At 48.1% G+C, this 51,652-nt stretch overlaps 2 protein-coding genes across 3 annotated transcripts; one reads left to right on the top strand and one right to left on the bottom strand.

Moving 5' to 3' along the window:
* Positions 1–2,613: 2,613 nt before the first annotated feature.
* LOC117252895 (isocitrate dehydrogenase [NAD] subunit alpha, mitochondrial-like) lies at positions 2,614–15,202 on the bottom strand. Its single transcript, XM_033620156.2, has 11 exons — positions 15,081–15,202; positions 14,047–14,112; positions 12,644–12,727; positions 12,454–12,568; positions 12,182–12,369; positions 8,012–8,145; positions 7,796–7,898; positions 5,160–5,224; positions 4,889–4,973; positions 3,433–3,585; positions 2,614–3,273 (listed from the first exon to the last, which is right to left on the bottom strand). Exons 1-11 carry the CDS (start codon positions 15,120–15,122, stop codon positions 3,190–3,192), a joined length of 1,119 nt encoding a protein of 372 aa, XP_033476047.1. The 5' UTR covers positions 15,123–15,202; the 3' UTR covers positions 2,614–3,189.
* A 2,172-nt stretch (positions 15,203–17,374) lies between these two features.
* LOC117252933 (calcium and integrin-binding family member 2-like) lies at positions 17,375–31,317 on the top strand. 2 transcript variants are annotated; one of them, XM_033620231.2, is made up of 6 exons: positions 17,375–17,555; positions 19,253–19,287; positions 19,612–19,723; positions 20,693–20,840; positions 22,394–22,589; positions 29,906–31,317. In XM_033620231.2, the coding sequence occupies exons 1-6, from the start codon at positions 17,505–17,507 to the stop codon at positions 29,925–29,927; spliced, it is 564 nt and encodes a 187-aa protein (XP_033476122.1). In that variant the 5' UTR covers positions 17,375–17,504; the 3' UTR covers positions 29,928–31,317. The 2 variants fall into 2 exon arrangements, with proteins under 2 accessions (XP_033476122.1, XP_033476112.1); XM_033620221.2 differs by lacking the exon at positions 17,375–17,555 and adding an exon at positions 18,660–19,027.
* Positions 31,318–51,652: the final 20,335 nt, after the last annotated feature.

Genomic DNA, 51,652 nt, shown 5'->3' with positions numbered 1-51,652 from the left:
TTTTTCAACAGGACAATGACCCCAAACGCACCTCCAGGCTCTGTAAGGGCTATTTGACCAAGAAGGAGAGTGATGGAGTGCTGCGGCAGATGACCTGGCCTCCACAGTCACCGGACCTGAACCCAATCCAGATGGTTTGGGGTGAGCTGGACCGCAGAGTGAAGGCAAAGGGGCCAACAAGTGCTAAACACCTCTGGGAACTCCTTCAAGACTGTTGGAAAACCATTTCAGGTGACTACCTCTTGAAGCTCATGGAGAGAATGCCAAGAGTGTGCAAAGCAGTAATCAGAGCAAAGGGTGGCTATTTTGAAGAAACTAGAATATAAAACATGTTTTCAGTTATTTCACCTTTTTTTGTTAAGTACATAACTCCACATGTGTTCATTCATAGTTTTGATGCCTTCAGTGAGAATCTACAATGTAAATAGTCATGAAAATAAAGAAAACGCATTGAATGAGAAGGTGTGTCCAAACTTTTGGCCTGTACTGTATGCATATATTGATTTCTTTAACTGCTTATCCTCTCCTCCCTCACAGGGGGTGGAACCTATCTCAGCTGACATTGGGTGAGAGGCAGGGTTCACCCTGGACAGGTCACCAGACTATCACAGGGCTGACACATAGAGACAGACAACCATTCACACTCACATTCACACCTACGGACAATTTAGAGTCACCAATTAACCTGCATGTCTTTGGACTGTGGGAGGAAGCTGGAGCACCTGGAGGAAACCCACGCTGACACAGGGAGAACATGTCGGAGCACCTGGAGGAAACCCACGCTGACACAGGGAGAACATGTCGGAGCACCTGGAGGAAACCCACACTGACACGGGGAGAACATGTCGGAGCACCTGGAGGAAACCCACGCTGACACGGGGAGAACATGTCAGAGCACCTGGAGGAAACTCAGGCTCCCTCCTGAGTGTGAACTAGGAACCCTCTTGCTGTGAGGCGACAGTGCTAACCACTGCATACATATATATAGATACATGTATGTATATATGTATAAATATGTAGCTGCTGTCATTGTAGTCATTATCATTCTCATAATTGTCTTCATCAGCGCCATCTTTGTCACCTTTATTATCTTCATCATCATCATCACCATTATCGTCATTATTGTTGTCTGCATCTGTGCCGTCATCGTCACCTTTGTTATCATCATCGTCACTTTGTTGACTTCATCATCATCTTCAACGTCGTTGCCATTATGTCATTGTCTTTACTGTCATCGTCACCTTTGTCATCATCGTCATTATCGTAGTTGTCACAATCACCATTATCATCGCTGTCTTTGTCTTCGTTGTCATTGTTGTCATCATCGTCATCATCATGGCCGGCGTCATTGTCGTCACCTTCATCATTATTGCCATCATTTTATTTGTCAGCCATTATTGTCGATATCGTGGTCGTAGTCATTATCATTGCTGTCATCATCGCCGCCTTCATCACCATGGTCATCATTATGCCATAACATGTACTTGAAGTTAAGTCATGAGCTTTTATTTTGCAGGTGACGCGGCTATGTGTTTCCTGTCGTCTCTGTGAGCTTATCACAGCCCTGAAAGAGGGGGCGTGTCCATGTGACGTCACTCTGAGGGAGGGATGGAGGAAGAGGCTGAGCTCCTAGTTCATCAGATTCTTTCCTGCTTCAGTGAAGTTTTTAAAGACTCTGAGCGGCTCAAGTTAAAACATGATGATATAAATTAAAATGTTACAAACTGAATGATTCAAACAAAACAGAGATGTTGAACATCAGACCTTTAATTTAAGACGATGACTTGTAGATGGACCTGTGGCATCTTTCTAGTCTTCCGACAGCTCAAAGCACTTTCACACCACACGTCTCATTCACACTCCAAGGCTCTGAGGTGTCTGAGGCTGCAGCTCAAGGTGTCACCTGAGACTCAGGTAAACATTCACACACACTGATGAACAGACATCAGGAGCAGTTTGGGGTTCAGGATCTTGTCCAGGGATGACTGGACAAGCCGACTGGAGGAGCTTCTGATTGGTGGATGAACCTGCTCTTCCTCCAGAGCCACAGCCTCCATTTCTGTTTATCATATTGTTTATTATGGTCTTGTTTTACATGTTTGATTCATTTCCTGCTCAGACACACTCAGGTGGAAGGTGATTTTCCTCCTTTATGTTCAGGCTCATTGTTTGATAAGAGCAGCAGATTGTGATCTATACATATACATATATACATGTATATGTATGTGTATATATACATATACATGTATATATGATAATAACTCAGTAATAATCACCACGGACACTTTTAACTCTCATTTACACTAAAACATAATTTAACTGTTACCTGGGCTCATGTGTACGTGAACATCATCCAAACATCAATGTGTTCACTTAACTTCAGAGAGTGTGCTGTTTCTTTAGAGGCTGCAGAGCTGGACGTCTGTTTGCTGTTGGAACAAACACGTGATCAACAGCAAACACTGAACGTCTCCTTGTCTCGACAGCTGCAGTCTGATGGCTGAAGGATGTGACGCCTCGTACTGTGTCATGTTACACACACTGTTTGATCTTAAATGTGACAAGTGACAGATTTATTTTCACAGTTTAAGAAACACGAATTTTCAAACTGAGTGTGAGTCTTTGAGAAAAGCCCTTTAATGAGTGACTGTGTTAAAGCTGTTAGTTCATGAGAAGCCTGATGTTTGTGTGGAGACAGAAGAGCGACAGAGAGACAGCAGCTCAGTCCTCCTTAATAAGGTCTGATATATGTGAGCCTGAGGAGCGGCGGCTTGAGACAGTAACAGGAAACAATAAATAAGTTACCGTTAAAAAAATAACAAAAATCCAAAGTGTCCAGACGACAGAGCAGAGCACTGATATCATTATTAATATTACACACACTCTGGTATCATCCAGACTTGGTCATGTGACATCTGTGCGTATGTTTGCTGCGAATGTATAAGCATGTTAACTAGCCAGGTAGGTGCTGAAGAGGCCCCGCCCCCGATGCAGTAGCCCCACCCCTCCACACCTCTGAAGAAAACAATATCACTCTTTTCTTCATGTAAAAACAGAACCCAGGAACCCCCCCCGCTGACACGTCCCTGCAGCTCCAGAGATACAACCAGTCAGCAGGAGGAGACAGGAGGAGGCAGGAGGAGGCGGGAGGAGCAGAGAGACTCCCACAGCTGCTCCGCCTCTACAGCTTCACTCCAGGTCCTGGACACGACGGCAGATTTCAGCTGTAAACTCTGAACACTTGGAGTTTCCTCCCAGGTCCTTCGTCAGCACCTGAGACACAAACACACCTCATCAGACATCACCGTTTCCATGGTTACAGCCTCAAACTGCTCATTACGTCAGACCCCACTTTACTGTCACTGAAAGCAACACAATGGCTGCGAGCGCAGATTGCTCCAACTGTGCAAAGCGTGTGAGCTTCAGTCTCACCTTCTTGTCTCTGATGGTGTCGAAACACGCCGTCTGGATCTTGTTGCCGTAGTCATGGAGACCCATATGACGCAGCATCATGACAGCACTGAGCAGCAGAGCTGTGGGGTTCGCCATGTCCATACCGGCGATGTCAGGGGCGGTGCCATGGACCTGTAGCGCACACGCACGCGCACACACACACACACACACACACACACACACACACACACACGTCAGGACAAAGTTTAATGTTTGTGAACTAAAATATCTTTGGCTCCTTTAACTCGTCCAACAGGTGAATAAATGAAGTTTGACTTTAAAGTTCCAGTGTGTCAAATTTAGGAGGATTTATTGTCGTTTATCAGTGAGGATTACAGATCCACCAGTCCACCCTGTGGTTGTATGACTCCGCCCACCAGTCCAGTGTCTCTGACAGTCTCCATCCATGTCAGTGAAAACATGGATGCTTCACACACAGAAGATCTATACAATCAGCACAGTTTCAAGATTAGAGTCACCAATTCAGTATCTGACCAAATGTCTCCCCTTCTGTTCCTGAGATATGACGTTAAAACATGATGATGTCACAGTCAAGCTGACCTTTGACCTTTTGACCTTCATTATTTTATCCTGTTAGACATTTGTGTCAAGTTTGGTCAGAATTAGTGGATGAATTCTTCAGTTATGGACAAAAACATGTTTTGTGAGGTCACACTGACCTTTGACCTTTGGTCACAAAATTCAGATCAGTTTGTTCTTCAGTCCAGGTGGACGTTTGAGCCAAATTAATGAAACTCCCTGAAGCTGCAGATGAAATGTTGTGTTTACAAAGATGGGACGGATGATGGCTCCATCTGTTGCTGGCATAGAGACATATAAAGCCATATAGCTATAGAAACATGGCGGTGCAACATGGCGCCCTCTGTAGATGAGGAGTTGCTATGTAGATATAAACAGCTCATTCTGAGGTCACGAGAACACAACCATTAGATTCACTTTAAATCTGACACTCTGGAGCTTTAACTGTCAGGATTCATTTGTGCTTCGTCAGTCAGATTAATTCTTCTACAAATCTCAGTCTCATTTCGTTTTGTGTTCAGAAACATGACATCATTATTTATGAAATGAGCCGCTCCTCTGTCTGCGTCTTTATTTCTGTCGTACTCACTCAGTGCTTTGACTGATGTGTATCAGTTTATGATCTGGTATCTGAGGAGGAGCTGCAACAACAGCACAACATTTACAGTTCCTATTTAATAACTGATCAGTTCTATTGATCATCATGACCAACCCTCCAACATGTCTGCCTCTGTGATGTCACACTGCCTGAGATTTATTATCTGTCTGTAACACCTGCTGCTCTGAGATCAGTGAAGGTGAATTATTTCATAAACTAAATAAGTGAATCATAAACTGACTGATCAATGAAGTCGATTGTTTCAGACATGAAATGAAAAATAAAAGAGAAACAAACCGATTCAAAGATGGCGACTCCGTTCGCTCCTATGTTCCCGCTGGGAGTGACCCCGAGTCCTCCGATCAGACCAGCACACAGATCACTGCAACAACATCATCATCATCATCACCATCATCACCATCAACATCATAATCATCACCATCATCACCATCATCACCATCAACATCATAATCATCACCATCATCGTCATCATCACCATCATCGTCATCAACATCATAATCATCACCATCATCACCATCAGTCAAGTGTTAGCTGTTGATAGTCTGACCTGAGGATGTCTCCGTACAGGTTGGGCATCACCAGAACGTCGAACTGGGTGGGATCCTGAACCATCTGAAAGATCCAACAGAAGCTCAGTGTTCTTCAGAGACAGAGACAGTCAGAGACAGTCAGAGACAGAGACAGACACAGACAGAGACAGACACAGTCAGAGACAGACACAGTCAGAGACAGAGAGAGAGAGACAGACAGAGACAGCCAGAGACAGACAGAGACAGTCAAAGACAGACAGAGACAGACAAAGACAGACAGAGACAGTCAAAGACAGACAGAGACAGACAAAGACAGACAGAGACAGTCAAAGACAGACAGAGACAGTCAAAGACAGACAGAGACAGACAAAGACAGACAGAGACAGTCAAAGACAGACAGAGACAGTCAAAGACAGACAGAGACAGACAGAGACAGTCAAAGACAGACAGAGACAGTCAAAGACAGACAGAGACAGACAAAGACAGACAGAGACAGTCAAAGACAGACAGAGACAGTCAAAGACAGACAAAGACAGACAGAGACAGTCAAAGACAGACAGAGACAGTCAAAGACAGACAGAGACAGTCAAAGACAGACAGAGACAGTCAAAGACAGACAGAGACAGACAAAGACAGACAGAGACAGTCAAAGACAGACAGAGACAGTCAAAGACAGACAAAGACAGACAGAGACAGTCAAAGACAGACAGAGACAGTCAAAGACAGACAGAGACAGTCAAAGACAGACAGAGACAGACAGAGACAGTCAAAGACAGACAGAGACAGTCAAAGACAGACAGAGACAGACAAAGACAGACAGAGACAGTCAAAGACAGACAGAGACAGACAGAGACAGTCAAAGACAGACAGAGACAGTCAAAGACAGACAGAGACAGACAAAGACAGACAGAGACAGTCAAAGACAGACAGAGACAGACAAAGACAGACAGAGACAGTCAAAGACAGACAGAGACAGCCAGAGACAGACAGAGACAGTCAAAGACAGACAGAGACAGTCAGAGACAGAGACAGAGACAGAGACAAACCATCATGTCCATCAGAGTCTGTCTGAACTGGAGTCTGTAGTCTACAGTCGTGTTCTGACAGATTTAAATCCAAACATTAAATTTTACTCGCGGTTCTTTTCAGCGTCCTGCTGTTATTTTCTGAAGCCTTTCTAAAAAAGTTGTCATGTGATGTGACATAGGTTCATGTCATTGCTACCTACAGTATAAACCTACGTACTGCTGTGGGCGCCACGTTAGTTCGGTTCTGGAAGTCACACAATAACAAAGTGACCAATGGAGTCAGCGGTAGATCGACAGCTGACTGATCTCAGCTGTGAGGTACAGTCAGTGTTTCTGTCAGTGGAGGCTTCACACAGGACTCAGGTAGCAGCTTCATGCCTGACAGGTTATGAGCCTCAGTGAGTGTCAGTGAGCCTCAGTGAGCCTCAGTGAGTGTCAGTGAGCCTCAGTGAACCTCAGTGAGCGTCAGTGAGCGTCAGTGAACCTCAGTGAACCTCAGTGAACCTCAGTTAACCTCAGTGAACCTCAGTGAGCCTCAGTGAACCTCAGTGAGCGTCAGTGAGCGTCAGTGAACCTCAGTGAACCTCAGTGAACCTCAGTTAACCTCAGTGAACCTCAGTGAGCCTCAGTGAACCTCAGTGAGCGTCAGTATGCGTCAGTGAGCGTCAGTGAGCGTCAGTGAACCTCAGTGAGCGTCAGTGAGCGTCAGTGAGCGTCAGTGAGCCTCAGTGAACCTCAGTGAACCTCAGTGAGCCTCAGTGAACCTCAGTGAGCCTCAGTGAACCTCAGTGAGCGTCAGTGAACCTCAGTGAGCGTCAGTGAGCGTCAGTGAACCTCAGTGAACCTCAGTGAACCTCAGTGAACCTCAGTGAGCGTCAGTGAGCCTCAGTGAGCGTCAGTGAACCTCAGTGAACCTCAGTGAACCTCAGTGAACCTCAGTGAGCGTCAGTGAGCCTCAGTGAGCCTCAGTGAACCTCAGTGAACCTCAGTGAGCCTCAGTGAGTGTCAGTGAGCCTCAGTGAGCGTCAGTGAGCCTCAGTGAGCCTCAGTGAACCTCAGTGAACCTCAGTGAGCCTCAGTGAACCTCAGTGAGCGTCAGTGAGCGTCAGTGAGCGTCAGTGAGCCTCAGTGAACGTCAGTGAACCTCAGTGAACCTCAGTGAACGTCAGTGAACCTCAGTGAGCCTCAGTGAACCTCAGTGAACCTCAGTGAGCCTCAGTGAGCGTCAGTGAGCCTCAGTGAGCGTCAGTGAGCGTCAGTGAGCGTCAGTGAGCCTCAGTGAGCATCAGTGAGCATCAGTGAGCATCAGTGAGCGTCAGTGAGCCACAGTGAAGGCAGTCAGAAACAGCTGATCAGCTGTTCGTCACTCTCCTCAGACATGTCGGACTCTGAAGACGCTGTAACCTGCAGCACCGCATTTAGATAACGACTGATTTGAAAAACAGAAAAGAACCGCAGACTGTCCCGCCCTTCCATACAGAGAAAGATGTCAGGGTAGTGACATCATCGCAGCAGAGTGTTTCACTAGTTGGGATTCTGGATTTAAAAAAAAAAACCTTTTACTTCCTGTTTTCATCATCAGAAGGATTCAGACCTGTGGTTTGTCGGTCAGCTGATGAACTCACATTGAGGCACACGGTGTCGAGGTACATCTCTGTGAACTTGATGTCTTTGTAGTTTTCAGCCACCTCACGACATTTTCTCAGGAACAGACCGTCTGACATCCGCCTGGACGCACAGACAGAGAGACACACAGACAGTGAGTGATACAGCAGGGGGCGCTGTGACAGAAACATTACCACCACAGAGTCAGAGCTTCCTGTTATTATTATCTGACTCACATGATGTTGGCTTTGTGGACGGCCACCACGCTGTTTCTTTGGTTGTTTCTGGCATATTCAAAGGCATACTCAGCGATGCGTCTGCTGGCGTTCTCTGTGATCAGTTTGATGCTCTGAACGACGCCGTCAACAATCTACAACAAGGAGAAGGAGAAGAAGGAGAAGAAGAAGGAGAAGAGGAAGGAGAAGAGGAAGGAGAGCGTCAGAGCACAAAGATGATACTACTGAATGTCTTCAGCGTTAGCCTGACAGACTCAGAGTCCTGAACACTGAGGACATGTCAGCTCGGTCTCACACAGTGATGTGTTATGTGCAAATGCTGCCCAGTCAGCCAGGTGGGGGCGCTGTAATTAAAGCCCAAACATTTAATTTTGGAGAGAGGACCCTCCCTCACACTGTACGCTGGATTGACTTCACATTCAACAGAAAACTCCAGCTCAGTGTCGCATTAAGATCCACCTCACCAGATATTCTGCCATTCTCAATTAAAAAACTTATTCTTGATATTTTTTCTGGGACTTTTCTTGGACTCACGAGGTGAGGTGTGGTTCAGGTGAAGATAAACAGGAAGTGGTCATTCCAAAAAGGAGGGAAATACAACAGGAAGGAAAACGGACATCATGGAGTTCATCAGGGATCCATGTGAGTGGAGGATCATTCACAGGAAGTGACATCACACGCACACACTGCCAGCTGACAGATCTGTACTGATGCTTCGGTCATGATTTAGTTCAATAACATGTCAATCAGATTGTTCTGGTAAGCTAACAGTTTCCACCTGCCTCCAGTCTTTATGCTAAGCTAAGCTAAGCTAAACATGTCCTGACAACTCACAACAGGTCTGAGCTGACAGTGTGAACACAGATTGGTCCCATCAGGACTGTACTGGTCCCATCAGGCCTGTACTGGTCCCCACAGGACTGTACTGGTCCCACAGGACTGTACTGGTCCCATCAGGCCTGTACTGGTCCCCACAGGACTGTACTGGTCCCATCAGGACTGAACTGGTCCCATCAGGACTGTACTGGTCCCACACAGGACTGTACTGGTCCCCACAGGACTGTACTGGTCCCACAGGACTGTACTGGTCCCATCAAGACTGAACTGGTCCCATCAGGACTGTACTGGTCCCATCAGGACTGAACTGGTCCCATCAGGACTGTACTGGTCCCACACAGGACTGTACTGGTCCCACACAGGACTGTACTGGTCCCATCAGTACTGTACCGGTCCCATCAGGACTGTACTGGTCCCCACAGGACTGTACTGGTCCCATCAGGACTGAACTGGTCCCATCAGGACTGTACTGGTCCCACACAGGACTGTACTGGTCCCCACAGGACTGTACTGGTCCCACACAGGACTGTACTGGTCCCATCAAGACTGAACTGGTCCCATCAGTACTGTACTGGTCCCATCAGGACTGTACTGGTCCCACACAGGACTGTACTGGTCCGATCAGGACTGAACTGGTCCCATCAGGACTGTACTGGTCCCCACAGGACTGTATTGGTCCCCCACAGGACTGTATTGGTCCCCCACAGGACTGTACTGGTCCCCACAGGACTGTACTGGTCCCATCAGGACTGTACTGGTCCCACACAGGACAGTACTGGTCCCACACAGGACTGTACTGGTCCCATCAGGACTGTACTGGTCCCCACAGGACTGTATTGGTCCCCCACAGGACTGTACTGGTCCCATCAGGACTGTACTGGTCCCCACAGGACTGTACTGATCCCATCAGGACTGTACTGGTCCCATCAGGACTGTACTGGTCCCACACAAGACTGTACTGGTCCCCACAGGACTGTACTGGTCCCATCAGGACTGAACTGGTCCCATCAGTACTGTACTGGTCCCATCAGGACTGTACTGGTCCAACACAGGACTGTACTGGTCCGATCAGGACTGTACTGGTCCCATCAGGACTGAACTGGTCCCACACAGGACTGTACTGGTCCTGCACAGGACTGTACTGGTCCCCACAGGACTGTACTGATCCCACAGGACTGTACTGGTCCCACAGGACTATACTGGTCCCACACAGGACTGTACTGGTCCCCACAGGACTGAACTGGTCCCACAGGACTGTACTGGTCCCCCACAGGACTGTACTAGTCCCATCAGGACTGTACTGGTCCCCACAGGACTGTACTGATCCCACAGGACTGTACCGGTCCCATCAGGACTGTACTGGTCCCCACACAGGACTGTACTGGTCCCCACAGGACTGTACTGGTCCCCACACAGGACTGTACTGGTCCCATCAAGACTGTAGTGGGTGAAGAGGTGAAAGTCAGGTAGCGTCCTTATCTTACCCTGAAGACGAACAGGAGCAGAGCTTCCTGTCTGCAGCAGCCTTCTCACCTGCAGGGACACAGATGAGGAAGGCAGGTACACCATCATCATCACTACAGCAGCAGCTGGGACACGTCTGATCCTGAATCAGTATCATCGGCGACACGTCTGATCCTGAATCAGTATCATCGGCGACACGTCTGATCCTGAATCAGTATCATCGGCGACACGTCTGATCCTGAATCAGTATCATCAGCGACACGTCTGATCCTGAATCACTATCATCGGCGACACGTCTGATCCTGAATCAGTATCATCGGCGACACGTCTGATCCTGAATCAGTATCATCGGCGACACGTCTGATTCTGAATCAGTATCATCGGCGACACGTCTGATCCTGAATCACTATCATCGGCGACACGTCTGATCCTGAATCAGTATCATCAGCGACACGTCTGATCCTGAATCAGTATCATCGGCGACACGTCTGATCCTGAATCACTATCATCGGCGACACGTCTGATCCTGAATCAGTATCATCGGCGACACGTCTGATCCTGAATCAGTATCATCGGCGACACGTCTGATCCTGAATCAGTATCATCGGCGACACGTCTGATTCTGAATCAGTATCATCGGCGACACGTCTGATCCTGAATCACTATCATCGGCGACACGTCTGATCCTGAATCAGTATCATCAGCGACACGTCTGATCCTGAATCACTATCATCGGCGACACGTCTGATCCCGAATCAGTATCAGCGACACGTCTGATCCTGAATCACTATCATCGGCGACACGTCTGATCCTGAATCAGTATCATCGACGACACGTCTGATCCTGAATCAGTATCATCGGCGACACGTCTGATCCCGAATCAGTATCAGCGACACGTCTGATCCTGAATCAGTATCATTGACGACACGTCTGATCCTGAATCAGTATCATCAGCGACACGTCTGATCCTGAATCAGTATCATCGGCGACACGTCTGATCCTGAATCAGTATCATCAGCGACACGTCTGATCCTGAATCACTATCATCGGCGACACGTCTGATCCCGAATCAGTATCAGCGACACGTCTGATCCTGAATCAGTATCATCGGCGACACGTCTGATTCTGAATCAGTATCATCGGCGACACGTCTGATCCTGAATCACTATCATCGGCGACACGTCTGATCCTGAATCAGTATCATCAGCGACACGTCTGATCCTGAATCAGTATCATCGGCGACACGTCTGATCCCGAATCAGTATCAGCGACACGTCTGATCCTGAATCACTATCATCGGCGACACGTCTGATCCTGAATCAGTATCATCGACGACACGTCTGATCCTGAATCAGTATCATCGGCGACACGTCTGATCCCGAATCAGTATCAGCGACACGTCTGATCCTGAATCAGTATCATTGACGACACGTCTGATCCTGAATCAGTATCATCAGCGACACGTCTGATCCTGAATCAGTATCATCGGCGACACGTCTGATCCTGAATCAGTATCATCAGCGACACGTCTGATCCTGGATCAGTATCATCAGCGACACTAAAGTGAGCAGGTGAGTTGTCTCCACATGGTTCTCAACATGGAGGTGTGATGCTCCTTGTGGAGGTTGTACATTAAGGTCAATACGTCTTCGCTGCAGCTCAACAGTTCGTCTTCGCTGCAGCGCCTCAGTCTGCTGATGCAGATTTCACAGCATGGAAACTGATGCACCGAACCTGGAACCAAAGTTCCAAACTTTTCCAGGACTTTTCAAGGACCCATGTCAAAATTTCCATTTTGGAATAGAATGAGCTTCACTGTGTCTGCGGCACCTAGCAGCCCTCTTACGGTATTTTACTACACACACTCACCACATGTTCGATGCCGCTGTACTCTCCCTCCGTGTTCTCTCGGATGGTGACCAGGTCGACATCGGTGTATGGAGTCTTGTAGCCCTCGATGGAGACGCAGGGTCGCACGTTGGCGTAAAGGTCAAAGGTCTTCCTGAGCAGCAGGTTCATGGAGGGGTGACCCGCGGCGATGGGCGTCTTCAGAGGTCCTGAAGGAGAGAACATCAGGTGAGCTCAGAGAGAATCACGTGGAACGTGCATGCCTCAGGTCCCTGAACACAACACGCACTAACCTTTGAGTCCGATCTTACTGCGGTCCATCGACTCTTTAGCATCAGGAGGGATCATCCACCTGCCGCCAGGACCCTTGATGGCCGTCACGTTCCTCTCCTCCCACCTGATGGGAGCCTGCAGGTAAACAGGAACAGGTGTGAACACTGACGCTGGTTAAAAACATCAGGTGTGAGATGATGTCACACTCACCTTTGCAGCCTCAAAGATCTTCATGACCGCAGTGGAGATCTCCGGTCCAATCCCGTCACCAGGAATCAGAGTGACTGTCTGCATCTGTGGGGTCACACGGCAGCGTAACTTACCTGGACAGGTGTGACACCTGTAGACGCCACAGCAGTACGTCCAGGTGTGACACCTGTAGACGCCGCAGCAGTACGTCCAGGTGTGACACCTGTAGACGCCGCAGCAGTACGTCCAGGTGTGACACCTGTAGACGTCGCAGCAGTACGTACAGGTGTGACACCTGTAGACGTCGCAGCAGTACGTACAGGTGTGACACCGTAGACGTCGCAGCAGTACGTCCAGGTGTGACACCTGTAGACGTCGCAGCAGTACGTACAGGTGTGACACCTGTAGACGCCGCAGCAGTACGTCCAGGTGTCACACCTGTAGACGTCGCAGCAGTACGTCTAGGTGTGACACCTGTAGACGTCGCAGCAGTACGTCTAGGTGCGACACGAGGAGCTTCTGAGCAGAATCAAAAATGTTGTGATATATTTTGTGTATCGAGACGCAGCCTGAAAATATCATGTTATAATTTTCACCCAGCTCTAATCTGAAGCAGAGTACTTCCTGTGACATCACAGACGAGTTTTACTGAGATTTTTTAGGAACTTTTTCCGCTCAGCTCAGCGGCCTTGTGACCAGCTCAGTGGCCTTGTGGTAGAGTGTCCGCCCTGAGACTGGGAGGTCGTGGGTTCGATCCCCGGCTGGGTCATACCAAAGACTATAAAAATGGGACCCACTGCCTCCCTGCTTGGCACTCAGCATCAGGGGTTGGAATTGGGGGGTTAGATCACCACATGATTCCCGAGCGCGGCACCACTGCTGCTCACCGCTCCCTCAGGGGATGGGTCAAATGCGGAGAACAAATTTCACACATTCAGGTGTGTGACAATCAGTGGAACTTTACCTTTACCTTTACTTTTTATATGATTTCTGTCTGTGCTCACGTACAGATCTACCTTTATGACTATAAACCCTCAGACACGTTTAATAAACTTATTTGGTTTCCGTCTTAAATAATAATCAAAACTTTAAAAATAACGATGATGACTGAAATGTTGAGATTTAGGTCTTTAGGCACATTTCAAACCAAAGTTTTCTTACACCCATAAAATCAGGGCGGCCCCGTGACCTCCTCCTCCAGGGGTCAGGACCCTCAGGTTGGGAACCAGCAGACTGATTCATGAATTCACTGATCGCTGCAGCTTCAGGTCAACTAGGTAAATTATCTGGTCTACAACTTGTCAAATATAACGATCAGATGTTTCTTCAGACAAACAGAAAGTTCATTAAGATGTGAAACAGAGAAACAAATGTAACCTGACTCTGTGTGTGTGTGTGTGTGTGTGTGTGTGTGAACTACTCACCCCTCTGGAGAAGGAAGCTGAGGAGAGGGCGGGTCTCCTGGCGGACCCCGCCACCACCTGTGTCAGCTGAAGGACACCATATGAAGGTCAGTTGAGTTTAACACAAACTGTTCCTCAGTTTTATCAACAGACGACTTCAGCTGAGACCAAACTTTATTCAGACAAACAAAACCATCTTTAACTGGGTTTCATTTTTGATCAGTCAGATCAACTTTTAACCTGTTTGAACATATTTGATTTATTAACTTAGAAAAAGTTCTAACGCCAATTTTCATAAACTTTTACCAACAAATCAACATTTTGGAACAAATGATTGACTCTTGAATCATTTACCGGATCAAACTTCAGCAGTGTTACCTGCTGGTTTATATGTTTGAGCTGAACCTCAATGTGTTTCCCCCTTATTTAGTGTGTTTAGGATCAGTGTGATGTGTCTATGTCTGACAGCATCATTTTGAATCAGTCTCATTAAACCTGCAGATACTGACTGTGTGATGAATTTCACCTGAGCCGAATTCATTAGCAGACTCTCAACTTGTTTCTGAACTTTTCACTTGTTCATAAAGAGGCTGAATTTCACCCAAAACGTCTGAAGTAACATTAAATCCGCAGATTATTGAACCCAGTTTGGTGCCTGTCTCCACATGACAGAGCGCCGCCGGGTGTGAGCCACCTGACCGCAGCTCATCGCCTCCAGCGCCGGTTTTTACCGGCACTGACTGACCCGACAGCGGGAGAGAACTGTGGAGTTTAACGGTAAACGGTTTAACGGAGGTGGATCAAACAAGTTCCGGTAAATGTCTCGCACACCTCCGTTAGCTCTGCTAGCTCCTGCGCCTCCCGGTGAAGGACACTCACACACACACCGAGCTAACATGCTAACGCGCTAAATGACGCGTCTGCAGCCGGCTTATAACGTCACAGCGGAGACACCGACACCTCAGCTCACACACACCGGACACACCGGACACACCGGAGCTCTGGTCAGCACACCGGAGACGTTGTTATCACATTATTATTCACACTTTACTCACCAGTGACCTCCACGCGCTGCCTGCCATCCTGCTCACTGTCATCAAAGATCCTCTGACGCAGGAGGACTCACTCTGATCAAAGATCCTCTGACGCAGAGAGGACTCACTCTGAACAAAGATCCTCTGACGCAGGAGGACTCACTCTGAACAAAGATCCTCTGACGCAGAGAGGACTCACTCTGATCAAAGATCCTCTGACACAGGAGGACTCACTCTGATCAAAGATCCTCTGACGCAGAGAGGACTCACTCTGATCAAAGATCCTCTGACGCAGAGAGGACTCACTCTGATCAAAGATCCTATGTGAAGAGGAGAGTTCACTCTGAGGGTCTTCTCCAACACAGAGATGTGAAGTGGGTTCAACAGGCAGACAGACATTTATTAATAAATGTTTCAGTAATTTTTACATATGCAATTTTTAACCTATTTTTATTTTTTTTAATTTTTAACCAATCTAATGGTTGTGTTTTCTTCAGTCAGCTGATAATCAGAATGGTTGTGTTCTGACACGTTTGTATGTACACAGGGAGCAGGTCCTCGTCTACAGACATCACCATGTTGAGTGATCCATGTGTGAGAGCAGAGACAATCTTTGGGATTCAGGGAGGATGTAGTCGACGTCACAGGCGGAGGGATGACGTCAGTGCACCGTCGATAATCTGGGGTTTACAGTTTTTCTCTCTGACACTTTAAATATGTGTGTGTGTGTGTGTGTGTGTGTGTGTGTTGCCTTCAGGAGCTGTCAGGAATATCAGAATCTTCAGTGACACGAACAAACAAACAGATATTATTATATTGTCATTGAACTCAACCATCCCTCGACTCTTCTCACAGAATAAGATCTGAAACCTGTCACATGATCAGTGACCACCTTGACGTCCTCTCTGATTCGTCGAAGTGTTTCAGACTGAAAACTGACATGTGAGCAGCTGCAGATCAACAGATGATCATTTCACTGTGTGTCTGAACATTTCAGTTTTTCCCTGACGTCCTCATTTTGTATTTTTAAATCGTTTTTAATCGCATGAATGAACTCAAAGTTTCTCTGAGGGGAGAATAAATTATGAAATTAAATAATCAAGGCTTCACAGAGTTTCTGTGACGTTAAATAACAGCATGACATTATTATATCTGTTAATTTGGGGTTTAATTAAACTGAGTCACAGACTTCAGCTGAGCTGCTGCCCTCTGCTGGATTCAGAGCGCCTCGCTGCAGATTGAACGGATATAAAAATTAAATTATTCCTTCCTTATAGAGTTTTAAATGATGCCAGATAAACAGGAAGTGGATTATGATGAGGTTGTTGTGCAGGTATATTTAGCGTTTGATGTTATTATGTTTTTGTTTTGTTTAATGCTGATTTGTTTATGTTGTCATTTGTATGGTTGAAGAGCCCAAGACAAATTTCCCACTCTGTGGAACAAACAAAGTTCATCTTGAATCTTGAATCATGACGTGTTCAGGTGCTTCTGTTTTATTCAGCTTGATAAATCGGAGCTTCATAGTTATAAACATGAGCCGATGTTCAACATTATTTTACAAGTTATGTAAACTCTGTGAATGTGATGAGCCAAAACACAGGGGGCGGAGCTTAGTGACATCACCATCCTGAGAGTTATAACATTTTAAAAGAGGTCTCATAAGAAACTGTGCTGTAGAGTCAGGAGAGGACATTTAGAAGTGAAAGCTGTTATAACTCAAGTTTATGTTTCATGCTGCACACAAACTGCACCAACTCACCAAGACTGAAAACTTTTCTGTTGCCGCTGACTTTTATTAAATCAAATATTCATTTCTTACACCGTCACTTTTATTCTTGTGTTTGAAACCTGTCTTTGTGCATTTGAACATTTTATTTTCTGTTCTCTGATTCTGTTTCTTTGACACCTCGTCTTGATGCTGTCGATGTTTTTCATGTGTTGCTGACATGTGCTATAAGGATAAACCTGCCTTTCATATGATTAAATACAGATGTTATAATAATGTAATCAAACGCTTATTAAAGAGCATTAATTACGTCATGATGTCTGAGTCATTCTGTCTGAACACAGATAAACAGATAAACTTCCACACACACCTTGATATCACATTTTCTGCAGCTCCCTCATTGAAAGCTGGTTTTCTGAGCAGCCCCTGAAGGCAGCACGCTGCCCCCCCCACCCCCCCATCCCCCCTTTCGGACCGCTGAGGCGTGATCATCACCTTTAGCTGTGAGCTCAGACACCAGCTGAGAGCTCCGCTGAGAGCCGGACCCTCGGAGGAGGAGGAGGAGGAGGATCGGACCCGGGTGAGGAGCGGTGTGAATGCAGAGCAGCAGCAGCAGCCGGAGCGTCATGTCCTGCAGGACGGAGTGAAGCAGAGCTGAGAGCAGCGGTAACTTCCAGTGTGATGCAGCTGTGTGATGGGAGAGTCAGCCGAGCAGGATGGGCAACAAGCAGACAACCTTCACCGACGAGCAGCTGGAGGCGTTTCAGGTCAGTGTGTCTGTGATGTGACGTCATCACATCACCGTCCATATGTTGCCATAGTAATAATAATGATAAGAACAACATGAAGCAGCTTCACGGCTTTGACAGATCCATCATCTTAATGAAGATGAAGAGGAGGTGTTCAACAGGACAGAGCAGGGCTCTGATTGGCTGATCATCCTCTCTGCATCCTGCTGCACGTGACGCTGCTGCTGCTGCTGCTGCTGCTGTCCGGCTGACTGATGCTGTGAAAACAGATCCTCCCTGAGGAGCCGCCGAGGAGTCGACTCCTGCTGCACCTGATTTATTACAAGCACACGTGTCACAGTCACAGAGAGGCGTCATCAGCAGAGAAAAGCTCAGGCTCATTCCAGCAGAGGTGGATGGACCTGCTCTGGTGCAGCTCCCCTCTGACCTCACACATCTTCTTTAAGCCAGCGGTCAGGGTCATATTTAACACGTGTCCTGGAGGAGCCGGGGTCAAAGCGCTGGTCATCAGATCAGAAGGCGACCCGTTGTGCCTCCTGAGCTTCAGCTGAGCACAACGGCACAAACAAACCTGAACCTGAGACATAAATAAACACTGCAGGATTTGACTCTGAGTTGTCTCTGACCCACTGTCAGTGTGTGCAGGTGTGTCTGTCTGCAGAGGCTCCGCCCTCTGACTGGACTTTATTGGTTTCCTGTTGTTGTCTGTGTTGAGGGTGTTTATGTGTGTGTACGCCCACAGGTGAGGGCGGAGCTTTACAAATAGGTGGAGAGGTTTCAGACTAAGCAGCAGCCACATTTCAATCACAACTCATCAAATGCTGTGGCTCTATCAGTGGACCTACACATGACAACATGACGCTGTAGGTACCTTCCTGCGTCAGGTTCAGACGTCTACATACAGCGTGTCAGTTGACCATCGTCACATGGGTCGTGTCTTTTCAAAGTAAACATCTGGTTAAACAGTTTTTATGTTTAGTAAAACACCAGCAGGTTGTTAGGGTTAAAGAAACATGGTGGTGTCACTAAACACAAGTGCGGTCATGTGACATGTTCTGGCACACTGACCTTTGGTTTTTACACAGGAAGTAAACAGTCTGCTCCCAGAGGACAGTCTGGACTTTGATCCATCCACCTCAGACTGTTGCTGCAGTCGGTCGGTGGGTTTCATTCTGTTGTGAGGTTAAACAGCTCTGAGCTTGATGATGAGCTCAGAGGGCACGATGGCGTTGAATGCTGAACTGTTGTCGAGTCATTCTGACGTGTTCCTCGGGTCCAGTGTGGAGGGTTAGGATGATGATGATGATGATGATGATGTCATCTGTAGATATGCAGTGGGTCCAGGCCTGAGATTTCTGAACCTAACTCGAGGCCCCGCCTACAGCTGTTGTTTCCTTTGTCTCAGGTAAACGCAGCCGTGGATGATGTCACTGTTTACCTGCACAGGTTGTTCTGTGTCACTCTGTGAGACGTGCTGCACACCTCAATATGTGAGAAACCAAACACAACGAAAAAGATTATTTCATCTTTGTTTTTTTTCTTTGTTGTTGTTGTTCTTTGTAAAACATCTGTGAGTCTCCAAAAAGCAGCTTCTAAATCCAAAGTATTATTGTTATTATTATTGTTGTTATTGTTATAAGAGTTGAGGAGGAGCTGGAGACTTGGCGACCCTCGACAGGAAACAGTTGTGTGACTGTGTCTCTGTTTGTTTACAGGACTGCACCTTCTTCACCAGGAAAGAGATCCTGAGGTGAGTTCATTAAAAAAACAGACCGTGCGTCACCATGGAGTTGGGGGGGGGGGGGGCGGCTGATATCATGTCTCATTCCTTGAAACACTCATTTCCTCGTTTCCTGTCTCCTCACGTCGTTTCCTTGTGTCTCTCTGTGCATCTCTGGTGGGAGAGACTAAGACAGGAGGAAATGTCACAAGTGAAGGAAACAAGGTTGCACTTTAGGAGATTTGGGACGCACCCTGTGTCGTTAACTCTTTGAGCTCTGCTGTCTGTCCCACCCACCTGCTGATGAGACTGTCACATGATGAGCCTGACTCCTCCCCCTCTGCTGTGTTACAGGTTACACGGCAGATATCGTGAGCTGGCTCCACATTTAGTGCCGCTGGATTACACCAACAGCCCCGACATCAAAGTCCCTCTGTCTCTGATCGTCACCATGCCTGAGCTGAAGGTAGAGAGCTGACCATCAGTGCTCACCTGTCCGCACACGTGTTAGGAAGCCTTGTCCTACACCCACACTTCTGGGACTCCATCATGCATCCTCTGCACAACACGGACTCATCTGAATTCTTCATCACATGAACATGAACATTGATGATGATGAACAACTCAGTCGCCACAACAAACAGCCTGCTCTCATTTCCAACTCGTCAAATACCGCCGCTTTGTCAGCGATGTTGCCGTCAGACACCGACAGCAAAAAGATGCCTTTTGTGGCGGTGTGATGTGTGATATGCTACCCGCCATCAGTCCGTAACGCTGCCATCAACAGTATGATAGAAACAAGTGTAAAGTCCGGTGGGTCTAACGAACCTTCGCCCTTCGCCCAGGAGCCGCCGTTTGTTTCACACATAAACTGTGATGGTTTTATCTAAACCTAAACATGTACTTTTGTTGCACAAAGAAATAACCCTTTCAAAACATCTGTTTGCGTCTAACAAGCAGAAACTGGACATTTCCTGTGAAAACAGACGTTTAATTTGAAAAGACACGATCCATGTAAAGAAGGTAAATTGACGCGCCGACCCTGAATGTAAAAAGCGCCGTATTTAGACAACGCAGCGGTGTTTGCGATAAATGTGGACATTTCTACAAACCACAGATACATTACATTTGTGTAATTATTTAGCACATACATTGAAACCTTACGTTTCAGCAGCACTGTGGTTGATGTGTGGTTATGTTTAGGCACAAAAAACACCTGAATATAGTTTTGGGGGCACTAGCTCAGCTGTAAACACAGACCGGTCGTTTGGTGCATAAAAAGCTGCAGGATATACGGCTCCCTGAAAAACAACCAGTTGTAATGTTTGTTGGTGTTGAGCTTTAAAATCGAGATGAGAAAATGATGTGTGAATATTTTTCAGCTGATAAATAATGAAGAATAATGCTGATCTGCTGTGTGTGTCCGTCCCAACAGGAGAACCCGTTCAGAGAACGGATCGTGGAGACGTTCTCTGAGGACGGACAGGGGAACCTCACCTTTAACGACTTTGTCGACATGTTTTCTGCTTTCTGTGAAACGTCACCCAGAGAGCTCAAGACCATCTACGCCTTCAAGATCTACGGTAAGACCACGTGTGTCCATACGGACGTCCTCAGGTCACCAGGGACACATGGAGATACTCAGAGCTGCTGAATATTTACAAGATCTGATGAATGTCCCCAAATGTCTGAAGCTCCAGAGGCTCTACAGACAGAGAGAGACGCTGGACCATGACCCAGGACTGGGTCATGGTCCAGCGTCTCTCAGTGATGTCACAGTGTTGGCTGTTTATAAAATAGCTCAGTTCCTGTATCAGGGTTAAACTGAACAAAAATGTAAACTCAGCCATTATCTCCTCACCCATATGTCGAGGGAGGCTCAGGTGAAGTTTTAGAGTCCTCACATCACTTGCAGAGATCCAAGGGGAGAGGAGGTAGCAGCACAACTCTACCTAATGGAGGCTGACGGCGCCCCAGATTCAAACGTCCAAAAACACATCATTGAAACCACAAAATATCTCCATACTGCTCGTCCGTAGTGATCCAAGTGTCCTGAAGCCCCGACATAAAAAGTTTAGCGTGGTGCCCAGAGAGGCAGTCAGAGCTACAGGCTACAATGAGGCTAAAAACAGAGTTCAAATGAGGTTTTTCCAAACAACTTTTTATGTCGGGGCTTCAGGACACTTGGATCACTACGGACGAGCAGTATGGAGATATTTTGTGGTTTCAATGATGTGTTTTTGGACGTTTGAATCTGGGGCGCCGTCAGCCTCCATTAGGTGGAGTTGTGTTGCTACCTCCTCTCCCCTTGGATCTCTGCAAGTGATGTGAGGACTCTAAAACTTCACCTGAGCCTCCCTCGGCATATGGGTGAGTAGATAATGGCTGAATTTACATTTTTGGGTGCACTATCCCTTTAAGTCATGTGACCGTGGTGCAGTTTGTTTGCAGCCTAACGTTAGCTTTTTACCTCTTAAAGTGGTGTCCATTAGTGAAGATTATCTCACTGAACAAAACCTGGAAGGATCAGAGATGTTTGATTGTCACTGATAAACTCAGTGACAATTTTCTGTAATAGTTCTTTTTTTAAAGATTTTTTTGGGGCTTTTTAGCCTTTAATGTATAGGACAGACAAGCATGAAGGGGGGAGAGAGAGAGGGAGTGATATGCAGCAAAGGGCCACAGGCCGGAGTCGAACCCGGGCCGCTGCGGCAACAGCCTTGTACATGGGGCGCCTGCTCTACCACTAAGCCACCAGCGCCCCAAATTTTCTGTGGTATTTCTGTAATAATCTAAAATCCAAAGGAAAAATCTCGTGGGTTTTTAGTTGAGGGATTCAGGACGACGCTGACTTCAGGGTCAACCTGTGGAAAAACATAATCCCTGCAGATCTTCAGTTCAACAGCACCTTTAACTCCATCCTCAGTTAGAGACCTGCAGACAGACGAACTGCTCACTGACAGTCTGTTTCAACCTTCATCAACAAACAGCAGAGTTGTTCTGGATCAGATGGTCCAGGTCACATAAACATGTTTCAGGATGACACATGTAGTTTGTTTGCTCCAGTGTGAAGACCTCTGTCAGAGTTTTAAATTAAGTTGTGATGATTCAAACAGCATATGATCTTCTGCTTCAGACTTTAACAGGGACAACTTCATCTGTAAGGAGGACCTGAAGAAGACTCTGAACAGGCTGACCAAAGGAGAGCTGACGCCGGAGGAGGTCACGCTGGTCTGTGATAAATCCATCGAGGAGGCCGACCTCGACGGAGACAGCAAACTCTCCTACTCTGACTTCGAGAACATGGTGTCAAAGGCTCCCGACTTCCTGAGGTACCACCACCAATCTCTTACTGCAGTTAAACCACTAATACCACCGTGTAGAATTACTTTTGGTTCAAGCCCTGGAGGTTGCATCCTGCTGCATCCTGCAGTTTTTGCACTGACACTGTGAAGATGCATAGTAACAATAATCTCCTGTCTTGTTCTTCTCCTTCACTCTACATGAACATTTGTGGATGTTAGCATCATGAACAGTCCTCACAATGATTCAGAATGATTTGTCTTATTGGTGCAGAATCTTTGAATATTTTTGTCTTTACTGTGAATTCAGATCATAAACAGCCTCATCAGTTCAGGTATCAGAGGTTCAGTCTGAAGGTTTGTCAGACAGCAACACGCTGCACAGACATTCATAGTGCTGAAACATTCTCACAGTGACACAGAGGTTTTCTAGTCATGATGATCTTGAGATAAACAATAGAAATCCTGCAGTCCAGTCAGTACATGAAGCTAACGGCAGAGGTTCTCTGTAACCACACCCTCTGTGATGTCACAGTGTACAGACACACCCTCAGCATACCTGAACATCACTGCAGTCACAGACGTTTGGAGGTCAGTGAAGATTCTCAGAGACTGTTTGGTCCTCTCTGAGTTTCTGTATGACCGACTGCACCGGGTCACTGTCATCAGTAGACTCAGATCAGTGTGTGATCAGTGTGTGATCAGTACACGATCAGTGTGTGATCAGTGTGTGATCAGTGTATGATCAGTGTATGATCAGTGTGTGATCAGTGTATGATCAGTGTATGATCAGTGTGTGATCAGTACACGATCAGTGTGTGATCAGTGTGTGATCAGTGTGTGATCAGTGTATGATAAGTATGTGATCAGTACATGATCAGTGCGTGATGAATGCGTGATCAGTACATGATCAGTGCGTGATGAGTGCGTGATCAGTGTGTGATCAGTCCGTGATCAGTGTGTGATCAGTACATGATCCGTGCGTGATCAGTGCGTGATCAGTGTGTGATCAGTGCGTGATCAGTGTGTGATCAGTTCATGATCAGTGCGTGATCAGTGCGTGATCAGTGTGTGATCAGTGCGTGATCAGTGTGTGATCAGTACATGATCCGTGCGTGATCAGTGCGTGATCAGTGTGTGATCAGTACATGATCCGTGCGTGATCAGTGCGTGATCAGTGCATGATCAGTGCGTGATCAGTGCGTGATCAGTGTGTGATCAGTACATGATCAGTGCGTGATCAGTGTGTGATCAGTGCGTGATCAGTGCGTGATCAGTACATGATCAGTGTGTGATCAGTGCGTGATCAGTGTGTGATCAGTGCGTGATCAGTGTGTGATCAGTACATAAACAGTATGTGATCAGCACATGATCAGTATGTGATCAGTGTGTGATCAGTACGTGATCAGTGTGTGATCAGTGTGTGATCAGTGTGTGATCAGTGTGTGATCAGTGCGTGATCAGTGTGTGATCAGTACGTGATCAGTGTGTCATCAGTACGTGATCAGTGCGTGATCAGTGTGTGATCAGTGCGTGATCAGTGTGTGATCAGTACATGATCAGTGTGTGATCAGTATGTGATCAGTACATGATCAGTTAGTGATGAGTGTGTGATCAGTACGTGATCAGTGCGTGATCAGTGTGTGATCAGCGCGTGATCAGTGTGTGATCAGTGCGTGATCAGTGTGTGATCAGTACATGATCACTGTGTGATCAGTATGTGATCAGTACATGATCAGTTCGTGATGAGTGCGTGATCAGTGTGTGATCAGTGTGTGATCAGTCCGTGATCAGTGTGTGATCAGTGCATGATCAGTGCGTGATCAGTGTGTGATCAGTACGTCATCAGTGCGTGATCAGTGTGTGATCAGTGCGTGATCAGTGTGTGATCAGTGCGTGATCAGTGTGTGATCAGTACATGATCAGTGTGTGATCAGTACATGATCAGTATGTGATCAGTACATGATCAGTTCGTGATGAGTGCGTGATCAGTGTGTGATCACTCCGTGATCAGTGTGTGATCAGTACATGATCCCTGCGTGATCAGTGCGTGATCAGTGTGTGATCAGTGCGTGATCAGTGTGTGATCAGTACATGATCCGTGCGTGATCAGTGCGTGATCAGTGTGTGATCAGTACGTGATCAGTGTGTGATCAGTGCGTGATCAGTGTGTGATCAGTGCGTGATCAGTGTGTGATCAGTACATAAACAGTATGTGATCAGCACATGATCAGTATGTGATCAGTGTGTGATCAGTGTGTGATGAGTGCGTGATCAGTGTGTGATCAGTGTGTGATGAGTGCGTGATCAGTGTGTGATCAGTGTGTGATCAGTGTGTGATGAGTGCGTGATCAGTGTGTGATCAGTACGTGATCAGTGTGTGATCAGTGCGTGATCAATGTGTGATCAGTACGTGATCAGTGTGTGATGAGTGCGTGATCAGTGTGTGATCAGTGTGTGATCAGTACATGATCAGTGCGTGATGAGTGCGTGATCAGTGTGTGATCAGAACATGATCAGTGTGTGATGAGTGCGTGATCAGTGTGTGATCAGTGCGTGATCAGTGTGTGATCAGTACATAAACAGTATGTGATCAGCACATGATCAGTATGTGATCAGTGTGTGATCAGTGTGTGATCAGTACGTGATCAGTGTGTGATCAGTGTGTGATCAGTGTGTGATCAGTGTGTGATCAGTGTGTGATCAGTACGTGATCAGTGTGTCATCAGTACGTGATCAGTGCGTGATCAGTGTGTGATCAGTGCGTGATCAGTGTGTGATCAGTGCGTGATCAGTGTGTGATCAGTACATGATCAGTGTGTGATCAGTATGTGATCAGTACATGATCAGTTAGTGATGAGTGTGTGATCAGTACGTGATCAGTGCGTGATCAGTGTGTGATCAGCGCGTGATCAGTGTGTGATCAGTGCGTGATCAGTGTGTGATCAGTACATGATCACTGTGTGATCAGTATGTGATCAGTACATGATCAGTTCGTGATGAGTGCGTGATCAGTGTGTGATCAGTGTGTGATCAGTCCGTGATCAGTGTGTGATCAGTGCATGATCAGTGCGTGATCAGTGTGTGATCAGTACGTCATCAGTGCGTGATCAGTATGTGATCAGTGCGTGATCAGTGTGTGATCAGTGCGTGATCAGTGTGTGATCAGTACATGATCAGTGTGTGATCAGTACATGATCAGTATGTGATCAGTACATGATCAGTTCGTGATGAGTGCGTGATCAGTGTGTGATCACTCCGTGATCAGTGTGTGATCAGTACATGATCCCTGCGTGATCAGTGCGTGATCAGTGTGTGATCAGTGCGTGATCAGTGTGTGATCAGTACATGATCCGTGCGTGATCAGTGCGTGATCAGTGTGTGATCAGTACGTGATCAGTGTGTGATCAGTGCGTGATCAGTGTGTGATCAGTGCGTGATCAGTGTGTGATCAGTACATAAACAGTATGTGATCAGCACATGATCAGTATGTGATCAGTGTGTGATCAGTGTGTGATGAGTGCGTGATCAGTGTGTGATCAGTGTGTGATGAGTGCGTGATCAGTGTGTGATCAGTGTGTGATCAGTGTGTGATGAGTGCGTGATCAGTGTGTGATCAGTACGTGATCAGTGTGTGATCAGTGCGTGATCAATGTGTGATCAGTACGTGATCAGTGTGTGATGAGTGCGTGATCAGTGTGTGATCAGTGTGTGATCAGTACATGATCAGTGCGTGATGAGTGCGTGATCAGTGTGTGATCAGAACATGATCAGTGTGTGATGAGTGCGTGATCAGTGTGTGATCAGTGTGTGATCAGTACATGATCAGTGCGTGATGAGTGCGTGATCAGTGTGTGATCAGTGTGTGATCAGTACATGATCAGTGTGTGATGAGTGCGTGATCAGTGCGTGATCAGTGCGTGATCAGTACGTGATCAGTGTGTGATCAGTGCGTGATCAGTGTGTGATCAGTGTGTGATCAGTGCGTGATCAGTGTGTGATCAGTGCGTGATCAGTGTGTGATCAGTACGTGATCAGTGCGTGATCAGTGCCTGATCAGTGTGTGATCAGTGTGTGACCAATGTGTGATCAGTACGTGATCAGTGCGTGATCAGTGTGTGATCAGTGTGTGATCAGTGCGTGATCAGTGTGTGATCAGTACATGATCAGTGTGTGATCAGTGTGTGATCAGTGCGTGATCAGTGCGTGATCAGCGCGTGATCAGCGTGTGATCACTGTGTGATCAATGTGTGATCTGTGCGTGATCAGTGTGTGATCAGTACATGATCAGTGTGTGATCAGTGTGTGATCAGTGCGTGATCAGTGTTTGATCAGTACATGATCAGTGTGTGATCAGTACATGATCAGTGTGTGATCAGTGTGTGATCAGTACATGATCAGTGTGTGATCAGTACATGATCAGTGTGTGATCAGTGTGTGATCAGTACATGATCAGTGCGTGATCAGTGTGTGATCAGTACATGATCAGTGTGTGATCAGTACAGTACGTGATCAGTGTGTGATCAGTATGTGATCAGTGTGTGATCAGTACATGATCAGTGTGTGATCAGTGTGTGATCAGTACATGATCAGTGTGTGATCAGTACATGATCAGTGTGTGATCAGTGTGTGATAACTACATGATCAGTGTGTGATCAGTACATGATCAGTGTGTGATCAGTGTGTGATAACTACATGATCAGTGTGTGATAACTACATGATCAGTGTGTGATCAATACATGATCAGTGTGTGATCAGTGTGTGATCAGTGTGTGATAACTACATGATCAGTGTGTGATCAGTGCATGATCAGTGTGTGATCAGTACATGATCAGTTTGTGATCAGTGCATGATCAGTGTGTGATCAGTACATGATCAGTGTGTGATCAGTGCATGATCAGTGTGTGATCAATACATGATCAGTGTGTGATCAGTGTGTGATCAGTGTGTGATAACTACATGATCAGTGGGTGATCAGTGTGTGATCAGTGTGTGATCAGTGTGTGATCAGTGTGTGATAACTACATGATCAGTACATGATCAGTGTGTGATCAGTGTGTGATCAGTACATGATCAGTACATGATCAGTGTGTGATCAGTGTGTGATCAGTGTGTGATAACTACATGATCAGTGTGTGATCAGTGTGTGATCAGTGTGTGATCAGTGTGTGATAACTACATGATCAGTGTGTGATCAGTACATGATCAGTGTGTGATCAGTGCATGATCAGTGTGTGATCAATACATGATCAGTGTGTGATCAGTGTGTGATAACTACATGATCAGTGTGTGATCAGTACATGATCAGTACATGATCAGTGTGTGATCAGTGTGTGATCAGTACATGATCAGTGTGTGATCTGTGTGATCAGTACATGATCAGTGTGTGATCAGTGTGTGATCAGTGTGTGATCAGTACATGATCACTATGTGATCAGTGCATGATCAGTACATGATCAGTGTGTTATCAGTACATGATCAGTGTGTGATCAGTGTGTGATCAGTACATGATCAGTGTGTGATCAGTGTGTGATCAGTACATGATCAGTGTGTGATCAGTGTGTGATCAGTACATGATCACTATGTGATCAGTGCATGATCAGTACATGATCAGTGTGTGATCAGTACATGATCAGTGTGTGATCAGTGTGTGATCAGTACATGATCAGTGTGTGATCAGTACGTGATCAGTGTGTGATCAGTGCGTGATCACTACGTGATCAGTGCGTGATCAGTGTGTGATCAGTGCGTGATCAGTACGTGATCAGTGTGTGATCAGTACGTGATCAGTGCGTGATCAGTGCGTGATCAGTGTGTGATCAGTACGTGATCAGTACGTGATCAGTGTGTGATCAGTACGTGATCATTGTGTGATCAGTGCGTGATCAGTGTGTGATCAGTGTGTGATCAGCGTGTGATCAGTGTGTGATCAGTGTGTGATCAGTTCATGATCAGTGTGTGATCAGTGTGTGATCAGTGTGTGATCAGTATGTGATCAGTACATGATCAGTGTGTGATCAGTGTGTGATCAGTGTGTGATCAGTGCGTGATCAGTGTGTGATCAGTGTGTGATCAGTGTGTGATCAGTACATGATCAGTGTGTGATCAGTGTGTGATCAGTACATGATCAGTGTGTGATCAGTGTGTGATCAGTACGTGATCAGTACATGATCAGTGCGTGATCAGTGTGTGATCAGTGTGTGATCAGTACGTGATCAGTGTGTGATCAGTGTGTGATCAGTACATGATCAGTGCGTGATCAGTGTGTGATCAGTGTGTGATCAGTACGTGATCAGTGTGTGATCAGTGTGTGATCGGTGTGTGATCAGTGTGTGATCAGTGTGTGATCAGTGTGTGATCAGTACATGATCAGTGTGTGATCAGTGTGTGATCAGTACGTGATCAGTGTGTGATCTGTTTGTGATCAGTACGTGATCAGTACATGATCAGTGAGTGATCAGTGTGTGATCAGTGTGTGATCAGTACATGATCAGTGTGTGATCAGTGTGTGATCAGTGTGTGATCAGTACATGATCAGTGTGTGATCAATACGTGATCAGTACATGATCAGTGAGTGATCAGTGTGTGATCAGTGTGTGATCAGTACATGATCAGTGTGTGATCAGTGTGTGATCAATACGTGATCAGTACATGAATAGTGCGTGATCAGTGTGTGATCAGTGTGTGATCAGTGTGTGATCAGTGCGTGATCAGTGTGTGATCAGTGCGTGATCAGTACGTCATCAGTGCGTGATCAGTGTGTGATCAGTGTGTGATCAGTATGTGAACAGTGTGTGATCAGTGTGTGATCAGTATGTGATCAGTGTGTGATCAGTGTGTGATTAGTAAATGATCAGTGTGTGATCAGTGTGTGTTCAGTATGTGATCAGTGTGTGATCAGTACATGATCAGTGCGTGATCAGTGTGTGATCAGTGTGTGATCAGTATGTGATCAGTGTGTGATCAGTGTTTGATCAGTGTGTGATCTGTGTGTGATCAGTGTGTGATCAGTACGTGATCAGTGTGTGATCAGTACGTGATCAGTGTGTGATCAGTGTGTGATCAGTGCGTGATCAGTACGTGATCAGTGTTTGATCAGTACGTGATCAGTGTGTGATCAGTGTGTGATCCATGCGTGATCAGTGTGTGATCAGTACGTGATCAGTGTGTGATCAGTGTGTGATCAGTGTGTGATCAGTACGTGATCAGTGTGTGATCAGTGTGTGATCAGTGCGTGATCAGTGTGAGATCAGTGTGTGATCAATATGTGATCAGCTGATTGTCTCATGAAGCATCTCTGTGATGTCACAGATGACCTCATTATGTGTTTCTGTTTCTGTCTGCAGTAACTTCCACATACGAATATGAGACCCTTGAGCAGCAGCAGAGATCCTTCAGAGGACAAATGTCTCACTTTGACGTCGTTTCCTGATCCAGCCGGTCTTCACCCTCCAGACTGCACCTGAACCTCAGACCCACCTCGACTCAGTGCCTGTCCTTTCTACCGCTGGCGGAGAGTCTTCGTCTCCAGCAGAACCTGACACCTGACTCACAGAAGCACAGGCATTTTCCTGCCAACTTCGCAGCCTACAGACAGCGGGAACATTTACTGCATGAAAACTTTCTCTTTAATCTAAACAGTTTGGAGGCAAACAAGGAGCGATAAACCAAGATGGGGCTAATTTTATACCACGGGAGCGTCTCTGCAGCAGGTGTGATGTCTCCTGTGGACACTTTGGAGATGCTGCAGAGTAAACAGGGCTTTTCTGACTTCAGTGCTTTGCAGGAAGGCCAGATCCACTGACTGGATTCTTTTATAAAAGCACAGTTTAAAAGGGCAAAACAGTGAAGAGCTATGCAATCTCTCTCCATGAAGTGCATGTTGTAAATGCTTGTAGCTGTGGTTGATTTGTTCTCCTGGTTTAGTGACACGTTTTGGTGCATAATGACAATCATAGTAAACTGTAGTTCAGTTGATGGAAGGGCTCTCTGTCATCTCACCTGTAAACTGTTTCCTGATAGAACAGCTTTCACTCCTTCGACAGAAAAGAGAATCAGTAAAAGATTTTCCTGTCGCTCGATGCTCCGTCAAGCTTCTTCTCAGAGAGAACTGATCCAGGGTCAGGTCACCGGAACGACCCTGAGCCGAGGGTCTGAAAACATCTCCATGTGATTAACTGTCTGCAGCGACAGGACAGGACGCCTCAGGTTTAGATACTCTGCAGACTTTAGGCTTCCTTGAATCAAAACAAACTTAAGTCTTCTCCTTAAGGTTTCCCTTAATATGTTCACCTTAGGATTTAAGGTTTTCTTCATATCTCGGGCTTATTTGAAAAATTGATTAAAGTTAGCTGACCTTCTGGACAAAGACCTCAGGTGTCACCAAACAAAGAAAGAAAAATCAGTTGTAAATGTTTTTCCCTAACAAGGGAAACTTTTTAAGGGTGTCCATGCAACACCATTATGTAACTCCCTTAGCTGAGGGGAAAGTGTCATACTTAAGGAGAAAACTTTTGTGCGACCGGCCCCAGACTTTCACCCAGGAGCTCGCTGTTTGTTTCCTTTATGAAACCAAAAGTCAGTGGAGTTATTTTAATAAAGCGTTGTGTGCTAATATGTGCAGCATGCTACGCTAGTGACACATGTCACATGACGTTACTAACAACTGTTCTTATTTTGAGCCAAATCAAGATGTTTTTTGTGCTTTTATTACCTAACCTCCAGGAAATAAACCTATAAACAAAGTTTAATACATTAAGCTTATTTTGAAAAGACTGTCTGAATCTATCGAGCAGAAACTGAAGTTTATTTTGAGAGGACACAATGCATATAACAAGACACTGACGCTGGAGGATACCTGCCGTGTCATATTTTGATAGGACAAAGTGTCAGTGTTTGATGAGGTGGGATGGGAACGTCTTAGGTTCAGTTTAAGCACAAAAAAACACTTATGGTTGTGGTTTGGAAAAAATCATGTTTGAGCATTACACACTTGATTTTTGGAGAAAAGTCTGGCTGAAAACAGCGATGACACAGCAGGTTTTGAGTATCTCCAAGGTGTCACACCGACCGACATCCCCTCCGCCTCCTGATGACACAGTCAGCTCAGACACTACTTCACTCTAGAAATGTTGCAGATATGTACAACGCCAGCTTTTCCTTCTGGAGACTGAGCTGAGACAGGTGTGTGTAGAGACAGGTTTATGGAGACAGGTGTGTGTGGAGACAGGTGTGTGTGGAGACAGGTGTGTGTAGAGACAGGTGTGTGTAGAGACAGGTGTGTGTGGAGACAGGTGTGTGTAGAGACAGGTGTGTGTAGAGACAGGTGTGTGTAGAGACAGGTGTGTGTGGAGACAGGTGTGTGTGTTGAGACAAGTGTGTGTGGAGACAGGTGTGTGTGTGGAGACAGGTGTGTGTAGAGACAGGTGTATGTAGAGACAGGTGTGTGTGGAGACAGGTGTGTGTAGAGACAGGTGTGTGTGTAGAGACAGGTGTGTGTAGAGACAGGTGTGTGTGTGGAGACAGGTGTGTGTAGAGATGTCTGTGTGTAGAGACAGGTGTGTGTGGAGACAGGTGTGTGTAGAGACAGGTGTGTGTGGAGACAGGTGTGTGTGGAGACAGGTGTGTGTAGAGACAGGTGTGTGTAGAGACAGGTGTGTGTGGAGACAGGTGTGTGTAGAGACAGGTGTGTGTAGAGACAGGTGTGTGTAGAGACAGGTGTGTGTGGAGACAGGTGTGTGTGTTGAGACAAGTGTGTGTGGAGACAGGTGTGTGTAGAGACAGGTGTGTGTGTGGAGACAGGTGTGTGTAGAGACAGGTGTATGTAGAGACAGGTGTGTGTGGAGACAGGTGTGTGTAGAGACAGGTGTGTGTGTAGAGACAGGTGTGTGTAGAGACAGGTGTGTGTGTGGAGACAGGTGTGTGTAGAGATGTCTGTGTGTAGAGACAGGTGTGTGTAGAGACATGTGTGTGTGGAGACAGGTGTGTGTGGAGACAGGTGTGTGTGGAGACAGGTGTGTGTAGAGACAGGTGTGTGTGTGGAGACAGGTGTGTGTAGAGACAGGTGTGTGTGGAGACAGGTGTGTGTGGAGACAGGTGTGTGTAGAGATGTGTGTGTGTAGAGACAGGTGTGTGTAGAGACAGGTGTGTGTAGAGATGTGTGTGTGTGGAGACAGGTGTGTGTAGAGACAGGTGTGTGTAGAGACAGGTGTGTGTGGAGACAGGTGTGTGTGGAGACAAGTGTGTGTGTGGAGACAGGTGTGTGTGTGGAGACAGGTGTGTGTGTAGAGACAGGTGTGTGTAGAGACAGGAGTGTGTGGAGACAGGTGTGTGTGGAGACAGGTATGTGTGTGGAGACAGGTGTGTGTGTGGAGACAGGTATGTGTGTGGAGACAGGTGTGTGTGGAGACAGGTGTGTGTAGAGACAAGTGTGTGTGTGTGTAGAGACAGGTGTGTGTAGAGACAGGTGTGTATGGACACAAGTGTGTGTAGAGATGTGTGTGTGTAGAGACAGGTGTGTGTAGAGACATGTGTGTGTGGAGACAGGTGTGTGTGGAGACAGGTGTGTGTAGAGACAGGTGTGTGTAGAGACAGGTATGTGTGTGGAGACAGGTGTGTGTAGAGACAGGTGTGTGTATGGAGACAGGTGTGTGTAGAGACAGGTGTGTGTAGAGACAGGTGTGTGTGTGGAGACAGGTGTGTGTAGAGACAGGTGTGTGTAGAGACAAATGTGTGTGGAGACAGGTGTGTGTAGAGACAGGTGTGTGTAGAGACAAGTGTGTGTGGAGACAGGTGTGTGTAGAGACAGGTGTGTGTAGAGACAAGTGTGTGTGGAGACAGGTGTGTGTAGAGACAAGTGTGTGTAGAGACAGGTATGTGTGTGGAGACAGGTGTGTGTAGAGACAGGTGTGTGTAGAGACAGGTGTGTGTGGAGACAAGTGTGTGTAGAGACAGGTATGTGTGTGGAGACAGGTGTGTGTAGAGACAGGTGTGTGTAGAGACAGGTGTGTGTAGAGACAGGTGTGTGTGTGGAGACAGGTGTGTGTAGAGATGTGTGTGTGTAGAGACAGGTGTGTGTAGAGACAAGTGTGTGTGGAGACAGGTGTGTGTAGAGACAGGTGTGTGTAGAGACAGGTGTATGTAGAGACAGGTGTGTGTGTGTGTGTGGAGACAGGTGTGTGTAGAGACAGGTGTGTGTAGAGACAGGTAAGTGTGTGGAGACAGGTGTGTGTAGAGACAGGTGTGTGTAGAGACAGGTGTGTGTGTGGAGACAGGTGTGTGTAGAGATGTGTGTGTGTAGAGACAGGTGTGTGTAGAGACAAGTGTGTGTGGAGACAGGTGTGTGTAGAGACAGGTGTGTGTAGAGACAGGTGTGTGTGTGTGTGGAGACAGGTGTGTGTAGAGACAGGTGTGTGTAGAGACAGGTGTGTGTAGAGACAGGTGTGTGTGGAGACAGGTGTGTGTAGAGACAGGTGTGTGTGGAGACAGGTGTATGTAGAGACAGGTGTGTGTGTGTGTGTGGAGACAGGTGTGTGTAGAGACAGGTGTGTGTGGAGACAGGTGTATGTAGAGACAGGTGTGTGTGTGTGTGTGGAGACAGGTGTGTGTAGAGATGTGTGTGTGTAGAGACAGGTGTGTGTGGAGACAGGTGTGTGTGGAGACAGGTGTGTGTGTGTGTGTGGAGACAGGTGTGTGTAGAGACAGGTGTGTGTAGAGACAGGTGTGTGTAGAGACAGGTGTGTGTGGAGACAGGTGTATGTAGAGACAGGTGTGTGTGTGTGTGTGGAGACAGGTGTGTGTAGAGACAGGTGTGTGTAGAGACAGGTGTATGTAGAGACAGGTGTGTGTGTGTGTGTGTGGAGACAGGTGTGTGTAGAGACAGGTGTGTGTAGAGACAGGTAAGTGTGTGGAGACAGGTGTGTGTAGAGACAGGTGTGTGTAGAGACAGGTGTGTGTGTGGAGACAGGTGTGTGTAGAGATGTGTGTGTGTAGAGACAGGTGTGTGTAGAGACAAGTGTGTGTGGAGACAGGTGTGTGTAGAGACAGGTGTGTGTAGAGACAGGTGTGTGTGTGTGTGGAGACAGGTGTGTGTAGAGACAGGTGTGTGTAGAGACAGGTGTGTGTAGAGACAGGTGTGTGTGGAGACAGGTGTGTGTAGAGACAGGTGTGTGTGGAGACAGGTGTATGTAGAGACAGGTGTGTGTGTGTGTGTGGAGACAGGTGTGTGTAGAGACAGGTGTGTGTAGAGACAGGTGTATGTAGAGACAGGTGTGTGTGTGTGTGTGGAGACAGGTGTGTGTAGAGACAGGTGTGTGTAGAGACAGGTAAGTGTGTGGAGACAGGTGTGTGTAGAGACAGGTGTGTGTAGAGACAGGTGTGTGTGTGGAGACAGGTGTGTGTAGAGATGTGTGTGTGTAGAGACAGGTGTGTGTAGAGACAAGTGTGTGTGGAGACAGGTGTGTGTAGAGACAGGTGTGTGTAGAGACAGGTGTGTGTGTGTGTGGAGACAGGTGTGTGTAGAGACAGGTGTGTGTAGAGACAGGTGTGTGTAGAGACAGGTGTGTGTGGAGACAGGTGTGTGTAGAGACAGGTGTGTGTGGAGACAGGTGTATGTAGAGACAGGTGTGTGTGTGTGTGTGGAGACAGGTGTGTGTAGAGACAGGTGTGTGTGGAGACAGGTGTATGTAGAGACAGGTGTGTGTGTGTGTGTGGAGACAGGTGTGTGTAGAGATGTGTGTGTGTAGAGACAGGTGTGTGTGGAGACAGGTGTGTGTGGAGACAGGTGTGTGTGTGTGTGTGGAGACAGGTGTGTGTAGAGACAGGTGTGTGTAGAGACAGGTGTGTGTGGAGACAGGTGTATGTAGAGACAGGTGTGTGTGTGTGTGTGGAGACAGGTGTGTGTAGAGATGTGTGTGTGTAGAGACAGGTGTGTGTGGAGACAGGTGTGTGTGGAGACAGGTGTGTGTAGAGACAGGTGTGTGTGTGTGTGTGGAGACAGGTGTGTGTAGAGACAGGTGTGTGTAGAGACAGGTGTGTGTGTGTGTGGAGACAGGTGTGTGTGTGTGTAGAGACAGGTGTGTGTGTGTGTAGAGACAGGTGTGTGTGTGTGTGGAGACAGGTGTGTGTAGAGACAGGTGTGTGTAGAGACAGGTGTGTGTAGAGACAGGAGTGTGTAGAGATGTGTGTGTGTAGAGACAGGTGTGTGTGGAGACAAGTGTGTGTGTGGAGACAGGTGTGTGTAGAGACAGGTGTGTGTAGAGACAGGTGTGTGTGGAGACAGTTGTGTGTAGAGACAGGTGTGTGTAGAGACAGGTGTGTGTGGAGACAGGTGTGTGTGGAGACAAGTGTGTGTGGAGACAGGTGTGTGTAGAGACAGGTGTGTGTAGAGACAGGTGTGTGTGGAGACAGGTGTGTGTGGAGACAAGTGTGTGTGGAGACAGGTGTGTGTAGAGACAGGTGTGTGTAGAGACAGGTGTGTGTGGAGACAGGTGTGTGTGGAGACAAGTGTGTGTGGAGACAGGTGTGTGTGGAGACAGTTGTGTGTAGAGACAGGTGTGTGTAGAGACAAGTGTGTGTGGAGACAGGTGTGTGTGGAGACAGTTGTGTGTAGAGACAGGTGTGTGTAGAGACAAGTGTGTGTGGAGACAGGTGTGTGTGGAGACAGTTGTGTGTAGAGACAGGTGTGTGTAGAGACAAGTGTGTGTGGAGACAGGTGTGTGTGGAGACAGCTGTGTGTAGAGACAGGTGTGTGTAGAGACAAGTGTGTGTGGAGACAGGTGTGTGTAGAGACAGGTGTGTGTAGAGACAGGTGTGTGTAGAGACATGTGTGTGTGTGTGTGTGGACACAGGTGTGCGTAGAGACAGGTGTGTGTGGAGACGTGTGTGTGTGGAGACGGGTGTGTGTAGAGACATGTGTGTGTGTGTGTGTGGACACAGGTGTGCGTAGAGACAGGTGTGTGTGGAGACAGGTGTGTGTGGAGACAGGTGTGTGTGGAGACAGTTGTGTGTAGAGACAAGTGTGTGTGGAGACGTGTGTGTGTGTGTGTGTGTGTGTGGAGACAGGTGTGTGTGGAGACAGGTGTGTGTGGAGACAGTTGTGTGTAGAGACAGGTGTGTGTAGAGACAAGTGTGTGTGGAGACAGGTGTGTGTGGAGACAGTTGTGTGTAGAGACAGGTGTGTGTGTGTGTGTGGACACAGGTGTGTGTGGAGACAGGTGTGTGTGGAGACAGGTGTGTGTGGAGACAGTTGTGTGTAGAGACAGGTGTGTGTAGAGACAAGTGTGTGTGGAGACAGGTGTGTGTGGAGACAGTTGTGTGTAGAGACAGGTGTGTGTAGAGACAGGTGTGTGTGGAGACGTGTGTGTGTGTGTGTGTGTGTGTGGAGACAGGTGTGTGTAGAGACAGGTGTGTGTAGAGACATGTGTGTGTGTGTGTGTGGACACAGGTGTGCGTAGAGACAGGTGTGTGTGGAGACGTGTGTGTGTGGAGACAGGTGTGTGTAGAGACATGTGTGTGTGTGTGTGTGGACACAGGTGTGCGTAGAGACAGGTGTGTGTGGAGACGTGTGTGCAGGGACAGGTGTGTGTAGAGACAAGTGTGTCTGGAGACAGGTGTGTGTGGAGACATGTGTGTGTGTGTGTGTGTGTGTGTGTGTGTGTGTGTGTGTGTGTGTGTGTGTGTGGAGACAAGTGTGTGTAGAGACAGGTGTGTGTAGAGACAGGTGTGTGTAGAGACATGTGTGTGTGCGTGTGTGGACACAGGTGTGCGTACAGACAGGTGTGTGTATGGACGTGTGTGTGGAGACAGGTGTGTGTAGAGACAAGTGTGTGTGGAGACAGGTGTGTGTGTGGAGACAGGTGTATGTAGAGACAGGTGTGTGTAGAGACAGGTGTGTGTAGAGACAAGTGTGTGTGTGGAGACAGGTGTGTGTAGAGATGTGTGTGTGTAGAGACAGGTGTGTGTAGAGACAAGTGTGTGTGTGGAGACAAGTGTGTGTGGAGACAAGTGTGTGTGGAGACAGGTGTGTGTAGAGACAGGTGTGTGTGGAGACAGTTGTGTGTAGAGACAAGTGTGTGTGTGGAGACAGGTGTGTGTGGAGACGTGTGTGTGTGTGTGTGTGTGTGTGTGTGTGGAGACAGGTGTGTGTGGAGACAAGTGTGTGTAGAGACAGGTGTGTGTAGAGACAGGTGTGTGGAGAGACATGTGTGTGTGTGTGTGTGTGTGTAGAGACAGGTGTGCGTAGAGACAGGTGTGTGTGGAGACATGTGTGTGTAGAGACAGGTGTGTGTAGAGACAGGTGTGTGTAGAGACAGGTGTGTGTGGAGACATGTGTGTGTGTGTGTGTGTGTGTGTGTGTGGAGACAGGTGTGTGTGGAGACAAGTGTGTGTAGAGACAGGTGTGTGTAGAGACAGGTGTGTGTAGAGACATGTGTGTGTGTGTGTGTGTGGACACAGGTGTGCGTAGAGACAGGTGTGTGTGGAGACGTGTGTGCAGGGACAGGTGTGTGTAGAGACAGGTGTGTGTAGAGACGTGTGTGTGGAGACAAGTGTGTGTGTGTGTGTGTGTGTGTGTGTGGAGACAGGTGTGTGTGGAGACAAGTGTGTGTAGAGACAGGTGTGTGTAGAGACAGGTGTGTGTAGAGACATGTGTGTGTAGAGACAGGTGTGTGTAGAGACAGGTGTGTGTAGAGACATGTGTGTGTAGAGACAGGTGTGTGTGGACACAGGTGTGCATAGAGACAGGTGTGTGTGGAGACGTGTGTGCAGGGACAGGTGTGTGTGGAGACAGGTGTGTGTAGAGACGTGTGTGCAGGGACAGGTGTGTGTAGAGACAGGTGTGTAGAGACAGGTGTGTGTAGAGACGTGTGTGTAGAGACAGGTGTGTGTAGAGACGTGTGTGTAGAGACGTGTGTGTGGAGACAGGTGTGTGTGGAGACAGGTGTATGTAGAGACAGGTGTGTGTAGAGACAGGTGTGTGTGTGGAGACAGGTGTGTGTAGAGATGTGTGTGTGGAGACAACTGTGTGTAGAGACAGGTGTGTGTAGAGACAGGTGTGTGTGGAGACAGGTGTGTGTAGAGACAGGTGTGTGTAGAGACAGGTGTGTGTGTGGAGACAGGTGTGTGTAGAGACAGGTGTGTGTAGAGAAAGGTGTGTGTAGAGATGTGTGTGTGTAGAGACAGGTGTGTGTAGAGACAAGTGTGTGTGTGTGGAGACAGGTGTGTGTAGAGACAGGTGTGTGTAGAGACAGGTGTGTGTGGAGACAAGTGTGTGTAGAGACAAGTGTGTGTGGAGACAGGTGTGTGTGGAGACAGTTGTGTGTAGAGACAGGTGTGTGTAGAGACAAGTGTGTGTGTGGAGACAGGTGTGTGTGGAGACATGTGTGTGTGTGTGTGTGTGTGTGTGTGTGTGTGTGGAGACAGGTGTGTGTAGAGACATGTGTGTGTGTGTGTGTGTGTGGACACAGGTGTGTGTAGAGACAGGTGTGTGTAGAGACGTGTGTGTGGAGAGAGGTGTGTGTGGAGACAGGTGTGTGTGGAGACAGGTGTGTGTAGAGATGTGTGTGTGTAGAGACAGGTGTGTGTACAGACAGATGTGTGTGGAGACAAGTGTGTGTAGAGACAAGTGTGTGTGTGGAGACGGGTGTGTGTAGAGACAAGTGTGTGTGTGGAGACAGGTGTGTGTGGAGACAGGTGTGTGTAGAGACAAGTGTGTGTGGAGACAGGTGTGTGTGGAGACAGGTGTGTGTGGAGACAGGTGTATGTAGAGACAGGTGTGTGTGGAGACATGTGTGTGTAGAGACAGGTGTGTGTAGAGACAGGTGTGTGTAGAGACATTTGTGTGGAGACAGGTGTGTGTGGAGACAGGTGTGTGTAGAGACATTTGCATGGAGACATGTGTGTGTAGAGACAGGTGTGTGTGGAGACAGGTGTGTGTGGAGACATGTGTGTGTGGAGACAGCTGTGTGTGGAGACAGTTGTGTGTAAAGACAGGTGTGTGTGTAGAGACAGTTGTGTGAAGAGACAAGTGTGTGTGGAGACAGGTGTGTGTGGAGACATGTGTGTGTGGAGACAAGTGTGTGTAGAGACAGGTGTATGTAGAGACAGGTGTGTGTAGAGACATTTGTGTGGAGACAGGTGTGTGTGTGGAGACAGGTGTATGTAGAGACAGGTGTGTGTAGAGACAGGTGTGTGTAGAGACAAGTGTGTGTGTGGAGACAGGTGTGTGTAGAGACATTTGTATGGAGACAGGTGTGTGTAGAGACAGGTGTGTTTGGAGACAGGTGTGTGTAGAGACAGGTGTGTTTGGAGACAGGTGTGTGTAGAGACAGGTGTGTGTTGAGACAAGTATGTGTGGAGACAGGTGTGTGTAGAGACAGGTGTGTGTGTGGAGACAGGTGTGTGTAGAGACAGGTGTGTTTGGAGACAGGTGTGTGTAGAGACATTTGTGTGGAGACAGGTGTGTGTAGAGACAGGTGTGTGTAGAGACATTTGTATGGAGACATGTGTGTGTAGAGACAGGTGTGTGTGGAGACAGGTGTGTGTGGAGACATGTGTGTGTGGAGACAGGTGTGTGTGGAGACAGTTGTGTGAAGAGACAGGTGTGTGTGTGGAGACAGGTGTGTGTGGAGACAGTTGTGTGTAGAGACAGGTGTGTGTGGAGACATGTGTGTGTGGAGACAGGTGTGTGTGGAGACAGTTGTGTGTAGAGACAGGTGTGTGTAGAGACAAGTGTTTGTGTGGAGACAGGTGTGTGTGGAGACATGTGTGTGTAGAGACATTTGTGTGGAGACAGGTGTGTGTAGAGACAGTTGTGTGTAGAGACAGGTGTGTGTAGAGACATTTGTGTGGAGACATGTGTGTGTAGAGATATTTGTGTGGAGACAGGTGTGTGTGGAGACAGGTGTGTGTAGAGACATTTGTGTGGAGACAGGTGTGTGTGGAGACATTTGTGTGGAGACATGTGTGTGTAGAGACAGGTGTGTGTGGAGACAGGTGTGTGTAGAGACATTTGTGTGTAGAGACAGGTGTGTGTGGAGACAGGTGTGTGTAGAGACAGGTGTGTGTGGAGACAGGTGTGTGTATAGACAAGTGTTTGTGTGGAGACAAGTGTGTGTGGAGACAAGTGTGTGTGTGGAGACAGGTGTGGGTGGAGACAAGTGTGTGTAGCGACAGGTGTGTGTAGAGACAGGTGTGTGTCGAGTCAGGTGTGTGTGTAGACAGATTTCTGTGGAGACAGGTGTGTGTAGAGACAGGTTTATGGAGACAGGTGTGTGTGGAGACAGGTGTGTGTAGAGACAGGTGTGTGTGGAGACAGGTGTATGTAGAGACAGGTGTGTGTGTGTGTGTGGAGACAGGTGTGTGTAGAGACAGGTGTGTGTGGAGACAGGTGTATGTAGAGACAGGTGTGTGTGTGTGTGTGGAGACAGGTGTGTGTAGAGATGTGTGTGTGTAGAGACAGGTGTGTGTGGAGACAGGTGTGTGTGGAGACAGTTGTGTGTAGAGACAGGTGTGTGTGGAGACAGGTGTGTGTAGAGACAGGTGTGTGTGTGTGTGTGGAGACAGGTGTGTGTAGAGACAGGTGTGTGTAGAGACAGGTGTGTGTGTGTGTGGAGACAGGTGTGTGTGTGTGTAGAGACAGGTGTGTGTGTGTGTAGAGACAGGTGTGTGTGTGTGTGGAGACAGGTGTGTGTAGAGACAGGTGTGTGTAGAGACAGGTGTGTGTAGAGACAGGAGTGTGTAGAGATGTGTGTGTGTAGAGACAGGTGTGTGTGGAGACAAGTGTGTGTGTGGAGACAGGTGTGTGTAGAGACAGGTGTGTGTAGAGACAGGTGTGTGTGGAGACAGTTGTGTGTAGAGACAGGTGTGTGTAGAGACAGGTGTGTGTGGAGACAGGTGTGTGTGGAGACAAGTGTGTGTGGAGACAGGTGTGTGTAGAGACAGGTGTGTGTAGAGACAGGTGTGTGTGGAGACAAGTGTGTGTGGAGACAGGTGTGTGTAGAGACAGGTGTGTGTAGAGACAGGTGTGTGTGGAGACAGGTGTGTGTGGAGACAAGTGTGTGTGGAGACAGGTCTGTGTGGAGACAGTTGTGTGTAGAGACAAGTGTGTGTGGAGACAGGTGTGTGTGGAGACAGTTGTGTGTAGAGACAAGTGTGTGTGGAGACAGGTGTGTGTGGAGACAGTTGTGTGTGTGTGTGTGTGTGTGGAGACAGGTGTGTGTAGAGACAGGTGTGTGTAGAGACAGGTGTGTGTAGAGACAAGTGTGTGTGGAGACAGGTGTGTGTAGAGACAAGTGTGTGTGGAGACAGGTGTGTGTGGAGACAGTTGTGTGTGTGTGTGTGTGTGTGGAGACAGGTGTGTGTAGAGACAGGTGTGTGTAGAGACAGGTGTGTGTAGAGACAAGTGTGTGTGGAGACAGGTGTGTGTGGAGACAGTTGTGTGTGTGTGTGTGTGTGTGGAGACAGGTGTGTGTAGAGACAGGTGTGTGTAGAGACAGGTGTGTGTAGAGACATGTGTGTGTGTGTGTGTGGACACAGGTGTGCGTAGAGACAGGTGTGTGTGGAGACGTGTGTGTGTGGAGACGGGTGTGTGTAGAGACATGTGTGTGTGTGTGTGTGGACACAGGTGTGCGTAGAGACAGGTGTGTGTGGAGACAGGTGTGTGTGGAGACAGGTGTGTGTGGAGACAGTTGTGTGTAGAGACAGGTGTGTGTAGAGACAAGTGTGTGTGGAGACAGGTGTGTGTGGAGACGTGTGTGTGTGTGTGTGTGTGTGTGGACACAGGTGTGCGTAGAGACAGGTGTGTGTGGAGACAGGTGTGTGTGGAGACAGGTGTGTGTGGAGACAGTTGTGTGTAGAGACAGGTGTGTGTAGAGACAAGTGTGTGTGGAGACAGGTGTGTGTGGAGACAGTTGTGTGTAGAGACAGGTGTGTGTATAGACAAGTGTTTGTGTGGAGACAAGTGTGTGTGGAGACAAGTGTGTGTGTGGAGACAGGTGTGGGTGGAGACAAGTGTGTGTAGCGACAGGTGTGTGTAGAGACAGGTGTGTGTCGAGTCAGGTGTGTGTGTAGACAGATTTCTGTGGAGACAGGTGTGTGTAGAGACAGGTGTGTGTAGAGACAGGTGTGTGTTGAGACAAGTGTGTGTAGAGACAGGTGCGTGTGGAGACAAGTGTGTGTAGAGACAGGTGTGTGTGGAGACAAGTGTGTGTGGAGACAGGTGTGTGTAGAGACAAGTGTGTGGAGACAGGTGCGTGTGGAGACAAGTGTGTGTGGAGACAGGTGTGTGTAGAGACAGGTGTGTGTAGAGACAGGTGTGTGTAGAGACAACTGTGTGAAGAGACAGGTGTGTGTAGAGACAAGTGTGTGGAGACAGGTGCGTGTGGAGACAAGTGTGTGTGGAGACAGGTGTGTGTAGAGACAGGTGTGTGTAGAGACAGGTGTGTGTAGAGACAACTGTGTGAAGAGACAGGTGTGTGTAGAGACAGGTGTGTGTAGAGACAGGTGTGTGTGTGGAGACAGGTGTGTGTAGAGACAGGTGTGTGTAGAGACAGGTGTGTGTGGAGACAGGTGTGTGTAGAGACAGGTGTGTGTAGAGACAACTGTGTGAAGAGACAGGTGTGTGTAGAGACAGGTGTGTGTAGAGACAGGTGTGTGTGGAGACAGGTGTGTGTAGAGACAGGTGTGTGTGGAGACAGGTGTGTGTAGAGACAGGTGTGTGTGTGGAGACAGGTGTGTGTAGAGACAGGTGTGTGTAGAGACAGGTGTGTGTGGAGACAGGTGTGTGTAGAGACAGGTGTGTGTGGAGACAGGTGTGTGTAGAGACAAGTGTGTGGAGACAGGTGCGTGTGGAGACAAGTGTGTGGAGACAGGTGTGTGTGGAGACAAGTGTGTGTGGAGACAGGTGTGTGTAGAGACAGGTGTGTGTGGAGACAAGTGTGTGTGGAGACAGGTGTGTGTGTGGAGACAGGTGTGTGTAGAGACAGGTGTGTGTAGAGACAGGTGTGTGTGGAGACAGGTGTGTGTAGAGACAGGTGTGTGTGGAGACAGGTGTGTGTAGAGACAAGTGTGTGGAGACAGGTGTGTGTGGAGACAAGTGTGTGTGGAGACAGGTGTGTGTAGAGACAGGTGTGTGTGGAGACAGGTGTGTGTAGAGACAGGTGTGTGTGTGGAGACAGGTGTGTGTAGAGACAGGTGTGTGTAGAGACAGGTGTGTGTGGAGACAGGTGTGTGTAGAGACAGGTGTGTGTGGAGACAGGTGTGTGTAGAGACAAGTGTGTGGAGACAGGTGTGTGTGGAGACAAGTGTGTGTGGAGACAGGTGTGTGTAGAGACAGGTGTGTGTAGAGACAGGTGTGTGTAGAGACAACTGTGTGAAGAGACAGGTGTGTGTAGAGACAGGTGTGTGTAGAGACAGGTGTGTGTAGAGACAGGTGTGTGTGTGGAGACAGGTGTGTGTAGAGACAGGTGTGTGTGGAGACAGGTGTGTTTAGAGACAGGTGTGTGTGGAGACAGATGTGTGTGGAGACAGGTGTGCGCAGAGACAAGTGTGTGTGGAGACAGGTGTGTGTAGAGACAAGTGTGTGTGGAGACAGGTGTGTGTAGAGACAAGTGTGTGTGGAGACAGGTGTGTGTGGAGAAAGGTGTGTGTAGAGACAAGTGTGTGTGGAGACAGGTGTGTGTAGAGACAAGTGTGTGTGGAGACAGGTGTGTGTGCAGACAGGTGTGTGTAGAGACAGGTGTGCGTAGAGACAGGTGTGTGTGGAGACATGTGTGTGCAGAGACAAGTGTGTGTAGAGACAGGTGTGTGTAGAGACAAGTGTGTGTAGAGACAGGTGTGTGTGGAGACAAGTGTGTGTGGAGACAAGTGTGTGTGGAGACAGGTGTGTGTAGAGACAAGTGTGTGTGGAGACAGGTGTGTGTAGAGACAAGTGTGTGTGGAGACAGGTGTGTGTGGAGAAAGGTGTGTATAGAGACAAGTGTGTGTGGAGACAGGTGTGTGTAGAGACAAGTGTGTGTGGAGACAGGTGTGTGTGCAGAAAGGTGTGTGTAGAGACAGGTGTGTGTAGAGACAGGTGTGTGTGGAGACAGGTGTGTGCAGAGACAAGTGTGTGTAGAGACAAGTGTGTGTAGAGACAAGTGTGTGTAGAGACAGGTGTGTGTGGAGACAGTTGTGTGGGGAGACATGTGTGTGTGGAGACAAGTGTGTGTGGAGACAGGTGTGTGTGGAGACAAGTGTGTGTGGAGACAAGTGTGTGTAGAGACAGGTGTGTGTAGAGACAGGTGTGTGTGGAGACAAGTGTGTGTAGAGACAGGTGTGTGTGGAGACAAGTGTGTGTGTGGAGACAGGTGTGTGTGGAGACATGTGTGTGGAGACAAGTGTGTGTAGAGACAGGTGTGTGTGGAGACAAGTGTGTGTGTGGAGACAGGTGTGTGTGGAGACAAGTGTGTGTGTGGAGACAAGTGTGTGTGGAGACAAGTGTGTGTGGAGACATGTGTGTGTGGAGACAAGTGTGTGTAGAGACAGGTGTGTGTGGAGACAAGTGTGTGTAGAGACAGGTGTGTGTGGAGACAAGTGTGTGTGTGGAGACAGGTGTGTGTGGAGACAAGTGTGTGTAGAGACAGGTGTGTGTAGAGACAAATGTGTGTAGAGACAGGTGTGTGTAGAGACAGGTGTGTGTCGAGTCAGGTGTGTGTAGAGACAGGTGTGCATAGAGACAGGTGTGTGTGGAGACAGGTGTGTGTGGAGACAGGTGTGTGTGGAGAAAGGTGTGTGTAGAGACAAGTGTGTGTGGAGACAGGTGTGTGTAGAGACAGGTGTGTGTGGAGAAAGGTGTGTGTAGAGACAAGTGTGTGTAGAGACAGGTGTGTGTAGAGACAGGTGTGCGTTGAGACAGGTGTGTGTAGAGACAGGTGTGTGTAGAGACATGTGTGTGTAGAGACCAGTGTGTGTAGAGACAGGTGTGTGTAGAGACAGGTGTGTGCAGAGACAAGTGTGTGTAGAGACAGGTGTGTGTAGAGACCAGTGTGTGTAGAGACAGGTGTGTGCAGAGACAAGTGTGTGTAGAGACAGGTGTGTGTGGAGACAGGTGTGTGTAGAGACCAGTGTGTGTAGAGACAGGTGTGTGCAGAGACAAGTGTGTGTAGAGACAGGTGTGTGTGGAGACAGGTGTGTGTGGAGACAGGTGTGTGTGTGGAGACAGGTGTGTGTAGAGACAAGTGTGTGTGGACACAGGTGTGTGTGGAGACAGGTGTGTGTGGAGAAAGGTGTGTGTAGAGACAGGTGTGTGTGTAGAGACAGGTGTGTGTGGAGACAGGTGTGTGTGGAGAAAGGTGTGTGTAGAGACAAGTGTGTGTAGAGACAGGTGTGTGCAGAGACAAGTGTGTGTAGAGACAGGTGTGTGTGGAGACAGGTGTGTGTAGAGACAGGTGTGTGTGGAGACAGGTGTGTGTAGAGACCAGTGTGTGTAGAGACAGGTGTGTGCAGAGACAAGTGTGTGTAGAGACAGGTGTGTGTGGAGACAGGTGTGTGTAGAGACAGGTGTGTGTGGAGACAGGTGTGTGTAGAGACAGGTGTGTGTGTGGAGACAGGTGTGTGTAGAGACAGGTGTGTCTGGAGACAGGTGTGTGTAGAGACAGGTGTGTGTGTGGAGACAGGTGTGTGTAGAGACAAGTGTGTGTGGACACAGGTGTGTGTGGAGACAGGTGTGTGTGGAGACAGGTGTGTGTAGAGACAGGTGTGTGTGTGGAGACAGGTGTGTGTAGAGACAGGTGTGCGTTGAGACAAGTTTGTGTAGAGACAGGTGCGTGTGGAGACAAGTATGTGTAGAGACAGGTGCGTGTGGAGACAAGCGTGTGTGGAGACAGGTGTGTGTGGAGACAAGTGTGTGTGGAGAAAGGTGTGTGTAGAGACAGGTGTGTGTGGAGACAGGTGTGTGTTGAGACAAGTATGTGTAGAGACAGGTATGTGTGTGGAGACAGGTGTGTGTAGAGACAGGTGTGTGTTGAGACAAGTGTGTGTGGAGATGGGTGTGTGTAGAGACAGGTGTGTGTGGAGACAGGTGTGTGTAGAGACAGGTGCGTGTAGAGACAGGTGTGTGTAGAGACAGGTGTGTGTAGAGACAGGTGCGTGTGGAGACAAGTGTGTGTGGAGATGGGTGTGTGTAGAGACAGGTGTGTGTGGAGACAGGTGTGTGTAGAGAAAAGTGTGTGAATAGACAGGTGTGTGTAGAGACAGGTGTGTGTAGAGACAGGTGTGTGGAGACAGGTGTGTGTGTGGAGACAGGTGTGTGTAGAGACAGGTGTGTGTGTGGAGACAGGTGTGTGTGGAGACAGGTGTGTGTAGAGACAGGTGTGTGTAGAGAAAAGTGTGTGAAGAGACAGGTGTGTGTAGAGACAGGTGTGTGGAGACAGGTGTGTGTGTGGAGACAGGTGTGTGTAGAGACAGGTGTGTGTGTGGAGACAGGTGTGTGTGGAGACAGGTGTGTGTGGAGACAGGTGTGTGTAGAGAAAAGTGTGTGAAGAGACAGGTGTGTGTAGAGACAGGTGTGTGTAGAGACAGGTGTGTGGAGACAGGTGTGTGTGTGGAGACAGGTGTGTGTGGAGACAGGTGTGTGTAGAGACAGGTGTGTGTGGAGACAGGTGTGTGTAGAGACAGGTGTGTGTGTGGAGACAGGTGTGTGTAGAGACAGGTGTGTCTGGAGACAGGTGTGTATAGAGACAGGTGTGTGTGCGGAGACAGGTGTGTGTAGAGTCAAGTGTGTGTGGACACAGGTGTGTGTAGACACAAGTGTGTGTGGAGACAGGTGTGTGTAGAGACAAGTGTGTGTGTGGAGACAGGTGTGTGTGGAGACAGGTGTGTGTAGAGACAAGTGTGTGTGGAGACAGGTGTGTAGACACAAGTGTGTGTGGAGACAGGTGTGTGTGGAGACAGGTGTGTGTAGAGACAAGTGTGTGTGTAGAGACAGGTGTGTGTAGAGACAGGTGTGTGTAGAGACAAGTATGTGTAGAGACAGGTGCGTGTGGAGACAAGTGTGTGTGGAGACAAGTGTGTGTGTGGAGACAGGTGTGTGTAGAGACAGGTGTGTGTAGAGACAAGTATGTGTAGAGACAGGTGCGTGTGGAGACAAGTGTTTGTGGAGACAAGTGTGTGTGGAGATGGGTGTGTGTGGAGACAAGTGTGTGTGGAGAAAGGTGTGTGTAGAGACAGGTGTGTGTGGAGACAGGTGTGTGTTGAGACAAGTATGTGTAGAGACAGGTGTGTGTAGAGACAGGTGTGTGTAGAGACAGGTGTGTGTGGAGACAGGTGTGTGTTGAGACAAGTATGTGTAGAGACAGGTGTGTGTAGAGACAGGTGTGTGTGTGGAGACAGGTGTGTGTAGAGACAGGTGTGTGTGTGGAGACAGGTGTGTGTGGAGACAGGTGTGTGTGTGGAGACAGGTGTGTGTAGAGACAGGTGTGTGTGTGGAGACAGGTGTGTGTAGAGACAGGTGTGTTTGGAGACAGGTGTGTGTGGAGACAGGTGTGTGTAGAGACAAGTGTGTGTGTGGAGACAGGTGTGTGTGGAGACAGGTGTGTTTGGAGACAGGTGTGTGTAGAGACAGGTGTGTGTAGAGACAGGTGTGTGTGGAGACAGGTGTGTGTAGAGACAAGTGTGTGTGTAGAGACAGGTGTGTGTAGAGACAGGTGTGTGTAGAGACAAGTGTGTGTGGAGACAAGTGTGTGTGGAGACAAGTGTGTGTGGAGAAAGGTGTGTGTGGAGACAGGTGTGTGTTGAGACAAGTATGTGTAGAGACAGGTGTGTGTAGAGACAGGTGTGTGTAGAGACAGGTGTGTGTGGAGACAGGTGTATGTTGAGACAAGTGTGTGTAGAGACAGGTGTGTGTGTGGAGACAGGTGTGTGTAGAGACAGGTGTGTGTGTGGAGACAGGTGTGTGTGGAGACAGGTGTGTGTGTGGAGACAGGTGTGTGTAGAGACAGGTGTGTGTGGAGACAGGTGTGTGTAGAGACAGGTGTGTGTGGAGACAGGTGTGTTTAGAGACAGGTGTGTGTGGAGACAGGTGTGTGTAGAGACAGGTGTGTGTAGAGACAAGTGTGTGTGGAGACAGGTGTGTGTAGACACAAGTGTGTGTGGAGACAGGTGTGTGTGGAGACAGGTGTGCGTAGAGACAAGTGTGTGTGGAGACAGGTGTGTGTAGAGACAAGTGTGTGTGGAGACAGGTGTGTGTATAGACAAGTGTGTGTGGAGACAGGTGTGTGTGGAGACAAGTGTGTGTGGAGAAAGGTGTGTGTAGAGACAAGTGTGTGTGCAGACAGGTGTGTGTAGAGACAGGTGTGCGTAGAGACAGGTGTGTGTGGAGACGTGTGTTTGGAGACAAGTGTGTGTAGAGACAGGTGTGTGCAGAGACAAGTGTGTGTAGAGACAGGTGTGTGTAGAGACAGGTGTGTGTGGAGACAGGTGTGTGTAGAGACAAGTGTGTGTGTGGAGACAGGTGTGTGTAGAGACAGGTGTGTTTGGAGACAGGTGTGTGTGGAGACAGGTGTGTGTAGAGACAGGTGTGTGTAGAGACAGGTGTGTGTGGAGACAGGTGTGTGTAGAGACAGGTGTGTGTGTGGAGACAGGTGTGTGTGGAGACAGGTGTGTGTGTGGAGACAGGTGTGTGTAGAGACAGGTGTGTGTGGAGACAGGTGTGTGTAGAGACAGGTGTGTGTGGAGACAGGTGTGTTTAGAGACAGGTGTGTGTGGAGACAGGTGTGTGTAGAGACAGGTGTGTGTAGAGACAAGTGTGTGTGGAGACAGGTGTGTGTAGACACAAGTGTGTGTGGAGACAGGTGTGTGTGGAGACAGGTGTGCGTAGAGACAAGTGTGTGTGGAGACAGGTGTGTGTAGAGACAAGTGTGTGTGGAGACAGGTGTGTGTAGAGACAGGTGTGTGTGGAGACAAGTGTGTGTGGAGAAAGGTGTGTGTAGAGACAAGTGTGTGTGCAGACAGGTGTGTGTAGAGACAGGTGTGCGTAGAGACAGGTGTGTGTGGAGACGTGTGTTTGGAGACAAGTGTGTGTAGAGACAGGTGTGTGCAGAGACAAGTGTGTGTAGAGACAGGTGTGTGTAGAGACAGGTGTGTGTGGAGACAGGTGTGTGTAGAGACAAGTGTGTGTGTGGAGACAGGTGTGTGTAGAGACAGGTGTGTGTGGAGACAGGTGTGTGTGGAGACAGGTGTGTGTAGAGACAGGTGTGTGTAGAGACAGGTGTGTTTGGAGACAGGTGTGTGTGGAGACAGGTGTGTGTAGAGACAAGTGTGTGTGTGGAGACAGGTGTGTGTAGAGACAGGTGTGTTTGGAGACAGGTGTGTGTAGAGACAGGTGTGTGTGGAGACGCAGCTGTTATCAGTCTACCTGAGGCTCAGTGTGTTCTCTGTGTTCAGAGGGACCACTGCAGCTGGTTCGCACATGTAAATTCCTCAGTCATGTGACTCAGTGTTACTCTGATGAACACAGGTTTAAACACTGACAGGAACTGAATGTGAACGAGCTCATGACGGTCCAGCAGCAGCAGCAGCTGCAGCTGGTGGTGGTTTCAGGTTTCTGTTCAGAGGTTGCTCAGTTCAGCTGCAGCACTCAGACACCACCAGCACATTAATCCTGATTATTCTGAGCAGCCAACTGTGGTGACCACACCGTGTTCCTGCTGCAGCAGCACATCCGACCTCATCTGCTTGCTAGTGTTAAGGAACTAGTCTAGTGAACCCAAATGCAGACAGAGACACGGACTGGAAGCAAGCAGGACCAAGTAGGTAATTTATTAGTAAATAAATGAATAGAGGAGTAATGGGAGGCAAAAGTCTGAGGTTGGGAAGTGAAGCAGGGGAGCCAGTTGAGAGGTTCCAGAGAGCTGAGGTGAACAGAGCAGATGTTGAGCAGGAGTCAAACCCGGATAATGTGTTAGGCAGAGTCATCTGAACGTGGAGCCTGCTATTTGAAGCAGAGTAGATTGAAGACAATCAGCAGCTGAGCTCAGACTCCTGCACACCAGGCCCTACTCCTATAATCAGAGGGGGAGAGAGAGAGGAGGATGGAAGCTCCTGGCTAGGAAGGAGAGGAGGCTGCAGCAGATGCTGTGACAGCTGGACCTGCTGTATGCACCTGCTGTATGCACCTCCTGTATGCACCTGCTGTATGCACCTCCTGTATGCATCTGCTGTATGCACCTCCTGTATGCACCTGCTGTATGCACCTCCTGTATGCATCTGCTGTATGCATCTCCTGTATGCATCTGCTGTATGCACCTCCTGTATGCACCTGCTGTATGCACCTGCTGTATGCACCTCCTGTATGCATCTCCTGTATGCATCTGCTGTATGCACCTGCTGTATGCACCTCCTGTATGCACCTGCTGTATGCACCTCCTGTATGCATCTCCTGTATGCATCTCCTGTATGCATCTGCTGTATGCATCTCCTGTATGCACCTGCTGTATGCATCTGCTGTATGCATCTCCTGTATGCATCTGCTGTATGCATCTCCTGTATGCACCTGCTGTATGCATCTCCTGTATGCATCTCCTGTATGCATCTGCTGTATGCATCTCCTGTATGCACCTGCTGTATGCATCTGCTGTATGCATCTCCTGTATGCACCTGCTGTATGCACCTCCTGTATGCATCTGCTGTATGCATCTGCTGTATGCATCTGCTGTATGCATCTCCTGTATGCATCTGCTGTATGCATCTCCTGTATGCACCTGCTGTATGCATCTCCTGTATGCATCTCCTGTATGCATCTGCTGTATGCATCTCCTGTATGCACCTGCTGTATGCATCTGCTGTATGCATCTCCTGTATGCACCTGCTGTATGCACCTGCTGTATGCACCTGCTGTATGCATCTGCTGTATGCACCTGCTGTATGCATCTCCTGTATGCACCTGCTGTATGCATCTCCTGTATGCACCTGCTGTATGCACCTGCTGTATGCACCTCCTGTATGCACCTGCTGTATGCACCTGCTGTATGCACCTCCTGTATGCACCTGCTGTATGCACCTCCTGTATGCACCTGCTGTATGCACCTGCTGTATGCACCTGCTGTATGCACCTGCTGTAT

This window comes from Epinephelus lanceolatus, chromosome 2 (genome assembly GCF_041903045.1).
Source record: "Epinephelus lanceolatus isolate andai-2023 chromosome 2, ASM4190304v1, whole genome shotgun sequence".
Taxonomy (NCBI): Eukaryota; Metazoa; Chordata; class Actinopteri; order Perciformes; family Serranidae; genus Epinephelus; species Epinephelus lanceolatus.
Note: the sequence above shows the minus strand (reverse complement) of the source record. Positions and strands in the feature narration are given on the sequence as shown.

Bases quoted from the DNA above. Each gene is read 5' to 3' on its own strand.
- LOC117252895 (XM_033620156.2), bottom strand. From the start codon at position 15,122: ATGACAGTGAGCAGGATGGCAGGCAGCGCGTGGAGGTCACTG. The intron at 12,370-12,453 runs GTTAGTGCGTGT...TCTCTCCTTCAG, and splicing joins CAGTAAGATCGGACTCAAAG to GACCTCTGAAGACGCCCATC. The intron at 3,586-4,888 runs GTTTGTTTCTCT...TGTGCGCTACAG, and splicing joins GAGTCGCCATCTTTGAATCG to GTCCATGGCACCGCCCCTGA.
- LOC117252933 (XM_033620221.2), top strand. From the start codon at position 18,959: ATGATGTCACTGTTTACCTGCACAGGTTGTTCTGTGTCACTCTGTGAG. The intron at 19,028-19,252 runs GTGAGAAACCAA...GTTTGTTTACAG, and splicing joins CGTGCTGCACACCTCAATAT to GACTGCACCTTCTTCACCAG. The intron at 19,724-20,692 runs GTAGAGAGCTGA...CCGTCCCAACAG, and splicing joins TCACCATGCCTGAGCTGAAG to GAGAACCCGTTCAGAGAACG.